The sequence below is a fragment of the Helianthus annuus genome, chromosome 14 (genome assembly GCF_002127325.2).
Source record: "Helianthus annuus cultivar XRQ/B chromosome 14, HanXRQr2.0-SUNRISE, whole genome shotgun sequence".
In the NCBI taxonomy this organism is placed as follows: domain Eukaryota; kingdom Viridiplantae; phylum Streptophyta; class Magnoliopsida; order Asterales; family Asteraceae; genus Helianthus; species Helianthus annuus.
This window is the reverse complement of record NC_035446.2, coordinates 7,384,930-7,457,018: the sequence shown is the minus strand read 5'-3', so window position 1 is coordinate 7,457,018 and position 72,089 is coordinate 7,384,930. Positions and strand designations below refer to the sequence as shown.

Genomic DNA, 72,089 nt, shown 5'->3' with positions numbered 1-72,089 from the left:
ATCGAGAATCCTGGGAAGGATCCTGCTGCTGTTGCTGCTGCTGCTGATAAGGAGACGAGTGCTCGGACGGGGTGAAATACCAGTCCCACTGTTTGAACCTCTCTTGATAACTGTCGGGACCACGATAAGGTGATCCGTGGAAGGATGACCCATCGGAGATTTCGATCGGGTGGTTTGGTGTTCCGGACGCCGGCTCCAAGGGGTCCGTGTCTTCGTCCATATCATCAGCATGCTTACCTGAGAAATGATCCTCAGGTCCTAGTGGGTTGAATCCCACGGGTTCTGGAAAGATGTTAGCCGGGTTGAACCGGCTCTGAAAGATTGGGGTCGGGTCACCATAAGAATGGTGAGAGTTCGACCTTTGCAATGGTATGAAGGATGGCGGTTGGTTGTCAGGCTCGTTTTCATATTGTGGCCCGAACGAATGCAAATAAGATGGTGAAGAGCTTAAGGAGACTGAGCGCCTCCCTGGTTCAACATACACTCGCCACAGCTCTTGTGGACTAGTGCTCATAGTAATAGAAGGGGTACGCCGGTGCGAAGGTCCGGCTTCATGATCGTGACCCGTAACTGGGACCTTGCCTCGTCCTCGAAGAAATCTCGGTGGCATTCTGACCTGCAAACATTAATAATACAACAACATATATATAAAATAAAATAACCCAAAAATAAAACAAAACAAAATAGAGTTGTCCTATGTTCAGTGTCTAGACTTGGAACTCGAAGAATGTGCAATTCGTGCACTGAGACTAAACACAAAAAGGCTAGTGTTTAATTCACTCAGTGTTGGCTCAACCTGTCACACCCCTAATTTTCCACGTGTCACCGGTGGGCCCTTTGGGGGAGTATCGTGACGTAGTTGATATCATCATAGTCAAACAACACAAATTATAGTGCACAGCGGAAGCAATAAAATAGATTTATTTCAACCAACAAAATGTAATATCAGAGTATCACAAAGTAGCTGAAATAGATCCACAGGAGGATCGAAATAAAAAGGGAGAAAATTGCTCAACAGATAATGGCATCCCAAAGGTTGCGAGACTCTATGACGCTAAGGAGTAACCAGCCTATTTCGTGTAGAACCTGCACTTAATCTTTTTGGGGAAAATACGTCAGTTTACACTGGTAAATACAATTTAACTGACTCATTTTGAAAACATTTAGAAAATTGATTTGAATGCACATGGCACAAAACTTTTTATAACTTGGGGATAATTAATCAAATCTAATCTTGTAAAAGAATTACATGTTCGTTATGCGTTCAGTCGCCCGGTTCGTGCCGGGTTTGAGGTTAATTGACACACTACATAGTATAAATCCGCGGCGGGAAGCCAACGGTTATACCTTAATAAATATGGACACATTGTCGGGTGTATGCCTACACCCGCGTGTCGAGGTCGTGGCCATTTTGTAAAATGATGCCAAGGATATCCGGGACATGGTCATTAAACTCCCAAAGGCGTAAAACAAACAGAACCAGTTTTCAAACGGGTCACATTGATAATACCCAACTACTAATGAGTTGGGGTCAATTGCCCAACCAAGCAGTATTTTATATACCGTACCCCAAGCCATCTGTTCGGCATACCAGGAAGCCAGAGTTTTTCCTTCGGGTAGCCATAAAAGTGCAGAATAATTGAGTTGTGCTTGTTCTGATGGAGTGGAGGGGCCTGCTCCATGGCTTAGTGTTTGCATTAGTGGAGGTGTTGCATTAGTGGAGGTGTTTGGTGCAACACCCCCATTGGAGTTTGGAAATGTCACACCCCTAATTTTCCACGTGTCACCGGTGGGCCCGGTGGGGGAGTATCGTGACGTAGTTGATATCATCATAGTCAAACAACACAAATTATAATGCACAGCGGAAGCAATAAAATAGATTTATTTCAACCAACAAAATGTAATATCAGAGTATCACAAAGTAGCTGAAATAGATCCACAGGGGATCGAAATAAAAAGGGAGAAAACTGTTCAACAGATAATGGCATTCCAAAGGTTGCGAGACTCTATGATGCTAAGGAGTAACCAGCCTATTTCGTGTAGAACCTGCACTTAATCTTTTTGGGGAAAATACGTCAGTTTACACTGGTAAATACAATTTAACTGACTCATTTTGAAAACATTTAGAAAATTGATTTGAATGCACATGGCACAAAACTTTTTATAACTTGGGGATAATTAATCAAATCTAATCTTGTAAAAGAATTACATGTTCGTTATGCGTTCAGTCGCCCGGTTCGTGCCGGGTTTAAGGTTAATTGACACACCAGATAGTATAAATCCGCGGCGGGAAGCCAACGGTTATACCTTAATAAATATGGACACATTGTCGGGTGTACGCCTACACCCGCGTGTCAAGGTCGTGGCCATTTTGTAAAATGATGCCAAGGATATCCGGGACATGGTCATTAAACTCCCAAAGGCGTAAAACAAACAAAACCAGTTTTCAAACGGGTCACATTGATAATACCCAACTACTAATGAGTTGGGGTCAATTGCCCGACCAAGCGGTATTTTATATACCGTACCCCAAGCCCGTATAAGGGAAAATAAGTTAAAAGTATTTACCTGAGCAAGTATGAACCACAATAAGCAAATGCAAGTGTCTTTTACTGGTCTCCTATTATGGAACAAAGGTTTATAATAACCTATTAGAATCCTAACGGGTCTTTTAATATAGCCTAAGCTTAGACCGGTTAGTTTCGAAGGATAATTACGGTTTAATCGTATGGAAGGCGAAAACCGGAAAGGAATGTGATTTACACACAACAAGTTTGGAGACTTGTAAAATATGGGTAAACTAAACACATTCTGGATTTTGAGACAGAGATGATACGGTTTGACCCGTTTCGGCTAATATGTGTAAACTAGTTACATAAGCCGATCCGAACGCGAAAGTGCGTAACGGGTAACCATATGAATCATATACAAGTTTCCTGAGGTTATATGCACTAAATATGTTGTGATATCAGTAAGATATGTCCTATTATGCCCCAAATGGTTCTAGACTCAATTTACGCCTCATAAGGGCATTTTGGTCATTTAAAAGGTTATAAAAGAGTTAAACTAGCAATCTTAGTTATATATCTGAATAAATCAGTACATATACTTAGTTTACTATGTTATAACAGTAGGATATCATATGTATGTGAATTTTATTAATTATAACCACCTTATGCACCGAAAGGGCATTTTGGTAATTTCACATAAGCCTAAAAGGTCAAAACTGGAAATCTGAGTTTTTTAGTTTACTATTATAATATGAAATTTTACTAAATATATCAGTAGGTATTTAACTCTTATATAAATAAACTAGTTTTAACGTATACTAGGTCGTAAAAATGCCTAAAAGGCGATTTGGAGCCATTTCCGGGTTTTAAAAGAAAGCTGATATTTTTTTATAATTCCAGAAGGCTCAAAATAATATATTTAACATAATAAATCAGTAGAAAAAGGTTTGAGGTCAAAAGGTTTTGTAAAACTCATTTTATAGCCTAAAGGGGCAAAACCGGCATTAGCCGAATTAAGCCTAAAACTTTAAGTTATGCTCAGCCTAAAAATAAATAAAAATCTTTAAAATTCCCAAAATATTATTATATATCAATGGGTATAAAGTTTTGATACAAAAGTTGGGTTTAGATAGGCTATATGCTAATTACGCTAATTATTTACTAAGAAAGCTTCTAATTACGCTAATGAGCATAACTCTTAATCTAGACCTCAAACTGATGACAAATTTTGGGTACAAGTTTATAATTCAGTAACTAAGATGTCTACCCTTTTATATTTTCAAAAATCATATTTTATGGACATTTGGGCATAATGGTCAACATATGGGCATTTAACGGAAATTTGGATAGTAATTAGACAACTAGTGAACTAAGCTGTATAATCACAGAGGGTTATACTAACATGTTACTAGGTCCAAATGAAGCTCTAAGGCAATCTTAAACTTGACTAAAACGGGTCAGAACTGAAAGTCAAAGCGAAAGTCAAACTATGCGACTTTCGGTTCCAAACCGGGTCTAAACAGAAAATTGTCGAGTTGAACATGTTGGGACATGTTCTTACATTAGTTACCAAGTTATATTAATGACCAAACAGGTTGCATGCATCCTACATTGCTAATTATGAGTTAATTCGGATTTAAGCATTTTGTTAACTTTTTAAGGTATACTTTGACTCGACAATTAACATGGTTAGAGTGGGAATCTGGAAACACCCTTTTAAGGGTTTGTTACCCACATAATTACCTACTTATAGGCATTTTTAATTCGAGATTTAACTGAGTAATTATGGACTAATCTCGAAGTCAAACCTTAATTACGATGGTTTGACTTTTAGCTAATTAACTAAGCTAAAAGGGATTAAGGGAGGTTAAGGACACTTACAAGAGTCCTAAGAAGGATTAGAGACTTAAGGGAATCTTGGTTGATATCCAGAGAAGCTCCAAAGAGTGCCTTGAGTGTAATGTGAATGAGCAAGTCCAAAAGATCACCACTCAAGTCCCTTTTATAGTGAACCAAGAGGCTCAAGATCATGCCAAGATAGTCTAGGATGGTTACAAGATCAACCCAGATGTCCCTAGAGGGCTAAATACTGCCTAGCAAGACCATTGTTTCGAAAACCACCATTTTAAGTCGGTGCAACAGGCTGAACAGGCAGTTGTCCAAAACCTGCTGCCAGCGACAGCCTTACGGACCGTAAGCTTAAGGCCTTGCGGTCCGTAAGCTCCTCTTGCGGACCGTATGCTGAAACAGTTACGGTCCGTAACCGACCTTTGCTGAAATCGCCCAGGTACCCTCCTTACGGACCGTAAGCCATGACCCTTACGGTCCGTAACCGATGGTCAGAGGACAAAAATTTGTAAACTTTCAAGTCTTGACCATGCAATCAAACAAATCCGAACCCAAACCATCTTTTTCAGTTGTGGGGCCATCTGCTCAGCCATTGCATGCTTGAATGGTTCTTACATGTCCCCCTTTACTTTGGATTCTTGTGTGAAGATAGAATTGACGGAAAATACAAGAACAAGTCTTGGATTCTTAATAATTGGACACGATTTACTTATTTATTCTAATTTCCATTAGAATAGCATTTAAACTAGCATTTTCTTGAGGTAACATTATTAATCGTCCAACCTCCATATAAAGATGGAATTTTATTTATTTAGAAACAACCGGTTAATATATATATATAAGATGTTTGTCAATTAATTTAAGGATCTTGGGATTTATAAATTTGGGTCGTTCAGAGGTATTTTAATAACATGACGCCCTCTTAAAATCCTACCACGCATCTTTATATTTGACCCGGGTTCCTAACACATTTGTCCCACATGACACGTGTCTTTATTTCATTGGACATGAATTTTCAAGGTGTTACAGGAAAGCAGCTCCATTTGTGGTTTGAGTGATGATTCTTGCTGGTGTTTGGAAAGTGGGTCCAGTTGTGGTTTGGCTAACAACCCTGGATGCACTTCCAAAGATAGGAGGAAAATCGTTGTTCAGCTGTCCCTCTTGGATGGTTTCGTTCCTTTGACCCCTTGGGACGTGTGCTGTGTCCGAAACGAGTTCGAAGGAAGAAACTTCTCCGTCGACTGGGTGTGAAGGATTTTGTTCAGCCATTTTTTACGAGTGTTTTTTAGGAAAGAAAGAGATGAGATTGGTTTTGCAAGAAGCGAAAGGCGCCAATGATGAAACACCGATTAACACAAGGTTAATCAATGGGGTTATTTCGTCTATGGGGTTCAACCTCTTTCCTTACTCGTATCAATGACTCGAGACCTGCAAAACAGTAAACACCGTCAGTCTCGTTAAGAGGGGGAGAAAGGGGATTTCCCTCTTAACCAGGCTCCGGCGTGAGAATAAGTACTGTTCTGAGAGAAATAAGCAGTGTGTGTATAGAGTGAGTATAGAGTGTCAAGATCTTGAACATGAATGATGAAGGGACATATTTATAGCTGGAGGGTAAAGGAGGGAGGAGCAGCTGTGCCAGCTGTGGGTGCGCGCCAGCTGTCCGACCAAGGGGAATATCCTCTTGGTCTGCTCTGTTGTGGCAGGCGTAGTGGTACACGTGGCGCGCTTGCATTTGCCCATGCTGGAAACCTTGTACTGACGTCGTCAGTTCTGCCCCCTGATTTACCACAGGCCTACGTGGCGTCCTGAGGTTGGTGACACGTTTTGTCCTTTATGTCTGGTAGAGCATCTTTGGTGCCACCTGTAGATCTTCCAGAGGTTTCTAGAAGCTTCTGGAATGTTTTGCTGATGTGGTCGCCAAGTGTGCTCAAAAGATGGTGTGGTCCTTGCCATGTAGGCAGGGAGATTGGGACCATACCTCTTCAGTAAAGGATTTTGGTATTTTGACTTCACTTAGAAAGTTGTTGCATAACAGTGGGTATAATCAGGTTGATATTAAATATTTGGGAGGATTTCGGGTTTTATTGGTGTTTGAAGATAGTGATTTGCTTAAATATTTCAAAGATTTGGATGGGATGTGGAAACAATAGTTTGAAACTATGGAACAATGGGAAGGTCAATCTCTCGTATACTAACGTATCGCGTGGTTGAAGATACATGGAGTGCCTTTACATCTTTTTATGGAACCGGTATTCAATGCAATAGGGGCGAAGTTTGGGAAGGTAATTCAGAAGGCACAATTGGATAATCATGAAGGAGACTTATCGTTTACGTGTCTGGGTATTTTAACTGAGAAAGCGGAAAGGTTGCATGGAATTATGAATGTTGCATGGAATGGTTTCACGTATAAAGTATGGGTCGAAGAAGAGATGGGAGAATGGATACCGGATTGTCTTGTCGGTTTTGGTGACGATGAGTCTCCGGTTGATAGTAATACCCCACAGAATGTTGAACAGGAGATAATTGGCGATGTGAGTAATGATAATACGAACGAAGATCAGCATGTTGAGAGGGATGAAGAGATGTCGCATGTAGAAGTTGGTAACAGACAACATGTTATTGGAGTAGATTTGAATAAGCCTCTAGTGAACCCTATAGAGGCTGATATGGGCCCGGATGATAGGAAGAAAGGTAGGAGGAAGGCGTTCAAGAAGAAGCGAGGTAACCGGAAGACGGGTGGTCATGGTTCGGTATCTCTAAATAGGCAAGATAGACCGAAAAAACGATCTAGAACGGACGACGATCCTTTCAATATTGATAGATTTATTGGGATAGTTTCTAACGGTACTAATTCGGAGGGTCAAGAAAATGTTGGGGACAATTTGATCAGGTCTAGAGAGTGTTGATGCATAGGATGTCTGTTGACTACGTCTACAAGAAGTCTAAGTCAAGATTGGTCAACAGGGGTTTAAACTGTCAAATTTAGAAAGTTATGTTTTAGGTCCGCTTTTAAGGTCATTAGTATAGAGGTCCGCTTTTAGGGTTTTATGTGGTCCACTTTTGTGTCATAGTGAAACAGGTCCGCTAATATGACCTGTCATATTAGCGAACCATCATGCCTATATATAGGGTTGTTGTATCAGCGGATCTAATATGCGTATGTGTGTGCTTAGGAGCCGAAACTCTGTCAAAATTTACTCAGGAAGCCAATAAAAGCAGTGGAATTAATAGGACAAGCTGTTGTTACCTTGCATATTCTGTTTCCGCCTTTATATGTGAGGATGAGCTACCTTGACTGACTTTTCGGGTCAATACAACGGTCCAACAAGTGGTATCAGAGCTCAGGACGAGGAGTTCATACTACTACAGCTTATATCTGCAGAAATCTCTCTTTTATACTCACTTTCTCTCATACTTTTTCGGTTTTCAGTGGTTCCTACGGTTGAAATTGTCTGAAAATGGAATATAACGTGTAAAACACACTAATAACAAACCCTTGAAAGTTTCAGATCAAAATTCGGACTAAAAATGGTTAAAACAGGTTAAAAACTGTGATTCGCTGTTACGAACAAGTGGTTCGCTTTTACGGACATCGCGAGGTTCAGTTCGTTTTTACGGTCATAGTCTGGTTCGCTTTTAGGGCATTACTTGGTCCGCTCGAACGAACATCATCTGGTCCGCTTTTACGGACAATATCTGGTCCGCTTTTACGGACAATATCTGTTCTGGTCCGCTTTTACGACTTCAATCTGGTCTGCTTTTGTGTCCAGATTTTCAAAAATTTGAAATTTTTTTCTAAGTGTTGGTTGTTTTTGCAGGAATAGTCAAGATGGATGATATCTTCTTGAATCCTTTCAGCGACATGTATGCTTTCACAGGGAGTTCTGGAAACAATGACACCTTTCAAGCAATGCAAACAAGAGTCCACCGAAAGAAAGAAAGAAGGAAGCTTGGGAGTCCGAAAGCGCATTTGGAACATTTAACAAACCTCCTAAGCTGATGGCTATAGAAGATTACAGCAGGTGGGCAACAAAGTTCAAAGACTGGTTGATGGCATTCGCTTTTCCCAGCTGGAAGACTATGAAGAATGGTTATGCTGAGAGAAAGAAGAATGGTGAAGCATTGAGATCGGCTGAAGAGATTGAGAGTTTTGTGGCCGAGCAAAAGTGTGTGGCATTATTGTTTCAATCGGTGCGGGAAGACATCATTTCGCTGATAGATTACTCAAATGCTAAAGATTTGTGGGATAAACTCGGAAAGAAGTGTCTTGGAAGCAAAGAGATTGTAAAGAACAAACGAAAACTTCTTAGAAAAGAATTTGATCTTTTTGGTTGTCTAAAGAATGAATCGGTGTGTAAAATGATAGAGAGGTTCGGTCATCTGAAACTAGAGTTAGCAAGACATGAAATCAAGTTTTCTAATGAAGAACTAGTTGTCAAACTGTTCGATTCATTACCAGATAAGGTTGATTGGAGATATTATGCGCTTATGTTGAAGAACACTATTGCTCCTAAAGATTTGACTCCAAATTTGGTGATTGAGAGACTTGAAAGTCACGAGCTGGAACTGAAGAAAACTTATAAAGTCAATCACTCTTCTTCTCAGCAGAATTTGGATCTCTATTATCCAAAAAGCATGATGCCAAAAGCAACTTCTCTAGAGACTGCATTTTCAGCTGAGAATGTATCTTCAGCAAGCAAAGAAAGTCAAAGCAGTTCAAGCAGCGGAAGTCATAGTGGTTATCATAGTGGATCTACGTCTTCTGCAAATCGTTCAGATGCAAAGTTTTCTTGCAATATCGCGATAGATTTGAAGAACGCACAGAATTTTGATGAGGAGTCGGCTAAGCAACAGATGGTCTTTTTGGCATCTGTGCTAGAGTCTTATGAAGGGTTGGTAGCTGGTAAGATCGGGAACACAAATCTGACGAAAGAAGATTACGATCAGATAGACCCCGAAGAAATGGAGCTTATTGACATTCGTTGGGCAATGGCAAGTGCTGTTCGACGTGCTCAGCGTTTCATGGAAATTACCGGGAGAAAGACGATTGGTGGTCCGTCTACAAAGTTGGGGTTTGACAAATCGAAGGTGAGGTGCTTTAAGTGTAAGCAGAAGGGTCACTTCAAGCGTGAATGTAGAAACGCGTACGCTGATGAGTCAGAGAATCCGTTTAGAGACGATTACTACAAAAAGGCAATCTACCATCAAAATAAATCTGAGCCGCCCAGATTGAAGTAGTCTGAAGATAACAGAGACAAATCAAGGGCTCTGGCTGTGATTTACGACGATGAGGGGTACGATTGGAGTAAAGAAGTTCTACCAGAGGAAGATGCGGTGGGTTACGCATTCATGGCAAGTAATGATGAACCCATTCCGTGGAAAGATGATCGTACTGAGGAACAGAAGTATAAATACCGGAAGATGATTGCTGAAAACAAGATTATCAGACTTTCTGGTATCTTTCTGGAAGCTAGAAGAGCAAATAGATGGGATCCAGATAGAGAGTGCTACCTTGATAGGTATGGCAACATCGCGATTGATGACAAAACGCTAGATATCGAAGCCATCATCAAGGAGTACAAAGAAGAAGATGAATACTGGCAGCACAAGTGGTGGGGAACGCCAACTGAGAAGATGATTGAAGAAGAAAAGGAAAAAGAGAGAAAGGAGAAAGAAGAGAAAGAGATGAAAGAAAAAGAAGAGGTTGAGAAAGCAAAGCAGATTGATACTGGCTTGATCGATACTACGCAGGAGTTGACGTCTGAGAACCTGGGAAAGATGGCTGACAAAGTGCTAGCTGCGAAAGCACTTGAGGTAGACCCTAATTCTGTTACTGAGTCAAAGGGGCAGGTCAGTCAAATTGCGTCAACAAATGCGTCAGGTAACAAGGTCGACGGAAATGTTGACTACAAAAATTGCACCAAACAATGCAATTTTTGTAGCACTGTCACGTATCTTAACAATGAGAAAATCAAGAATCTGACAACGAAAGTTAAAAATGTTGAGGATCAGATTCTAGGCCGTGACAAAACTGTAAAAGCTTCAACTGAACGGATCAAAGAATTAACGGCTCAAATCGAACATGATAAAACTGAATGTGAGAAAATAAAAAGTGAAAATGAAAAGTTAATTCTTGAAAACCGTCAAATTTCTGAAAAGTTTGAAAAACTGAAAAGCATTGTCAAAGATAGTGATGATCGAAATGGAAAAACGTTTAAAGAAAACGAACATCTGAGAGCTGTGGTGAGAATAAAAGAAGAATCAATTAACAATCAACTGGATGAAATTGCTAAATTGAAACTTAAAGTTCAAGAAGCTGAAATTGAAAATGAAAGAATTCAGTTGAAGTTAAACAGCTATAGCTCAGCAAGCTTTGTTTTGCAGCATATTGTTCCCAAACCTATAGGGAAAAACAAAGCTGGCGAGGATGTGTTTTCTGATGGAACGGGTGTAGGGTTTCACAAAGTTCCACCGCCAATCTTAGACAACTACACGAAAAAGCAGTCTAGTTTGGTGGAAATTGAGGAAGAAAGTGATGTTAAACTTCCTGAGAACATTGATGTCACGTTCACGTCTTCCAATAACGAGGGTGTCCAAAGTGATGTGGTGAAAAGTGTGGTAGACAAAGTGCTTAAACCGGATTGTGACACTTCTGAGGAGGATGGGTGTTTCTTGGATAAATACATTCCGAAACAAAAGTCCAAGAACAACTTAGATGAAGAATCAAACCTTGTCATGTACAAGATGATGGGTTCGGATAAGTTGTTTTCGGATTCAGAGTTTCCGATCGAGAATGTTAACATGTACAAATTGACAAATGTTTTCAAACTTGTTGAAGTCGAGTTGTCAGCAGTGAATAATCTGAGTCGAAAGAAAGATAGGGTTTATAACAAGAAATCGGTTAATCCACCGCGTTTTTACAATAACAACAGAAACAACTGGTTGGGTGGTTATCAGGGGGGTAAACCATATCAGAAAAGAAATGTTTCAAACAAGAGGTTTGCTAAGAAGAAAATATTTGTAAACAGTTCAAGTTCACTTGCTGATGAAGAAAAAGAAATTTTTTCAAAATCGAACAAAGAATTTTTTGAGAAGAGAGCTTCACAGGCTCAGTCTGAAGGCACGAGTCGGGTAGCTGATACTCGTACTTGTTTTAGATGTGAATAGGTTGGTCATATTGCACGAAAGTGTACATATGTGAAGCCTAAGACTGAAGCTGTGAAGGCTCAACAAAAGAAGGTTGATGTGAAGGGTAAAGCACCGATGTATGTTGAGAAGAAAGTTGTTGAAAAGAAAAACGTTAAAATCGACAATGTAAAAGTAAAAACTAAACCCGTAAAGAAGTTGGTAACTCAAAATGATAAATTTTATAAAAGGGTTGCAGTAACTCAACAGGTGTGGAAACCTAAAATTGAGTCAAAAGTTGAGAGGAAAGTTTCAACTTCTGAGGAGAAAAAGGCTGAAGAGCCAATTATTGTTGATTATGATGCAAATTTTCCGCCTCTTAAGGCTGAAAATTTCAAAATTCAAATTGCGAGAGTCAAGGTTGTACCTAAGGCTGATGAGGCCTGGGTGGACTCAATGTTTGACTAAACAGTTTGAATTGCCGGAGCTTCCTTTATCGCAAAGCATGAATCGGCATCTTTCTTGAAGTTGTTTAAATGATGATTTGTTATGTGCAGGATCTTCCAAAACTTGTATCCAGGTGGATAATGGATAGTGGAGCGTCAAGGCATATGACAGGGAAGACCGCATTACTGTATGATGTGAATAACATTAACGGTGGTTATGTGGGTTTTGCGGGTAATCAAGGAGGAAGGATCATAGGTGAAGGAACGTTATTGAATGGCGTCATAACTTTTGAGAGAGTTAACTACATCGCTGAGCTGGAGAACAACCTGCTGAGTATTTCCCAGATCTGTGACAGGATGTATACTACTCATTTCACCGACAAAGAATGTTTGATCTTGAAACCGGGATTTGTGATACCTGAAGAGTGGATCATCATGAGGGCACCAAGAGTCAACGATCTGTACGTGTTGGACATGAGCGTCGCTACTACAACCACGGGTCAGGCTCATTGTTTTGTGTCCAGAGCAACGGAAAAAGAGTCAAGGTTATGGCACCGAAAGATGGGGCATATTCACCTAAGGAAAATGAATCACTTAGTGCATAACGATTTGGTTACAGGAGTGCATGTCAAAGGTTTTCATCTGGAAGGGGAGTGCATAAGTTGTGTCAAAGGCAAACAGAAGAAAAAGTCACACCCTACAAAGCAAGTCAATTCAGTTTCAAGACCTTTGGAAAGACTTCACATGGATTTGTTTGGTCCAGTGAATGTCAAGAGTATAACAGGAGATTCCTACTGCTTGGTCGTGACTGATGATTATTCCAGATTTTCTTGGGTTATGTTTTTGAAATCCAAAGACGAAACGTTTGACAGCCTGGTAGCGTTGTTTAAAAGAATTGAGAATCTGTACCAGAGGCCGATTTGTAGAATTCGCAGTGATAATGGTACTGAGTTCAAAAACAGTAAGATGGAAGAACTTTGTGATGAAAGAGGTATATTGCATGAGTTTAGTGCTCCGTACACTCCGCAGCAGAATGGAGTTGCAGAACGCAAAAACCGGACACTAATCGAAACAGCCAGAACGATGCTTGCAGACTCTAAGTTACCAATTAATTTCTGGGCTGAAGCTGTTTCTGCTGCATGCTATACTCTCAACAGAGTTCTTACTGTAAAGAAGTTCAACAAGACGTGTTTTGAGATACTCAATAAACGCAAGCCGAGTTTGAAGTATCTAGAACCGTTTGGGTCACCCTGTACGGTGATAGAGCCTAAAGGAAAGTTTGGTCCGAAGAGCGTTGAGGGAATCTTTGTGGGTTATTCAAGTCCTTTGCGACGTGTCTTCATTCCAAGCGAGAAGCAGATTATTGAGGCAGCGAATGTTGAATGTCAAGGTTACACTATGCCGCCACAGAATCCTGGTGATTCATGGCGTTATCATTATGACAAACTTTGGGATTCGTTTGACATGAGAGAAGAATCAGAGGAAGAAGAAGATTTCTTTGATGAGCTGGATATTTTGCGAGAGTATGAGTCGCAGCTCAGGTTCCCAGCGGAGTATTCTAGAAGACCTTGGGAAACTTCAAATGACGATGAAGCAGGTCCTAGTAATGCTGGTGAACATGATGATGAAGTTGCTCCTGGTAATCAGTCGGAGTTGAATGATGATCAAGAAGCTGATAACATGCCAGTTTTTGACCATGGTGATTCAGACCTTGAGGGGGAGCAGATCCAGTTGTCAAGTCAAACAAACCAAGTTGGTGAACAAGATGCAGAGCAAAATGTTACTAATCTGGAGGGAAATATAGAAGTTCCAAGCGAAGTGATGCCGCAAACTCTTTCTTATCATCCAGAGGAGTTGATCATAGGAGAATTGCAATCGGGCGTTCGCACGAGACGTCAAATTGACCAGGGCTTAACATGTTTTTATTCTACAGTAGCACCTTTACAAACTGAATTTTCATTAAGTTGTTTTATCTCGCAGGTCGAACCGAGAACTTACAAAGAGGCGCTTACTGGAGACTCTTGGGTCATAGCGATGCAAGAAGAGTTAAGTCAGTTTGAAAAGTTGGGGGTGTGGAAGTTAGTTGATTTGCCGGATGGTCAAAGGAAAATCAATACAAAATGGGTTTTCAAGTGTAAGAGGGATGACAGAGGAGTGGTTGTAAGGAACAAAGCTCGACTCGTTGTTCAGGGCTTTAGTCAACAGGAGGGAATTGATTTTACCGAGGTCTATGCTCCTGTCGCACGACTAGAGGCTATCAGAATTTTCCTAGCATTTGCGTCTTGAAAGAATTTCAAAGTATATCAGCTGGATGTCAAATCAGCGTTTCTTTATGGGAAGGTCAAAGAGGAGGTTTATGTTGGTCAGCCGCCGGGTTTTACTGACCCAATCCACAAGAACAAAGTTTATCTGCTGGACAAAGCGTTGTATGGTCTACATCAGGCGCCGAGAGCCTGGTACGAGACTTTGTCTCAACACCTACTCGCTAACCAGTTCATACGTGGAAAAGTGGATGCCACTCTCTTCACTAAAGTCGTTGATGGTCATCTTCTGGTAGAACAAATTTATGTGGACGATATAATTTTTGGGTCAACGAATGAGAAATTGTGCAAAGATTTCGAACAGGTGATGAAGCAGAAGTTCGAAATGTCATCAATGGGGGAGATGAAATTCTTTCTGGGTTTACAAGTTGAACAACTTCCTGAGGGAATTTTCATTCATCAAACGAAATACGTGCATGATATTCTAGAGAAATTTGGAATGTCAAGTTCTACTCCAGCTGCTACCCCACTTGCGACTAATCATGGGATTCACCCAGATCTCACCGGAGACAGGGCTGATGAAACGTTTTACCGTTCCATGATAGGTTCTTTGATGTATCTGACTGCTTCACGTCCTGACATCATGTACCCAACATGCCTCGCAGCAAGATTTCAGTCTAACCCGAGAGCATCGCACATGATTATTGTCAAGAGGATATTACGTTACCTGAAAGGTACTCCGCCATTGGGGTTATGGTATCCTAGAAAAGGCGATTTTACGCTCGAAGGGTATTTCGATTCGGATTTCGGATGCTGCAAAGTTAACGCGAAATCAACAACTGCAGGATGCCAGTTCTTTGGTCCGAGATTGGTTACCTGGCAGTGTAAGAAACAAACGTCTGTAGCGCTATCGACATGTGAAGCGGAGTATGTTTCTGCTAGTAGTTGCTGCTCTCAGATCCTGTGGATACAGCAACAGATGCGCGACTACGGTTTGCAGTTTCTTAACACACCTATGTTTGTTGATAATGAGGCCGCAATTAATATAACTAAAAATCCAGTACATCACGCTAAAACTAAACATATCGAAATTCGTCATCACTTTATTCGCGATTGCTTCGAGAAAAAGTTGATACGAATTGACAAAATCCACACTGACGAACAAAAAGCTGATTTGCATACCAAAGCTTTTGATAAAAATCGGTTTCAATATTTGTTAAAACTTAATGGTATGAAATTGCTTTCAGTGTCGGATGGGGTTGTAAGCGTTGATGAGAGTACTGTTGCGGATGAAGACGAGAAACCATCTGCGATGGTTTGTCGGTTTTTTACGTGTTTTGGTATTTAGGGGGAGATGATAGTTGTACATAGTTTATTTTCAGAAAAATACAAAAACAGTAAAAAATGCAAAAATCCAAAAACATGATAAAATTGAAAAAGAGCTTGTGTATATAGGGAAAATGATAGTACATCGGCTAGACAATTACAGTATGCTAAAGATTTGGAATGACAAAATGAGTTAAACAGTCTCACTAACGATGTGTCGATAGGTTTTCACACATTTAGTAAGTTTATTCGGGATACAAACCTAAAATTTCAAACTGGTGAAATTCGTGGGGAACACTACTTGGATATATAGGAAACCCCTGAAATCTCGTTTGAAAGGTCTCGTATTCTGATATACTAGGTGTTTATACTCTATGATGTCTGGGGTATTATTCCGGGACTTTTGCTGAACGGTAGTTCTGACCTAGTCCTTGGCTAATACTTTATCCAAAATGCTTGAAATATAGCATAAAGCCCTCAGCTGATTAGACAATAAAATTGATAATCATCTGTTGTAGCTGAAAAGATCCTCTAAAGGGGACATACTGCAAAGTCGAAACTAATATCTCTCTGCTGAACGGAAGTTCTGACCTGAGATCCCTCAGTTCTCGCATTTAACCCCTAATTTATGTACAGACATCATTGTAGTATTCTTGCCTGTAAGAGTGAATATTGGGATTCTGGATACGGGAGTATATTCAAGAGGTGGAACACATGAATTGATCTAAGTTCTTAAAACACTTAAACGGTATCCTAAATAGATTGAAGTTTGTGTGAGAATTTAAGATGGATCAGTATATCGACAATCGAGGTGAATTGTTTAAGTCTGTGTATGTAATGTAGCTTAACGGTACTTGTAATCTGTCTGAAAAGCTGATATGATTCCCTGACACGCTCACCAAAAAATAAATCTGTAAATAGTTTACTTTCTGCAATTTAAGTTTTCTGTATTTCATTTCTTAGTTTAGATCACATTAAAAATACAAAAAGATTTTATTTCTGCTTTATTTTAGACAAACCAAAGTGGAAAGTTGATTGTCGGATTCTAGAAAGATGAAGCAGATGCAGGAGATTCTGAGCTGAAGAATGAGGAGAGCTTATATTGTTGGAAGTTTGATTGTTTTTCAAAGTCAAAATCAAGTTCATTAAGTTGATACTTGTTATTTTCAGAAAAAGTTGAAAATAATTTTACTAAATCAGTTTGATTCGTCAAAAGATCAACCAGGGTCATTAAATTGAACTTGGTAGATTAATCAGGTGTTCAGGGTCATTAACTTGAACTTGAAAACTTGAGTGGATTTCTTAGAGCTGATTGAATTTGTTTTTATTGTTTAGAAAAGATAGATTGTAATGTTATTGGTTGAGTAACAGGTTTGGAGACATCATTATTCCCACGGAGGCAAATTGTCAAAGCTTGAACCAGATACCTAGATCCCAGCATACTGAGAGGGGGAGTCTGGATCAACAGATAATGGGAAGCTTGAAGTTAGAGCTAGGAGACAGTCCTGGAACTTGTGAAGAATGCTTACGAAGAGAAGACAGAGTTGGTGAAAAGATCAAGACTGAAGACTACGGATCTGAAGACTGATAAAGACTACGTCAACATCCAAGGGGGAGTCTGTTGATGCATAGGATGTCTGTTGACTACGTCTACAAGAAGTCTAAGTCAAGATTGGTCAACAGGGGTTTAAACTGTCAAATTTAGAAAGTTATGTTTTAGGTCCGCTTTTAAGGTCATTAGTATAGAGGTCCGCTTTTAGGGTTTTATGTGGTCCGCTTTTGTGTCATAGTGAAACAGGTCCGCTAATATGACCTGTCATATTAGCGAACCATCATGCCTATATATAGGGTTGTTGTATCAGCGGATCTAATATGCGTATGTGTGTGCTTAGGAGCCGAAACTTTGTCAAAATTTACTCAGGAAGCCAATAAAAGCAGTGGAATTAATAGGACAAGCTGTTGTTACCTTGCATATTCTGTTTCCGCCTTTATATGTGATGATGAGCTACCTTGACTGACTTTTCGGGTTAATACAACGGTCCAACAGAGAGTATACTGCAGACCGAGATGTGGCTGATTATAGTCAAGATAAGGATGGTGTGGACATTAATGTAGAGGTGGAGAAGCCTAGGGAGGAGGAATATAATGAGGCTACCTCTACTGTTGTATTAGGGGAAGCACTTGGGTTAAAAATTTGGAGGAGTTCCAATCGCAGGTGATTAAAATGGTTAACGAAGAAGGATTTCAAGAAGTTATTAGATGAATATTTTATCTATTAACGTCAGGGGGATGGGTGTGGGAGGAAAGGCGGATTGGGTGAAAAGATTAAGAAAAGAAAATGAGGCAAACTTCATACTTATTCAAGAGACTTTATGTTCAAATGTAGAGAATGAAAGGATTGCACAATTTTGGGGTAAAGGTAAATTTGGTTTTGAGGTCAGTGACCCGATAGGTAGATCGGGGGGCTTATTACCGTGTGGGATGATAACGTGTTCGTTGTAGATTCGGTGGAGAAGGATAGAAACTTCTTGCTTGTTTCGGGCTCTTTGAAGGGTAGTGGGGAATCGGTGGTCATTATTAATGTGTATGCCCCTCAGAAGTTGCAGGATAAAAAGAGATTATGGGTTCTTCTTCGACAGAAGATGGAGCATATTAATGGGTTATGTATTATGGGTGGAGATTTCAATTCCGTTAGATCGCTTGACGAGAGGAGAAATTCAAGGTTTAATGCGGGTGCGGCTTTTGATTTTAATGAGTTTATTTTTGATGCAGGGTTATTTGAACTTAGTTTGAAAAAGGGCAAATTCACATACGCGGTGGGGAACAAGCTTAGTCGAATTGATTGGTTTTTGGTTTGTGAAGATTTTGTGAATAAATGGCCGTTTACGGAGTACAGTATTTTACCTCGGGGAAAGTCGGATCATAATCCTATTTTATTGAAAACCTTTACATGTAATTATGGGCCGAAACCTTTCAGGTTCTTCAATTCTTTGATGGATAGGCCGGGGTTTGAAGAGGTGGTTCGAGATACTCTCCAAAATTTTTCAGTACAGGCCCCCTGGATTTTGTGTTGATGTTGAAGTTTAGATACCTTCGAAAGGAAATTACAGAGTGGCGTATCACATGGAGTGAAAAAGAAAAGGAAGAGGAGATGACTATTACTGAGGAGTTGTGCAAGTAGAGAAAGATTTGGAAATACGAGACTTGGTGGAGGAAGAATTGTGGACTTGGGAAGAAGGACGTAGGAGGCTTGCTCAGTTGGATTTGTTTAGAGCTCGGGATTTGAAACAGGGAGCTAGGAATAAATGGGCTAAAGAAGGGGACACTAACAAAAAATTTTTCATGCTTCGATTAACTGTAGGAGGGTTGCGAATTGCATACCAGGATTGATTATAGATGGGCAATGGAAGACGAAGCCAACAGAAGTTAAGAAGGAGGTTTTTCGGTTCTTTAGAGACAAGTTCAAAGAGCAAATGTATACGAGGCCGAGTTGGAAGGGATACGGTTTGAAGAATATTTCGGAAGAGGATTGTATAGCGCTGGTGAAAAACTTTTTTGACGAGGAAATTAAAAATTTTATTTTTGACTGTGGGGATGACAAAGCACCAGGCCCAGATGGTTTTAACTTTCGTTTTATCAAACGCTTTTGGCACTATTTTGCAGGTGATTTTCGAAAAATTATGGAGGTTTTTCACCAGCAGGGCACCATTAGTAAAGGGGTGGGATCGTCGTTTATTACATTGGTCCCGAAAAATAAAGATTCGACTTCATTGACTGACTACAGACCGATTAATTTAATTGGGGTGGTTAGTAAAGCTATTTCAAAGATATTGGCTGACAGAATTAAGGCGGTTTTGGGTAATGTAATCTCTGATTCTCAGTTTGCATTTTTATCTGGTAGATTTATTTTGGATGGCCCTATGGTTGTTAATGATTAGTTTCTTGGGCGAAGTATGTGGGTAAAAAGTGTTTTTTGTTTAAAATTTATTTCGCCAAAGCCTATGATAATGTTAGTTGGAATTTTTTTGTTGGATGTTATGAGGCAGATGGGTTTCCCTGAACTGTGGTGTACATGGATTAGGGGTATTTTACAGTCAGCTAGGTCTTCTGTGCTAGTGAATGGGGCTCCGACGTTTGAATTTGGATGTGAAAAAGGTATTAGACAGGGAGATCCTATCTCTCCGTTTCTATTTATTATCATTATGGAGGCGCTGTCGAATATGTTCAGTAAAGCAGTTCAGATTGGTTTGTTTAAAGGTGTTGTCCTTTCGAATGATGGGCCAGTTATTTCACATTTTATGTTTGCGGATGATGTTATGGTTTTCGGGGAATGGTCGGAAGAGAACTGTGTTATGATGAAGAGAATATTAAGAGTATTTCATATATGCTCCGGCCTCAGAATTAATTTAAATAAATCGGTTATGACTGGGGTCGGGGTTGATTGGCAGGAAGTTAGAAGGCAGGCGGAAATAATGGGTTTTAAGTACGGTTCCATTTCGTTTAATTACTTGGGAATTAAGGTTGGCGCCAATATGAATAGAGTGGCGAATTGGGAGCCGGTGTTGGAGGTGTTAAGGGTTAGATTATCAAAGTGGAAGGCGAAAACATTATCAATAGGAGGTAGATTGGTGTTAGTTAAATCAGTTTTGGAAGCCCTTCTGAGTTATTATTTTTCTTTGTACAAGGCGCCTATCACTATATTAAAGAAAATGGAATCGTTTATGAAGAACTTTCTCTGGGGAGGAAATGAGGATGTTAGAAAGATGCATTGGGTCTCGCGGGAAACCGTCACTAAACCTAAGAAGAAGGGTGGTTTGGGGTTATCGAATTTGTTTCATTGTAATAGGGTGTTGATTGCTAAATGGCCTTGGCGATATCGTATGAATCCGGATTCTTTATGGGCGAGAGTAGTTAACGCCATACATGGAACTAATAGAACATGGGACGTGTATCCGGTGAGGAAGAACATGGTTAGCGTGTGGTCGAATGTGATAAAGGAAGTGTCGTCGCTGAACAGAAACGGTGCTGATTTCTGCAGCTTAATTGGCTGTAAAATTGGAAGGGGGACGACGGTTCGATTTTGGTTGGACAGATGGCTCGACGACAGTGTGTTAAAAGATAGGTTTCCTGCTTTGTTTCGGCTAGAAACTAAGAAAAAATGCTTTGTATCGGATGTGGTTTCGATGGAGAACATGGGGATCCAGTTTAGTTGGAACTGGAAAAGGACGCCTCAAGATGAAGAATCGCTGCTGCAGCTTAACAGTCTGAAACAACTTCTGCAGCAGATTACGGTTCGGTTGGGGCAGGATGATTGGCGATGGAGCGGCGATAAAGATGGTTGTTTCTCGACGGCTGCTGTGCGGAATTGGTTGGTTGGGGATCTAGAGGTTACTCAGCAAAATGTATTTGAATGGTGCAAATGGTTACCTAACAAATGTAATATCTTCATGTGGCGAGCCTTGATGGATCAGATTCCAACTAAAGTCGCCCTTACAAAGAGGAATATTTTTACAGAAGATATCCGTTGTGTGCTGTGTGAGGAAGGGGAGGAAACGGTAGACCATGTATTTTCTGGATGTGGTATCTCAACCGGGGTGTGGGATATTGTATCTAAATGGTGTGGTATTCCTAATTATTTCACTTTTAGTCTAAAAGATGTCATGGAGCTTCATAACGTGCAAGGTATGTCGACAACACACAAAGAGATTGTTAGAGGGGTGATTATAGCGTCTTGTTGGAGGTTATGGAAAGCTAGAAATGAGTTGATATTTGAGAACAAAGTGGTTAAAGTCGTGGAGATAGTGGCAGACATCAAGGCGCTAACATATTTATGGTATAGTAATAGTAACAGTAGTAAAGGTTTGGACTGGGAGAATTGGTGTAAATTGTATTTGATGTAAAGTTTTGTGGCGGCCTCTTCTCTCCGCCTTGGAGAGTTGGAGGGTTTCGCGTTTGATGTTAATGAAGTTCTCTTTTCAAAAAAAAAATCAAAATAGTAAAAACAATATATATTTCATGATCCAAACGAATAAATTTTAATGAATTACAGTATACCTAATGGCTAATTACCCGATACATATCAATTAGTACTGAGTCATGTATGTAACACGATTATACAATCAGTTATGGAACTAAGATTATCAATACTCGTCTCATTGCTATCCTTATGCATGTTTTATATTTATTGTTATAACCATTTCATTGTAGCAAAGTATTTAATTTTTAATTATGATAACAAACTAGCTTAAAAAATAATTAAACTTAAATCTTATATATTATGAATTGTTAAATTTATAAAGTTTCAAAAATCATAACTATTACATAATTAGAAATACAATAAATTTGATCAAAACATATTAAACATTACATAAAATAGACTATTACTAAACATACGTATAATTCATCTTTAAGCTTCCAAATATTTTCCATTAGATCATGTTGTAGTTGATGCTTAACTAAATCATCTAAATTATTGAACCTTTGTAGGCTGTAGCTGATTCTTAACTAAATCATCTAAATCATTGAACATTTTGTAAGCAGAGCTCAAATTCCATTATGGCTCATCTTGCGTAATTTGGTGGATCTTGATCAAAATCACTACTACTGGACCAATAATTTATGGCAAATCAATTGCCCTTAATAATCGTATTACTACGTATTATAATGCATGCATGCATACATTATATTATTTAATATTTTTATTCTCCGATATCTTACTTGACCTCGTACATTTGTTCATCAAGCTTTGAGGACACCCAATTAAAGGCTCTCTCGATATCCTTTCTTGCATACTCGCATCTTTTTTTAATTTATTTTTCCAGGGTTTATGGTTGTGTAAAGTGTTCACTGGGTGTATGTGTCCCATTCATTGTAAAATTTATTTTTCCAGGGTTATAGCTCATTCAGTATACATAACATCCACAAGGTAGTATGACTAGTATCGTTGGGTGTATGTGTCCCATTCATTGTAAAATGGTATGCAACATCTAATACGTGCCCGAATACTTTAGATTGGTTGAGCAAGCGTGTTTCATTGTTAGATCTTGCTACGCCGAATTGGCCGAAACATGCATACCAGATCTATAGGTTTTGCGATGCGACTGCTTCTAGCATAATTTTCGAATATCCATGGTTGCCTTGCATATATTGGCATTTAAATGCAACAAAACATTATTTTCCAAGCCCATTGCAAAAAGTCAATGTTTGCTAGCATTATGGGAAGGTCGTGTTTAGTTGAATGTCTTTGTAGTAACCATTGGATGTCACTAAGGTTTGGTTTTCCAAAACATTGTTTTGAACAAACTCCAATAACACATCTACAAAACTTCTATGCATGTTTGCTTACAAGTCTTTCACCAATTCATATGTATTTGTTGAACTAGTATAAAAGGGAAAGACCCTTTTTACCTAGCCAGTGTGTCTTTGCGTAAAAACCGGAAAATATAAATATTTGGAGCAATATTAGTTTTTACTTAAAACTAGTCTTAAGTCGCCCACGTTGCGGGGAGGGAGGCGTAATACTGTGCTACCAACGTTGCGGAACCAAGAGCATAAAATCATTTTAAGTAGCAACCAAACAACGAACAAAAGCGGAAAAAAATGTAAAACAAAAACACGAATTTATAACAACCAATGACTCACGTGACATAAAAAGTAGACGAATTTGAATTTGAATTTATACCGACACGTATTAGAAAGTGGAGAGAGTAAAAAAACCCGAGGGACCAAATATTATCACCAAACACCGTACTAAGTAGCAATCAAACGACGACAAAGTTGAAGAAAAACGTAGATAAAATTAATAAAAAAACTAAACTCATTTAATTTTTGTAGCAAAATTATTAAAAACCAAAATACAAAATTAATTAAAAAAAACTCTAATGCTTACAATGAAAAAAATACAAAAGTTAAAAAAAAAAGTAATTATTATTCATTAGTATGCTTAAAATTAATATATAAGTAACATTTTTTTCTCAATTTATGAGGGACTAAAAGTGTCAAAAAAAAGAAGTCACGTGCCAAAGTCAACAAATGCAAACATTACTATTACTTATGATGTTATGGATTAATACTATATATTAATATGTGTATTACGGTCTGAATTTAGTTATGTTCTTTAGAGTCGAATAAATACAATAGAAGAATACAAGCATGGCACTTAGGATGGTTTAGTTGGTTATTAACTATGTGTAACCAAAGAAATTTGACAAGCGAGTGAGGATTTTTACAAACTCTCTTATACGGTTTGGCTTATAGTTTGAACAAAGCAATCATTAGGCCAAACCAAAATGAGCCAAGTAAGTAGAGTTAACCATGAGATCATTCTCGAGTATTCAACCCAGACTTACAAACCAGGCTTTGTCCGGTTCCCAGTCAAACCGCAATATACTTGCAAAAAGTACCAAGAGGATCTAAAAAGATAACAAACAAACGTACCCGGTAACATCTCACTCAAAAAAAAAAAAAACATATAGCTATAAACTACAATTTGGGATATTTGTCTAAGAGCAATTGCATGAGTGTGTAATTGAAGGCAGTGTATCAAAGCATTAGCTAGTTTGAAAACAAGAAGAATTGAGACTTGAATGTGTAATCTGACGAAAAGGAAACCGCATCAAAGCATGGTCGAAGCTGTCTTCGGAAGATGAGGCTTAATCGACTCCACAACCACCTGGTGTTCATAATATCAATTAGCAACCACCTACCACTTTTCATTTCACGTTTTTTTTTCTTTTATCATAATTTTAACTAAAAAAAATGCAGCCCAATGTACGAACATGTGACGTACGGAGCATTTCATTATTGCAGTATAAATTTACCAAAAAGAAGTTGATACCCCCCCCCCCCCCAACTTGAAAAAACTAGAGTTAACTGCCATTTTCATCCCTGTAGTTTGACCAGACCAAATTTGTACCATTTCCATCCCTCACATTCTTGAAACATGCCAGTTCCGTCCAAAAACGCATGAGTTAACTGCCATTTTCGTCCCTGTGGTTTGTCCAATTATTCGATTCAACTTTAGTTTTTTTGGATGGAACTAGCATGTTTCAAGAATGTCAGGGACGAAAATGGTACAAATTTGAAATTTGAAATTTGGTCTGAACTGACATAATTGGACAAACCACGGGGACGAAAATGGTAGTTAACTCAAAAAACTATTATATCCGCAAACTTTTAAAAAGATAAGTTTAAAAAAGAAAAATCCAAGAAAATCGCTTACCCTCCCATCATAAGATAATGATGCAAACAACCAAGGCTCCCGGGAACTCCATGACAAGCCTGTATTTTCAACGAGTTAAAAAACGTCCATTGGATTAAACGAAGAAAGGAGAAATGAAACCAAATTACCATAAACACTGTCTTCATAGTCACTGTATGAATGGAGCAAGGACTCCGTCCATTTAGTAGTGGAGTTGGACACACTGTATAAAAAATTAAAAGAGGGTAAAAAAAAGGGTACGGGACGAAAAACGTACGCATAAATCCAACACAAACATAAAAAACAACGAGTATAAAGAGAGACCTATCAGATGATTTTTCATCGTTGCTAGGAGAGGCAAACCACAAGTTGACAGCCGAGTCTGTTCCGGCACTCTGCATATGGATGCCATCCGCAAATCGTTAGACAAAACGAAACTGAAAAACATAAAGTGGAATCTAGGAAGTGTTTATCAGTTTATGTATGTGCATATACACAAACACGTGTATAAGTGTATTTATTAGCGTGTGTGTGTAGATAGAGGGGGGAGGGGGCGTTGAATATAGAACCAACATTAAGCAGAGAAACACAAACAATTGTTCATAAGATGTTTATCTAACCATATAATCGCATCTCTTTTTCTGTACCACTACATGTAGTTATAAGTTCTTATATTGTTCTCGACTTAAAATTGGTTAGAGTAGAAAAGCCATTTTCGTCCCTCAAGTTTGGCTACTTTTGCGACTTTCATCCAAAGGTTTGTTTTTCAGCATCTGGATTCAAAAGCTTTGAAATGTTGCCATTTTCATCCAGCTCGTTAACTCCATCAATTTTTTAACAATAAGTCAAGGGTATTTTCCTCTGTTTAGACATTTTTTTTGTGATGATTAAAGGGTTTGGGTAGGGAGAAAGTCAACAGAGGTGGATATAATGGAACGAGTTGGACGAAAATGGCAAGATTTCAAACCTTTTGGATCCAGATGCAGAAAAACAAACCTTTGGACGAAAAGTTGCGAAAGTGGCCAAACCTCCTGGACGAAAATGGGATTTTACTCAATTGGTTATGTATTGAACAACACCACCCTATAGGCCTTTCTATATCTATGTGTACACGTGAAAGTACATGTTTGTGCGTGTGTGTGTGTAGAGAGAGAGAGAGAGAGAGAGATTGGGAAAATACAAGGATGAGCCCTTCATATTCAGGATTACTTCTAACAGCCCAAGTCCTGCCAAAAAACAATGAAATGACCGTCAGATGAAAAATTGGTAATCATAGATGAGAGAAAATGCATGCGCTAGCTTGACCCACTAATGACAATTAAGCAAAACAATGCAGTATTACCAGTGTGCATGTCCAGGGAGCTCTGCAACAGGAGCCTTCGACATTCTAAGATCCCATATGTTTATTCCAGATTCATCCGCAGCTGTCACCTGTATTGTTTGTTAATATATATATATATATTTCCAAATATTAATATAAAACCAACTGTAGAATTGAAGTAGGACAGAAGTCGAATCAACAGACTTACAAGCATATGCTTGTTCTTGCTATCATAATCCATACTACGAACATGGGAATATTCCATTGTATTTGTTTTCCTGTAAAGCAATAAACAAACGTGTTATACGTTCCTGTTTCTCAACATCAATCAATCAATCATACCCAGTATAATCCCACTCATAGTCAGGCTACTAGTAGGGTCTGGGGAGGGTGGGATGTAGGCAAGCCTTACCTCTATCCCAAGGGATAAAGAGGCTGCTTCCGGTGAGACCCCCAGCTCCAAAGCCACATTCAACCATAATCGTCAAATGAATCATAAATAGGCATATAACTACTTTAGAAGCAACTAGAAAACATAGGTCCTGGAAATATTCATATTAAAGCTACGACGCAATAAAGAGAGCCATAACATACACGCAAGCAGTAGACACAAAGGCAAGCACTAACATGCAAGGGCTACAAAAAACAACTAAAAAGCAAGGCTCCTAGACAAGTAAAAGTCCTTAACCTTAATACCCAACCGTACCAACCTGCTAAAAGTCCTTAACCTTAATCCTACGTCTCCACGAACACCTATCCTCGACCATGTCCTCAGAAAAGTGCAAGTCTATTAAATATTCCTAATTCGCTCATCCCAAGTCAGTTTCGGTCTACCTCTACTCCTTTTTCCCTCGACGGTAAGAGTTTCCACGATTCTAACTGTGGCCGTTGTTTGCCTCCTCCTTACATGGCCAAACAATCTCAACCTCCCCTCAATCTTACCGATATACTAGTTACCCCTAATCTATTCCTAAAAACTTCATTTCTTATCATGTCCAACCTGGTAAGCCCACAAATCCACCTCAACATTCTCATCTCCGCTACCTCTAGTTTACGCCGCTTGTGTCTTCTTAATGGCCCAACACTCTGTTCCATATAGCATAGCAGGTCTAACTGCAGCCCTATAAAATATCCCCTTTAATTTGGTTGGAAACCTCTTGTCACACAATACCCCAGTCGCTGCTCTCCACCTACACCATCCAACCTGGACACGGTTTGACTGTTTCTCAACAACCACAGGTCTGACTGTTTCTCAACAACCAAAATGATATTTATGAGCAAGATGCAAGCAATACACATATAGTGTCGGTCATAAGACGTTAATATCCCTATGTTTGGTCAGTTACGTTTTAAAAACATTAGAAACACGTCTGCTGTAGTAATGGCAATTTTGACCCATTTACTTATTAGGGGAGGGATCATGAGAAAACTCCTCTTTGTGAGAAAACTATATCTAACCATTACTAAACCCTAATCCCTAAACCTTAAGAAATAAACCCTAAACTCCAAAAAAAACTAAACCCTAAAGGCTAACGCCTAAAAGCTAATAAATGCTAAAGCTAAACCCTAACCTCTAAAAGGTAAACTCTAAACCCTAAAAACTAAACCCCAGAAAAAATTCAACACAAATATCAATCGTATGATAGAGTTCTCTCGAGTTTTCTCACGAAAAAAGAGTTTTCTCATGATCCTCTCCCTTACTTATTAATCAGTCTATTTGTGTCGTGTCTTATCTTAAATGGGTCAAATCAAGAAATATAGACAAAAGGGTAACAGGTCTAATGGGTCGAAGGTCACCCAAAGTCTACTTTTAATGCACACAAGTATACGACCTCCTGAATAGTTATTTTATTTAAAGATTCAGAATATTATTGTAACAATATACTTTTTGAAAAAATGTTGACCATAATTGAAGCATACTTCATTGTGCGCAAATCCCAGAAGTGGATAGATGATTCAGTAGTTGAGGCAACAACATTGACATCATGAGGATCCCATGCTCCCCCTGACAAATGATGAAGCATTCCAGCTGACTCCTGAGATTGTACCTACACAACTTTTTTTCAAGAATTAGCCTATGAGTTGATGACATGGGCTGGTTGGGTAATTTTTAGTACGGCTAGAAACAACGCAGGTCCGATAGGGTTGGGTTGTCCACTTGTCCCAGTCCACAAACACTTTTTTTGTCCATATTTAAATCTTTATAGATAATTCATGGATTAAAGGCTAAGTATTGGGATGAAACATTAGTTAATGAGAAAACCCTATGTAACAAATATTGTTTTTAATTTTTAGGGCATGTAAAAGATGTAACATACATGTTTTCAAGCGTTTAGAACCAAAAAAAGTCAAAAAAGCGGCAAACGTTTTTTTTAACAAACAAGTTTTTTGTCTAACACTAAACACAACGTCTATTACATATGTTACACAAAACTAGTAATTAAAAAAAAAAAAAAAAAAACCTCTCGGCGCTTTTTTGATTTTTTTGGCCCAAAACGCTTGAAAAATGTATGTTACATGCCCTCAAATTTTCAAAAAAAAATGTTACATAGAGTTTCCAAAGTTTTCTCAATAATTATAGGTTTCATGTATATCCCATAATATGCATTAAATACTTAATACCATAGTTATCAAAGGCGCGAAGCGCACTCAAGGCGCTTAGGCTCCGCTTAGGGCCTAGGCGATAGGCGCAAAAAAAGCGTGGGCCTGAGAAAAAAAAAAAGCGCACTTAAATAAAAAAAAAATAAAAAAGTTCATTAAAGCAATAAAGTACTCAAAACCAAAACAAAAATGTTCATACTTGCATATAAAAAGTCTTAGATAACAAAATACTCAAAACCAACATGTTAATATTCGAAAAAAATAGTTCATTAAAGTAATAAAAGAGTAAGCAAAAAAAATACTGCAGTAAAGCCCTATAAATACTGCAGAAAAAGTGGAATTTACGAATTAATACAAACTGAATATTACTAAACGAGATTTTGATCTTTAGTGATATCATTTGTTAGTAAAATCTCTATAAATACTGCAGAAAAAGGGGATATTACGACTTAATAAAGAAAAATATTAAATATCAATAGGATTTAGGCTGCGCTATAATTAGCTTGGAAGCAAAAGCGCAATTACTGGGAATCGCCCAGAAAAAAAGGCCTAGGCGCCAAAAGCGCACGCTTTTGATAACTATGCTTAATACATCATTGAAAATATAAATATTTAATAACAACAATAAGCAAATCTTCAAATTAAAACGATTAGGAAGTTGTATGCATTAAAAATAGACTTTGTTCGACTTTCAACCTGATCACCCCCATTCGACCCCTTTTATTTCACCCATGTGACTAAAGCGACTTGTTGATAAGTAAATGGGTTGAAATACCACCTATAGATAAATGGATAAGAGATTATAAGCAAGAAAAAGATATTCTTACTCTCTTATACCTGAGCACTCTTCTTTGAAGAATCTAAGCTCCAAAGAAAGATATTCTGCTCATCAATGCTGATCAACTTATCATGTCTTCCAGATGGCCACCAAAGCACACTGCCATTATTCTTCTTTGATCAATATTTGTTCGATGGAAAATATAATACGTCACATAAAAGGAAAAATGTCTTTGGATTGTTTTGAAATTGAGATTTTGAAAAACTACCAATACATGATGTCATGATCCATGACCTCTGTTGATAGTTTAGCTAACTGAACAGATGAAGAATCAAATTCATGCTTCATAAAAACGTAATATGGAGTTAAATCTTAAAGTTTCATTTAAACAGCTAGCTGACTCTTCAGTTATACGTTGTATATAGAAGATTAAAATCATGGGCATCCTCAAAAATGAACCAAAAAAAGCGATATTAAAGTGACCATAAAAACTTCAAAAGTGAAACCTACGCAAAGATACACTTAAAGTTCTAAGGTCATTTGACGATTATAAATCATCATCATCATACTCAGTAAATCCCACCAATAGCAAAGCTAAGGTAGCGTCTGAGGAGGGTAAGATGTAGACAACCTTACCTCTACCCCGTAGGAATAGAGAGGCTGCTTCCAGTGAGACCCCCGGCTCGTTGACAATTATAAATGTGATGATATATACGCCAAACAATGATGCTTTAGCAAAACATAACTCACCACTTAATCTTTGATTTGTGCGCATCAAGTGAAGCAATACATTCTAACTGAGGAGAATTTGACTGGCCATACAATTCAGGGATTTGCCACACAGCTGCTTCATATGATTCACCTTCAAAAGCAGAGAAAACAGTAAACCTTATACATCATTAAACGTCTCGACTCTCGATAACACTATACATATAAAGCACCTTAGGAAATGTTGAGTTTTGAAAGAAAAAAGCATATATATTCCAAATTTAGGGTTGTACTTCTTGTCTTTTTTCAACTTGGTCTAGAAACAGAAGCCTTATCTTCATTGCTCAAGCTGAGGCTGTTTACACTTCCTCATATTCTTTAAACAGCAAGATTAACGAAACTAAAACAAGAATCCCAAAGTCCGCCATTAGACTTTCATAGTTGCACATCCCCTTCCTCATTATATCATCAAATAACTAAACTATCTTAATTTGACATTTGGATGAAATGGTGTGATACGTGGTTGAAAACTGGTGATTGTAATTGCTTAATTTGATGTTTTTACACAAGTTTTAGTTTCGAATTGCCTACTCTTGATTAGATTTGTGTTTTACAGGTTTACTGGAGTTTAAGGAGCTTTTCGGGAGCTTTACGGGTCACCGGAGCGAAAACGGGACCACCGGGAAGCGACACGGGTCAACCGGAAGCAAGGAACGCGAAAAACAGAAAACCCAACATCTGGGCACCGTCGCCGACGCCCATAGGGGCCGTCGCCGACGGTTTGCACATATGACCGTAGCCTGATTTTCTCCGTAGACAGCGAATTAGGCCGTCGGCCACTCTCAAACTTCCACACACCGTCGCGATGTAAAAAAGCGATTTTACATCTAAAATTGGATTAAAGTTCAACATTATATATCATGTTCATGGGGGCAATTCTTTCATCACCAAAGCCCAAAAGAAGTATAATTGCAGTCACATTTTAAATACGGTATATTTTACAATTCCAGATTCATAATTTTTTGTCTTACACTGATATCATCTAAGTTAGCCATTTTTATAAACTGGCAATGTATGTTTCAAATTCGAAATCATCCGTGTTACCAACTTCCAATCATAGTTATTAAAGGCGTGAGGCGCACTCAGGGCGATTTGTTGGGCCCGGGGCTTTATTTGCGCCTAGGCGTTCGCTTTAATAACTATGACATGAACCATAGTTATTAATGGCGTGAGGCGCACTCAGGGCGATTTGTTGGGCCCAGGGCTTTATTTGCGCCTAGGCGCTCGCTTTAATAACTATGCTTCCAATAACTTAGATCACAAAAACTCTATCAGAACCTCTTCTCTTCAGAGCACTTTACCAAAGTAGAAAACCAGATCAGTCCTGATTCCATCTAGATCTCACTCTGACCCTAACCTAACAAACTCTTTCACTTCTAACCACAATGCAATCAAACAATCACTGTCATCACAATCAAGCAGACACACATCAACAAAATGCAACTAAAGTGAGGTAAGCATCAATCTCATATCATAACGGAAGGATCTAGAGCTAGTAACTACCATAACAACCACACCTAACAACTAGCTCATAACCAACTGACTATACATACATACAACACATAATAGCAACAACAAATCAACCACATACCAGAAGAGAACACAGTAGAAAACACGCGTTGATCAAACGGACACGAAGCAAGGTCCCAAATCTCATTCGGATGCGAAAACAAACCCTCGCAAACAAGTTCCGTACCACCAGATGAAAGTCTAATCAGATGCACCTGAAAAAGACACATATAAACTTCATTTCAACCAGATCAAAACCCTAACGAACGCATTAACGCAATTCGAGATCAAATCAAACCAAACCTCGTTTTCTTCTTTGAGACTGAGAGTACCGGTGAGGAAACTTGTGTGATCTGTATCGGCTTTCACATCTGCAATGCATCTTGCCTGTAATTGAGTGAATGCAGATGAATTTGATGTGTGAAATTAGGGCTTAAATTAGTGATTGATTGACCTGATATTTGAGACCGTAACCGATTCCAGTTGATCCTCCTTGCATTTGATCTGAGGGATGATTTCTTTCTTCTGTCAAAAGTGTTTGTGTTGTTGTTTCAATCAGCTGATGAAGATTTTAGGGGTATTTCTGTGTCTGATCTGAGATTTTAGGACAAGTTTAATTAATTTGGGTTTTTAGGTAGGAGAAAGAAATTCATTTGATTGGTTTACAAAAATTATAGCTATAGGTTGGGGCGCAAATGAATCGAACGTTTGTTGAACAGTTTGGGAAATATTCGGTGAGAAGATCGTTTGTGTTTGTTCGCTTAATAAATAAACGAACATAAATAAGTAATTCCGTTCGTTTAGTTACATGAATGAACATGAACGCGGTCCTTTCATTCATTGATGTTTATGAACGTTTAACGGTTTGTTCATTCGCCTCGATGCCAAAATTTATATAAGTCTCAAACGAGCGTTCAAGCTAAACACCCTAACTCCTAATAAAACTTATTTATATGAGTAAATCATGTGTTTGTCATCACCACTTTGGTGGGGTGGTAGAGGCTTTATGTCTCTTGGGGAGGGACTAGGGTTTAATTCCTGACATGGGATAAAATTTGGTGTAATTTAAGAGTAGTGTTACGTAACCTTTGCCGTTCAAAAAAAAAGTAAATCATAAGTGTCTAAAATGACTTGATAACACCAAAAACATCAACAAAAACTATATGATTGGTTTAAGAATAAAGAGAAAGCATATGATTTATATAAGAAAATATTAAAATGGTGACAACATTCATCTTGTTCTATTAGTATCAAAATAGTAGTACTTAACCTATTTTGTATTTAGTTGATCAATCCCAAATTAACATGATAATTCAATATATGATCTATCCTATAGCCAATTAACTAACCGCTTAAAAAATTAAATTCACCACGCATACAAGAAAGAGCATTTTAGTTGATGATTGGGGAACTCGAAGTCGCACCCGATAATTTTGACATGTTTAAATCAGTTGATGAAAATTTTAGGACAAGTTTAATATTCAGAATTTTAGAATATTTGAAAATATGGGTATTTAATTAAGAGAAGAAATCATTTGATTGGTTTACATAAATTATTGGTTATAGCTCTCATAAGGGTCAAGCTGTGGTAGGCATCATTTCATTCGTGAAGGCCCATAAGTGTCCGCGAAAGGGTCATACCGCTATTCTAGCTCTCGTAACTAATGTTCAAACCGAAGATAAAAAGGTCGAAGATATTCCTATTGTTTGCGACTTTCCTGAAGTCTTTCCTGAAGAACTACCTGGTCTTCCACCTCACCGCCAAGTTGAATTCCAAATCGAGCTAACTCCTGTAGCAGCACCTATAGCTCGAGCACCCTACAAACTAGCACCGACCGAACTAGAAGAGTTATCTACACAATTGCAGGAGCTTCTGGATAAAGGTTTTATCCGGCCTAGCTCGTCACCATAGGGAGCCCCCGTACTCTTTGTCAAGAAGAACGACGGTACTTTTCGCATGTGTATAGACTACCATGAACTAAACAAGGTGACTGTCAAGAATCGCTATCCACTTCCACGTATTGATGATCTATTCGACCAGCTGCAAGGGTCAAGCTATTATTCAAAGATCGATCTAAGATTGGGCTATCATCAGTTGAGAGTCCGAGACGAAGATATCTCTAAAACGGCATTCAGGACTCGATACGGTCATTACGAGTTTCGTGTTATGCCATTTGGGTTAAAGAATGCACCCGCGGTTTTTATGGATCTTATGAACCGAGTGTGCAACCCCTATCTCGACAAGTTCGTCATTGTTTTCATTGACGACATCCTAATCTACTCTAAAAGCCAGGAGGAACACGAGCGACACCTGCGTCTTATTTTGGAACTCTTACGGAATGAACAACTCTACGCTAAATTCTTGAAATGCAACTTTTGGCTTCGTGAAGTCCATTTCCTCGGTCATGTGGTCAATGAAGTTAGGATTCATGTTGATCCAACCAAGATCGACTATATTAATAATTGGCTTGCACCTAGAACTCTAACTGAAATCCGCCAATTCCTTGGTCAAGTAGGTTGTTACCGTAGATTCATCGAGGGATTCTCGAAGATCGCACAACCTCTTACTCCTCTAACTCAAAAGGGTATCACCTATAAGTGGGGTGATGCTCAAGAATCCGCATTTCAACATTTGAAAGAGAAGCTCTGTAGTGCACCTATTCTATCTCTTCCTGAAGGCCCCGATGATTTCGTTGTCTACTACGACGCATCCATTCAAGGACTCAGTTGCAATTACATTATCTTAGAATAAAATACCTCATGATTGGATTTCCAATGAATTTGTGCCTATGAAAAACACACGGTTATGGTGTCCAAATCGAGTATTTTTTTCAAGATAACTTTTATGTATTTTCATACTAAAGCTAAGCATCCGCATACTCATTCCCAATCCAACATCCATCGAACTCATGAGCCTCGTTTATCCTTGTAGGATAACTAGGCAGATTCCCATAACTCTCAACACATCAACTCACGTTCGTGGAAATTACTACATAAAGCGTGAGTATACTAGAATCCCCATTTTACGCTTTAAACACTTTTGGAGTGCAATATGTATGCCTTAATCAAACACACTTATGCACAGAATCAAACTTATGAATTCACTCAATCCATCAAATATGTTATTTAATATGCTTAGGTTAATCATGCTAGATACTCAAACATGCAAACTACTTGTCATTAACTTTGCGCAAGCCTATCTTAACATGTATAGCGCTATAGGAGTAGCACACCGCCCGTTTGTGGTCTATGTTAAGTCTTCAATCATATACGATCTTGTTTATTGAGATGACACGATTACGCTCGTGGAAACTTTGGTTTGACATCTAGGGTGTGCATGCTAGTATGTGATATAACTTAGTATATAAAATGCCATGTTGGATTTGAGACAATCTTTTATATGTATACTATGTAATCAAACTTGTATACTCGCGAACTTTTGTTGATTGTATTTTAATACATGTTGCAGAAAATTGATGATGACATACAAGAAAGCTACTTAGGGTGAACTAAAAGCGCACCTATTAATTTATGTTTTGTATTTCCTTGTCGTTGGATTTTGTTATGAACAAATTGTTGTAATTTTCTTTCAAATGTTGTACTCTCGTTTAGAAATGAAATGAAATTTGGTTACTTAAACTGTTGTCACAATTAGTCGTTATGAAGTCTTGAGCAATCTCATTTTCGTCTCACTCTGATGTTTCCGGCATCGGTTGGGGTGTGACACATAGTTACAGTTGAAGGAACAATTTTTAATACTGATGGATTAGTTCCTAGTGATGGATATTGACGGAGTCGTTTCTACCAACAGGATAGATCATAAGTAAGCTTCATAAATATGATAACGAATTTTGGCTAAAGGGTTCAACTATTTAGACCCCGCGAGGGGAATTGACTCTTGACCCAGTAGTTTGTTGATGCCAAAATCCATATAAGTCTGGAACGGGCATGCAAGCCACACATCCTACTTACAATAAAACTTATTTGTATTTCCCTTTGGGTGTAACTGAATCCTAACTACCTAAACTGATTTGATAACACCAAAATCACCAACAAAGATCATATGATTGGTTTACGATATATGATTTATTTAAGAAAATATCAAAACGGTGACAATATTCATCTAGTTCTATTAGTATCAATACAGTAGTTCTTATTGTTGGGTTTATGGAGGCTCGATTAGCTTATTGGGCCCGGTTTAGAGGACATTAAATGGCAGAATATTGCAGACATGGGTTGGCCCGTTTTTTTTTATTTTAGCCCATTAATTGTTTTCTTGGAGTCTAAGTTTGTAACCCTAGATCTTGTATTATTTATATGGTGTCTTGTACTTGTAATATCCTCATCACGAGTAAGGCGGAGCAATAAAAGAATTACCCTGGTTGCAGCCCGTAGACGTAGGTCAGCTGACCGAACCACGTAAATCTCACATGTCATATTCGTTTTATTTATCTCTTGCAGTTTGTTCGTGTTTGTGTGTGTATCAATACATGAATCCCTAACACTTAAAGTTTGTCTGATGTCAGCCTATTTTTCCTACACTTTATATGGTTTTCAGTTGATCAATCTGAAGTTTACACAATAATTCGAGATATAACTTCATAAAAAAGTTAGATCCACCGGGCTAACGCACAAGAAAGGGCATTTTAGATTACGATTGGGGAACGAAAAGTCACACCCGATAATTTTGACATGTTTTCTTCATCAACTTTATTCCCATGGATATTTATTGATCGTAATCAAGTTGATTCCTTGAATTTTTAAAATTCAGCCAACCTTGTCTCTTTTACAATCAAGCTTGTAGTTTTTTTTTTTCTCTCGATGCCCATCCTTAATTCTCATTAGAAGTTGATGGTAGGTGTTATATTGTCAACAATATCTTGACATGTGTGTAAAATCTAACACCATGTTTGACATAGAATGATTGTCTTACTAAGACAAGTTGATGGAAGGTGTTATATTGTCAACCTTTATCTTGACATGTGAGTAAAATCTAATGTCATGATTGACATAGAATGATCGTCTTACTTTGACACCAAATAATGTTTGAAATAAAAAATTTATCTACATTCTTGCATCTAGTAAATCACTACTTATGACGCATAAAGAAGGAAATGGGAAAACGTTATTGTGATGAACGTGTTTTTAGAAATACTTTTTGATGAGTAAAATAGAATGTCGATTATGCTATGGGTGTGTTGCTTTCCTAAAATTGGCTTGAGATCCACTTTTCACCAGTCGATGGTGAGGGAGATACTATTCTCATGACCACATGATAAGGATGTGGTATCATCCAAGATGCCGTGATAATTTAGATCAAACATAATAAAAGCGTTAATGAATAATGATGGTCCTTTGAAAGTATATACCAAATAAATTCTAATCTTTCACCCTTTTGTTTTGTATTTATACTAGGTTAGTTCCCCGTGTGTTACACGGGTTGAACAATTTAAACTATATAATAAATATTTCTTGTAAATGCAAATTAGAGACGGAGACATTTATATATATTTGATAAATAATGAGACTAATAATAATAGTAAAAAAATCTCATACATGTGTACAGAGTCGTCTGTAAGAATTCATTTACCCTGTTTGAGCTCGAAAAAATATGTTCTTTCGTAATGTTTTAATATTATAATTTAATTTTAAAATAAAATGGGTATTGGGCTCAGTAAGAGCATGTTTGGTTATGTTTTTTGAAACAACTTATAGACTTATTGGGGTTTTGGAAAAATCAGTATGAAGTGACTTATTGACTTATTGGTTTTTTCCTCTCACATACACCCATATTGTCAAACATCATTTTGTAGATTATGACTTTTCAAAAATCCAATAAGTCAATAATTTTTTTTCAGAAAGCTTAGCCAAACATGCCCTAAAGCTAATGCCAATGGGTATTGGGCTCACTAAGAGCATGTTTGGTATGCTATTTTAAAAAAAAATTAACATAGATATCGGGTTTTTTTTTTATAAAAAACACGTGCCCCTCGAAATCACAGACCCTGTGCGGTGGTCCTCCCCGCACACCCTTATCACCGCCCATGCATGTGTATACTCATTTAAGTAATCGATATACATTTGATGATATCCTATATTTTTTTGTATTCAATTAACATTTTTCTATTTAGTATTATTTGCAATTATTAACATTTTTCTAAATGTATATATAGAGTATGGATGTTACTGAATTTTTGAAGAATAATTTTTAATTTTGACATATATATTCAAACTTATAATTATATAATGTACTCATGAATTTTAATAAAATCCGAAAAAGCGTGAAACCCTTTTCAAATTTCAAAGGGTTATAATTATCAGATAAACATTTTTCTATTTAATAATATCTACAAATTAGAAGATAAATTATTAGAAAATAAATATGAAAGAAAGGCGGGAAAACCCAAATTCAGAAAGCTTAGCCAAACATTCCCTAAAGCTAATGCCAATGGGTGTTGGGCTCACTAAGAGCATGTTTGGTATGCTATTTTAAAAAATTAACATAGATATCGGGTTTTTTTTTTTACAAAAAACACGTGCCCTTCGAAATCACAAACCCTGTGCGGTGGTCCTCCCCGCACACCCTTATCAGCGCCCATGCATGTGTATACTCATTTAAGTAATCGATATACATTTGATGATATCCTATATTTTTTTGTATTCAATTAACATTTTTCTATTTAGTATTATTTGCAATTATTAACATTTTTCTAAATGTATATATAGAGTATGGATGTTGCTGAATTTTTGAAGAATAATTTTTAATTTTGACATATATATTCAAACTTATAATTATATAATGTAGTCATGAATTTTAATAAAATCCAAAAAAGCGTGAAACGCTTTTCAAATTTCAAAGGGTTATAATTATCAGATAAACATTTTTCTATTTAATATTATCTACAAATTACAAGATAAATTATTAGAAAATAAATACGAAAGAAAGGCGGGAAAACCCAAATTCAGAAAGCTTAGCCAAACATGCCCTAAAGCTAATGCCAATGGGTATTGGGCTCACTAAGAGCATGTTTGGTATGCTATTTTAAAAAACTAACATAGATATCGGGTTTTTTTTTTTACAAAAAACACGTGCCCCTCGAAATCACAAACCCTGTGCGGTGGTCCTACCCGCACACCCTTATCACCGCCCATGCATGTGTATACTCATTTAAGTAATCGATATACATTTGATGATATCCTATATATTTTTTGTATTCAATTAACATTTTTCTATTTAGTATTATTTGCAATTATTAACATTTTTCTAAATGTATATATAGAGTATGGATGTTACTGAATTTTTGAAGAATAATTTTTAACTTTGACATATATATTCAAACTTATAATTATATAATGTAGTCATGAATTTTAATAAAATCCAAAAAAGCGTGAAACCCTTTTCAAATCTCAAAGGGTTATAATTATCAGATAAACATTTTTCTATTTAATATTATCTACAAATTAGAAGATAAATTATTAGAAAATAAATATAAAGAAAGCCGGGAAAACCCAAAAATAGGTGCATCCAATGAATGACACGTGTCACACATTGGTTTACTTTATTATATGTATAGATTCTCTCTTGCCTTTCCTTTATTAAAGATTAACTAAAATTAATGCTATTAATACTATGCCACAGACGTATTTAAATAATAACAAAATTTGCATAAGTAATTTTTTTTAAATTAAAACTATAAGTGAAAATACAAGTAACAATAAAATATATAAATAATCACATATATCAAAATAATTTATTCTAATACTCTGACAATATAAAATGTACGATAACATATATATATATATATAAAAAGCTAGACTTAGACGTTCTTAATTAACTTGACATGTCATATCAAACATATATAAAACTAGAGTTAGACGTTCATAATTAACTTGACGTTTAATGATAATTCATTTGGTTTGCAAATCTATTTAAAAATTTAACCTAATTAATGATAATTCATTTGGTTTGCAAATCTATTTAAAAATTTAACCTAATAATAAATTAAAAAACAAAGTAAAATGGTATAATAAGTAAATAGTATATCAAAGTCCAATTTTTAAATTTATATCTTGATGACTGTTTTAACCGATTGCATTTTATAAGATATAACCTTTTTATTAGTTAGTATATAAATTTTTTTTATTCAACCCATGTAATACACGGGGTTCTAACCTAGTTAGACAATATATTAACTGATCCACACACAAATACGCACATATGAATATGTACAATTGTACATGACACATGATGAATCGATATTAGTTGATTTATATTAATTAAAACCCCAGTTTTAAGTTCAAGACATGGGTGTAAACAAGCACAGAGGTTCGAGAGCTACTCGTTATCAGCTCTGCTAAAAGCTCGAACTAGCCGAGCTTTAACGGGGCCTGAGCCTGAAGTAGAGCTCGTTTAGCTATCGAGCTTGAAATACAAAGCTCGTTAAGGCTTGTGAGCCTAAACGAACCCAAACAAATTTTATTATTTATATAATATAATAATAATAATGATAACATTGGTGAGCCGAGCTTTGACTGATTTAAGCGAGCTCGAGCCAAGCTTTTAGTTCATTTGAGGTTGTTTTAAAATAGCTCTAGCCAAGCCGAGCTTTATAAAAACATGACGAGCTTGGACTCGGCCCGGCTCGTTTACAACCCTAGTTCAAGACATAAAAGGTCGCTGGTAGTTTCTCTCTTTTTGAAACAAATAACATGACAAATAACGTGATTATGAGTAAACTTGATCGTAGTTATATAACTGTATCATTTTTACCTTTTTAACATACGAACCGACGGAACTAAAAAAAGCAAATTCAATATGTAAACGTAGCTATACAAATTTTTAATTTATAACTCTAAAACTAAATAACTTATTTTAACTAATTTAAAACTCTAAAACTAAATAACTTATTTTAAATTTTATTACTCAAATTTATCAAACTTCTTTTTTAATTTAGAATTTTAAAACAAAATAATTTCTTTTAAATTTTATTAGTCAAATTTATCAAACTTCTTTATATTATATTAAAATAATATAGTTTATTACAATTAAATAAGAGCACAAGCAGAGCAACGACCATTTACAACACATTCCTATGTTACTAAGATCAAAAATTAAAACTAAAAAAAAATATCTAACAAAATCCAATAATCAATATACCAGCTGCATGTTTCTACCAAGTCTAGTACTTTACCCCACCCCTCAAAAAGTAGTTTGCCCCATCCTCAAAAATTGGGAAAAAAAAAACCGGAAACCTTCAATACTTACGGGACCACATAAGCATTAACCTCTGTACAGTTTTAACGAAAACGGATCTAGCATGTTGTAAATGTCTTGTACCAAATGCTTCTCTACTTGTACCTTAACACCGTTCCGCTACCTGCATTGTCATGGGTAGTTAGTCAGTCAATAGAGTTGTTGACAGTTACACCTCAGTTTCCTATCAATGGATTGATTCGGGTTCCGGTTCACCCCTAACGGGTCAAATGGGTTGAACCAAAAAAATAGCCAAAAGAAAACATGTCAAATGAGTTGGATTGAACGGGTTGAAAGTCACCAAAAATGTACTTTTTTGCTTGCGGCCTCCTAAATTGTTTTATTTTTAGAAAGTAACTTACCTTTTATAATAGAGTAAATTACGTTTTTGGCCCCTGTGGTTATATCACTTTTACTATATTAGCCCAAAATAAGATTTTTTAACATACATGCCCCATGGTCTCTATAACTAACCATTTTGACTCCTAAGTCAACCATTTTGGCCCCCATGATCTATAGACTTAGGGGCCAAAATGGTTAGTTATAGAGACTATGGGGGCAGATGTGTTAAAAATTCTTATTTTGGGCTAATATAGTAAAAGTGATATAACCACAGGGGCCAAAAACGTAATTTACTCTTTAAAATAACATAGTTTTTGTAATCAAATTTAACAAATTAACTGAATACAGCCCGTTTCAACTGAAACCCATTTGGACCCGTGACTAAAAAACTCGTTTCAACCGAAACCCATCTTGACCCGTGACCTGACCCAGTAACCCACCCATCTTACCAGCTCTACTACTAGTCAACATACATCTAGATCAGCCGCCAAAAGGTAAAGCCAAGATTATTTAGTCAGAAAGCAACTCTTCAAGCTCTGGTGAGTCGGATATCAAAGGATCATTATCAACACTCGTATCATTAGCCAGATGTTGAAACTGAGCGCCGATAAGATCATCATCTTCATCCTGATCTGATAACTCAGACTCAGTAGACTCGGTTTCTATGTCTTGGTCAATAGCTGTTTCGTCAACGTCAGCATTATTCTTCCCGAATTTTCTAGGGAGAGCGTCAAGTTTTGATTTGGCTTCGGTGTCTTCGCATATACAGGCGGCAGGGTTTTCATGAAATTCACCTCGCCCAGGCCTTACCTCTTTCGGCTCCCCCATGAAGCCTCTTTGATGAGTTCTTACTCGTGAAGAGAACTCTCCCCATGTCATATTTTCTCTGTTTAGGAATAAACGATATAGTTTTTTCGCATTCGGACGTATCGTTGGTTTGTGTCCAAAGTATCTCCTGTTATACAAAGAAACAATGCACAGTTTGTGAGTCATTCCCTACTACGGGTGGCAAAATGTGTAGGTCCAGTGACAGGTCAAAACATGTAGTCATATTAAACATTTTTTATATGATACAATAAGAGTATGAACTTTTTTTAAAAAGGGGTAAGAAATATTATGCATCTGAGCACATGTTGGATGACTTTTAACCCATCCGACCCGCATAACCAGTTTCATTTTCAGTTTAAACTCTTTTACCTTGATTACGGTTATCTATTTTTCATCGTTTTATAAAATCTGTTACAAGCTGTTACTAGCATCAATCCTTACCCAGAAGATTCTCACTATTTAGGGCAATGTAGATTTTGAACTAAATGCGATACACTATCAGTAAGTTATGTGTCTGTCAAAATATATTGTTTCAGGAAAGACGAGGATCGTTTCCCCTAATCAGTATGTTTGTGTGTATAGTGAAAGTTTTAAATACAAAAGTGTCTTAACGTGCGACGATGCGGGAGTGAACAATAACGTGCGTAATTATGCAAATAATGTGCGCAATTAGGGTTAACCCAACCCATGGGTAATTTTGCAAATAACATGTGTAATTATGCAAATAACGTGCGTAATTAGGGTTAACCCAACCCATGGGTAATTATGCAAATAACGTGGGTGCGTATTTTAAAAATGAACATGCGTAATTCACTTCGCACCGTCACACGTTAAGGGGCTATTGTACGTTAACCTTCCTCTATATATATACATATATATATAGAGAGAGAGAGCAACCCAACCCATTTATTTGAAACAGGTTTCAATTCATAAACAACTGATCTAAGAGAAAAGTTTAAAAATTAGCTGAATATTAATATAGGTCAAAACTTTTGAAAGTCACCGAAAGTATAACCTTCTAAATTATGTTATTCAAAACTTTTAATAGTTTCTGTAATCATGACTATTTATGAAATAAAAAAAAAATGAACAAAATGGTAACAGGTCAACCCAACCCCTCCGTCCCATAACGGATCTTGACCAAAAGTCAAAGTTGCTTGTACTCTACAACAGGTGTAAACAAGAAAGAAAAACATACCTTCGGCCAGCCAAGATTTTTGCCATATTCCCATTGTTATTGGTAACAAACATGTCACTCTCGTCACACACGATGAAATCAAGTGCAGCCATACGGGAAGAAAAAGCAGAAAATGGTTCCAACTCTTGTTTGGTGGCAATGGTGTCTTTCGAATGAATGTTGGGGAAGAGTGCTCTCAAGGGTGCTAATGTGTCGTCCCCACCATATACTTCACCAGAAGCTACGTAAAGATGTACGTCTTTGTTATACCCGAGTGCTCTCAGCATTAAGCCCACTTCTTCGGGTGTAAGTGGGCATCTCCCTTGTCTCCTTTCCTTGTCGGGATTGTTGCTCTGTAAGATAAAACTAAAATAGTTATGGTTCCCTTTAAGGTAGAGTTGGGTGCCAAGCAGTTAATGCGGTAAAAAATCGAATATCGGTCAAGGACCGATATTTGAGATATAGGTTATCGCGGTGGGCTATGGGTGGGATATCGGTAATTTAAATATCATGTAGAATTTATATATACAGCAATTTAACACTAACAATTCAGTCTGTGTTACTACCATTAACAAATTAACCTTTTGCAACTTGCAAAACACCAACAGTTGTAGCAAGTAGGAACTGATTAAGACTTAAAACACTAACACTTAACACTAACAATTAACAATTAAGACTTAAAACACCAATAGCAGCAATAAGAAGAAAGACGAATGGTAGAACTAAGAAAGGTACTAATATCGAGAAAATCAGTGATATATCGATCAAATGTCGGTCAATACCATAGTTGTTAATGGCGAATAGAGACAAATAGCTATAAGGTACCACCTATATGCTACACAGTCAATAGTGATAAATAGCGGGCGGCTATTTTATAGATAGAGCGATACACTAGAAAAAAATTATATGTATATTATATCATAATACCCTGGTATAAATGATATTTTACATGTATATTTAACAAAAACCTAAAAAATATGTAATTGCTATTTATGCTAAAAAAACAAAAAAAAAAAAAAAATTGTCGCCATTATTGCTATAGACCTATATGCTACATAGCGCGCTATAGCGATCGCTAAGCTCACTATTGACAACTCATACTCAATATTGCCAATAATATCGGTATCAATATTCTGACCGATATTTGACAATTGACACTAATATTTTACATGGGACCGATAACCGATATATCGCCGATATTAACTGCATAGCATAGAAAAAATACTTTGCGGGATATTCACAACCACTTTGACCTCTTTTGACCTATTCCTAATTCAGCTAACTTTATGATTTGACCTGTTTGAGATGAAACAAACCCAAATCAACATGTCTATCGGTAAATGGTTTCAACTTGCAACCTCCACTAGGCCCTTAAAGGTAATAACTATGCCTTGAAATGATGCTGCTCTAAAAGACATTAAAATGGTTCTTGGTAGTGTTAGAAGTTGAATTGAACTTTTGAATTGTAAACATAAAAAGCATTACTAGGCTTTCTATTGACAATAGACCTTAAATCAATCATGAGTATTACCATTATCACGAAACATACGAACTCTAAAGATTGGCTACAGGTAATAATCCACATCAAAACCCTATTTGTGTTAACCAAACATCTTGACGGATGCTATATAGAGGAGACAACCTCAACGAAGTAACCAACTTACGTCTTTGTGAGTAAATTTGGATTACATTGTCTTGATAATGGTCAGATTGATATACCTTAAAAGTTTAGCTAAAAAAGAAAAGTGCCATTGATTTAAAAGTGTCCAAAGTATAAACTATTTACTGTTTACAACCCTCTTTAAAGTTATTAAGAAAAAGTTGGATCATTAAATTTATATTAGATTTATACTTATTTGAGTATTTGAATATGATACTATTACGAGATTAAACAAGACGACAAAAAGTATTGATGTTCAACCCAACCCAACCCAGCCCGAATTAACTCGTTGATCTGCTCTAAAAATCTACTTTTTAGACTAGTTGACCCACTCATATAATCCGGGGGCTAGTTTTGAGGATATATGAAATCTACCAAACTTAAGAATTGAACACTTACATGTAAAGTTTTCCACCTCTTCCGTATTTTACCCAGTTCTCTTCTTTCCTTCTCTCCACCACCATAATAGCATCCTGAAAATGCAAGCATATCAGGTTCAAACCTGTATTATAAAAACAGAAAAAAAGTTGTAGTTAGCACAAGAAATGCAAGTTTTCCAAGCACAGAAAAACAAAAGGACGTGGTACTTGACTTTCAACTGTACATGTTTGACATTCTATGTATGTTTCAAGCACCATATGATATCAATGACATAAACAAGAGGTTGTGCTTATATTTATTTACCAACAAAACCAAAAATTAGACACAGTGTAGCAAATGGGTGGGTCAGGTGGATTGGATAACGGGTCAAAGCAAGTAACTTTTAGCATAGATCGAAGCAAGTCAGATTGGATTGGCCTAAACACTGTCCAAAAATTTAGAAGTTTTAAAATAATTAGTGTCTAACATGATTAAACATTTCACCTTATTTCAATCATAATCTAATTTTTAAATAAAGTGATATAGGAGGTTTTATGCACAAAACAAACACTTTGATTGACCTTTTACCATTTGACATGTTTCCTATTTAGCTAACTTTGTTTGTTTTACCAGTTTGACCTTTTAGAGATAAAACTTGCACGAATTGACCCATTCACAAGAAAATGCGTTGAAATTGCCACCAATAACTAATAATGAGATCTAGCTAAATGAGGGATTACATGATATAATGACAACATAGTGTTTGCTCAAGTGAAGAGAAAGACAGCAGCATAAGAAACATCAAGTATTCAAGTGCATACCTCAGGTGTAGAGCAACATAGTGCTTGCCCATCTTCCTCATTCGGTTGACCAACCTTTGACCCATTTCAATTATAGGGTCTGTGAATTTTAATGCATGGTAGTTTACCCTACATCTAAGCTTTTGCAAATCAGTATCCAACTTGTTAGAAAGTCTGTAATCAAACTTGCCCAGCTGAACGGCCTGCCAAGAAAAAAAAATATGAATTGTTTATACCTAATAAAAGTATATAAAAACTCATCATCATCATCATACTCGGTAAATCCCACCAATAGCAAAGCTAAGGTAGGGTCTGAGGAGGGTAAGATGTAGACAGCCTTACCTCTACCCCGTAGGAATAGAGAGGCTGCTCCCAGTGAGACCCCCGGCTCAATAGTAGTTTTGCATCAAGCCTTGGACATAAGGCACGTAACACTCAGCAATTGAGACAAAGGCCGATTAGTGCATGTACCCCCTTGTCTTTCGGCTATCAACGCCACCACATGATGCATGATTAACCATCCCCCTATTTTAACGTTATTTTCACGAAATTAGTAAAATAACATTAAAATTAGTGCAGTTCACTTTTGCCCCCCGAACGCCCACACATATATACATAATATGCGCATACCGCAAGCGGGGCGTCAATAAAAGTATATAAAAACTATTATATAAAAAACACAGGCTCAAAAAACCTCTTTTTTCAACTATAATATTTTACCATTAAGCACATCTTGTCTTAAAGAGTATAATGTCATGCATTCATTGTCATCTTATAAAAAGTTCATGACTAAAATGGTTGATGCTTTTTATTTGGGAAATATCAAATTATTAACCATCAGAGATAGATCTAAGACAGTCAAGGCATTAAGTGATAAGTTTAGGGGTCGCTGGATATGGACCAGCAAATTCAAGAAAGTGACCAGAAAAAAATCCCAAAAGACGCGTTCTATAGTCATCGGAAATAACGCAAGACATTGTAGGCTTATAAAATAAACAGGGCAGAACTGCAGATGATATAACTATAGGTTATAACTTACCTTCTTCTTTATAATCACAGGCAATACACGAATCTGATAGCATCTCTCGTTACACTTTCTGGGCACACGCATACGATACGGAACCAAACCCTTGCCTCCCTTCTGTGGAAGCTCTTTTATGACTTTTACATCTTTTGATAGGTGTGATATAAACCAATCAACATCAAATATCTCTGAAAAGGTACTGTACAAGAAAACACACTATCAGCCATATCAAACTTGCAGGCCAAGTTTGTTACAAACTCACTCATGTACATTGTATGTGCCACCATTTCTCTGTGACTAACCTAGAATCCTTCCAAAATGACTTCTGATCCAGTTTCGGAACCACAAGAGTAGCATTCAAAATACGTGCAGCAACAACAGCATCCGTAATCTGTGACACACATACCATTAAAAGTAAGTAACCATACACATTTAAGTTTCACATAACAAAATAACAAGCCGATCAGGACTTACTCCGGTACGCTGCTGGTTTAAACCGCCACTTGTCGCTATCAGCAAGTACCGATTCGGATACGTAACTGTTTCTACTTCTGCGAATCAACAAAACATCAAAATTAAACCTAAAAAATACACGAAAAATGCAAAAACGCCTTACTATTATCATTTCACACATCACTTACTCGGAAACTTATTGCTAGCATTACTACATCCAAAATAATACTTTGACATCCTCGTACTCCATAGACTCCGATCACTCACCATTCCACCACTGATCTAGATCCCCAAACATACAACAAATCACATCCAAATCAGACACCACAACAAAACCAGATCCAATCCAGATTCAAATATCACAAAACAACTGTATCAAATAAAACCTAACGTCCTAACCGGAACTTTGAACACTGATGCAACCGCAGGCGAATCATCAACAACAACACTCTCATTCAACTGAAATCAAACATCATAAACATAACAAATTAAAAAAAAAAAAAAAAAACTAAACACATTATTCAAACTAATGTAACCGAATACATATAGTAACGAACTAACGATGAACACTAATTTAACGGTGAATCGGAGATGATGATTACCTCCGTCCGCCGTAGCAGGTGGTGGTGATGAACCGGAGACGGTGCGAGCAGAGAAATGAGAGCGTAAACGATGAGAATCGAGCCGGAGATTGCAGAAATCGCCGGAATAAGGAGTCGGAACCGGTTGTGAGAGTGGTGACGGTGTCGCCGCCGGTGTGTGGCCATGAATGACGGTGACGGTGGCGGTTGATTCGATTCAGAGATATAGAGACAGACTCTCTCTCTCTAGAGAAGTTGGTTTTAGAGAGAGAGAGAGAGGAAATAAAGAAAGAAAAGGGAGGGAACACGATCTATCTACTACTGTCAGGAATTATATTTATTTTTGTGAGAGTTATTCGTTTTGCGCCTTGAGGACGAAGACAAGAAGCCATTTTTGGTATTTGCCGATTTTTCTGTTTTGTATAAGTGGACTTTTTAATACTACACATCTTTCTTTCTTTCTTTCTATGTATTTACAATTTACTCTACAATCAAAGCCGGCCAAATGCGGCCGACATGTATTTACCCTTGATAATTTTAGATATTTTTTATATATTTTACACTATATGTATCTTTTTACACCATTTTAGTCCATGTTGTTTAGACCATTTTCCCAGTTTAGTCCAAATGTTTCATTTTTTACATGTGGGTCCAAAAAGGTTTCACTGTTGCCATTTTAGCCCACTAGGTTAACTTCATCTATTTTTTATGTTAACGAGAAGGGCAATTCGGTCATTTTATATGTTCGAATTGTCCTTCTAGTTAACAGAATTGCATATTTTATGAGAACTTGAGAAGGGTAAGGGTTGTTGTTTGTTGATCGTCGATTGAAGAAAAATGTTGAACCTAGACTTTGCTTCAAAAATGTCGGGGCGTGCATCTTCTAATGAATCATTGTGGATAACTCAAGTGTCTCGACAACTTATTATGAGTGTATCCCATAAGTTCTTATACTTCTTGGATCACCATGTTTGGGAGTGACAATCGCTCCTTTGATGAGTGCATATCATGACGAAACCAGTGACTTGTGATCATAAGGAGGAGAGAAAGGTTGATCCTCGGGGTTTCGAGGACTCCACGTTAAGCTTTGAAAAATTACTATGCGACACTTTGTTACACTTTTGTTGTTAACGATTAATTTACTTACATATGTGGTGCATGGTTTATTTTCCATTATTTTTTATTCCATTAAGTATCTGGTAAAACGCTACAAACAAACCACAACATAAGAAACAAATAGTAATTATGGTATAAAGCAAATTAGTGAGTTGTGACTTGTGAGTCTTAATTGGGTGGTGAAGGTGTTTAAACATAGTTTGGTGTGTCTTAATTGGGTAGTGAACATATTTAAACATAGTTTGGTGAGTCTTAATTGGGTGTTAAAACACAATTTGAGATTTGGAAATACTTTCTTGGGTAGTATAGGTGTTAACCCACAATTAAAGATTATCAATAAGGGTATATACACGCTCATTGAGAAATTACATATGACTCATAAATCTCATTAGAAGTGTTTCTGGAGATGGTGGATTCACAATAAGGGTTGAGAAAGTGGACTACTACACATGAGTGTGAACAACTACAATAGTAATGATTATATGTGTTGTGTGTAATGTGATAAAATGTATAATTGATACGTATACGTATCACTCTAAATGATTGAATGCATTATGTGTGAGATAAAGGAGGATTTGATGTTAAGGCTAAGATGTTGCTGAATAAATCGTAAAAATACGGATTAAAATTGTTTTCAGTAACCTATTGTTATCGTTACAAAATGAGCAAGCTGCCAAAATGGTCCCTGAGGTTTGGTCATTTTTGCCAATTTAGTCCAAAACTCGAATCTTTTAAATCTGGGCCCTATGGTTTCAATTTTGTTGCTATTTTCATCCAAAATCAAAATCTGGTTAGATTTTTCAGTTAACATCCAATTTTTTTGTCTTTTTTCTCCATTTTAGTGATGGGCAAAATGATCTTTTAACGTTTTATTATAACAAATTAAAAAAATCTAACCATTTTGCCCTTCGTTAAAAGGGAGGAAAAACACACACAAAAAAAAAAAAAAAAAAAAAAAAAAACCGGATGTTAACTGAAAAATCTGACTAGATTTTGCTTTTGGATGAAATTGACAATAAAATTAAAGCCACAGGGATCCAAATTTAAAAGGTTTGAGTTTAAGTGGTTAAATTAACTAAACCTCAAGTACCATTTTTGCAGTTTACTCCTTACAAAATAGAAGAAGAGTGAGCCTTAAACTTACGAATTAAAATAGCAACTTTAAAGATTGTGGCTGAAAACTTATTTTTCAGTTTTGAGTTTAAAGGGTCACTAAAGTAAGCTCCCACTTTATGTCTAATCGTTTAAAATCAAAACTTCCAAGGTAAATCGGCACGATTAGGTGAAAATGCTTATACGAATATGGGAACGATCGCATGGTCGATGTTAGGACAGAATTTAGTTTTTAATCATAACTAACGTTGTTTAAATTACAACCTTGAGTTATAATTATCCTAAATCCTTGCGAGTTATAATCATCCTAAATCCTTTAAAATGTGTGGAAGCATTTTTCTTTTGGTGATTTTACCTCGAGTTGTAATTATCCTAAATCCTTGCGAGTTATAATTTTCCTAAATCCTTTAAAATGTGTGGAAGCATTTTTTATGATCATTTTCAACGAAATATTACAAACGTGATAAATATAATACAAAAAAGGTATTGTATCGGTCTTACAAAATAACTTGGTCATTAAAGCTCGTGGTCCCATATAACTATATTTCCGTTATCAATTACTCAATACTCGGAAGGAAATTATACTCAGTCCATTTTATGTTATTTTATTTAAATTATCAACAATTTAAATTATCAAATTCTATCTTTGTGTTTTTCTATTTATATATTTAAGTAAAGTTTAACTGCACAGTCTTTTAAATCCAGGAAGTAAACAAAGACATATTAGATCGCAAAATAAAAAGACACACTAACAAATAAAATGACCCAAAAACAAAAAATATGAAAATTTATCACCTAAAAATCTAAAAGCGAAAACCTTAAATCTCATATCGTAGAGTTCGAACACGATTCCAATGTCACTTGAGTGAGGTCAATCATAATCCATTTGATACCCTTCTCACGACTTTTTATTTATAGGAAACTATGTATTTAGCCTTTATAATAATTAAATTTTAACTTCTTCAAAAACACTATTAATGTTATAATATCAATTTGAAAAGTACTAATTATCAAGGATATTACATTTTTTAGGGTGAAGGGGGTGCTCACCTAATAGATGAGTCCCCTCTCTTACGCCAAACCAATCCTCGTGTGCCACGTCAACTCCCCTCTTAAACTCCCCTAACACCCTAAATTGATGGCGGCACTCCCCTCTTAACTCCCCTTATTTTTTTATTAAAAAAAAAAAAGAAAAACAAGTGATTGGTTGGAAAATGTGAAAGGCCCCACCATCTCTCCTTCTTCATGCGGTGAACCCACACCCAATTCACACCCCGATTCGGGACCCCGCAGTGATGGCGGCGGTGTTCCCGATCGGGGAAACCCATCACCGAAACCACTCCCCGAGTACGCCCCGGACACCCTTATACGATTTACTTTATTCTATCGGTTTCTTTCCATTAACTCTTTTCAAGATCACCTTTAAGGTATAGATTGTGTTTTATTTTATCTCATTGATTAGCATATAGACTCGTTTTTTTCTATAATAGGTTCTCACAGTTTTGGATAAAAAATTAATACTATGTTGAAGAAAAAAGCATTGTAAAGTTGAATAAACAAATAAAAGAATAGTGATGGTTCACAATTAAGCTACCAACATATTCAAGCAAAGTATATTTTCAATCATATATAAACTTTGTGAAAGACAAGAGTAGATGTTCCCAATGATCTCTAGATCAAATGTGGAAGTGTTTGCATTTCTCGTAAGAGATGCAGGTTTAACTCTCATTTGGTGCATAGTAAGGCACTGGTAAGGCAATGATAGAAGACCCAGGAAAATCTGGGTTAGATCCTTGAGCCAAACCGGTTTTACCGGTAATTTCACTGTTGTGTCTACGGACGGATGGGTTACCGGGTTTTCCCCGGATTGGTGGTGGACTCAAATTACTCTCAGAGTACTCCGTTTATCGAGTGGTTGCCCCGAGAGTGCTCGACATTGATTCTATTAGCCATTAAAAAAATGTAGGCGCCTCATAAAAATATTAAAATCTTATTCATTTTTATTAATTTAGTACATTATGTGAGTATAGGTAGATAATATATGATATGTTTTTCATTGTAATATATTTATGTTCTATTTCTACGAGCTTTATATATTTTCTAACTTTGCTTCGGTTAAAGTGTAAATTTAACACATTTGGTATCGTTTAATGGGATGTTTTGTTTAATTGTAATGTGAATATTTTTTAAGTAATGAACCGTACGAATGGAATCTAGTAGCAAGGTCAGATTGTGTGCACTCTAACGAGGATCATATAATTTTTTAAATAAATCATTTAAGATTTTAAGTAGCGGCGCAACTTGTAGCCCGTTTACCAACTATCTCGATGTAAATTATTATTCTTTAAAAGTTTAATGGCTATATGAATATTTATTATAAGTTATTTATCGGTTCATAGTTTCTATTGTATTGATGATTAGAGAATTGTCTTACACAATTACTTGTTGCTTGCTCATAACTGATCGAGAACGACTTGATTAACATTGTAGAAGATACATGGTGTGATTACGTCCGTCTTTACATCTTGTTGTATATTGGGTTGGATGAGCATTTGGTACCGGTATTGAACCGTACCGGGTATATTCGGTACCAATTTTTCTCGTTTTTTGGTACCGGATCCGGTACCCTATATCCGGTAACCGACCTGTTCACTACACTCATTCAACAAACATTTAGTGCAATTTATCAACTAAATTGGGCCAGATGGTCAGACTCGCTCCAATGGGTGGGTTAGTTTAGTTAGTGAAAGCATACAACCATACATACAAGTGCTAGAAGAAAAAAAAAAGTTCATGACACCATGTGTTTGTTTTGTCTCTACGTTCCCATGCAAAACATTTAGTCAACAAAATGGCTCGCACATTCCATGTTTATTTCAAGTAGTTTGTTCTTTTATATTTCCTATCACAATTAAATGTCATTTTAGTCCTTATGATTTAAATTATTTTGGCAGTTTGATCCAAAACTCAAACATTTTGAATTTGGTTCCATGTGATTTTAATTTTGTTGTCATTTTCATCTAAAAGCAAAATCTGTGAAGATTTTTCAGTTAAAATCCAATTTTTTTTCTCTTATTCCTTCCTTTTAATTAAAGGCGAAATGGTCAGATTTTTTTAATTTGTTATAATAAAACATTAAAAACCATTTTTCCCTTCATTAAAAGGAAGGAAAAGGACAAAAAAAAAATTGAATGTTAACTAAAAAATCTGAAAAGATTTTCATTTTGAATTAAAATGACAACAAAATTGAAACTATAGGGACCCAGATTCAAAATGTTTGAGTTTTGCACTAAAATGTAAAAAATTACCAAACCTCAGACACAATTTTTGCATTTTACTCTTTTCTATAATTTCGTACTCTTTGCATTTTGGTTAGTGCTTTAGTTCCCATTTCTCCCAACAATTAGGAGATAGTTACTGGTCAGTTTTTATTTCTTTCTTTTGTGTATGAGTTTGGAGGAAATGAAAAGTTAGTGAGTTTTGAGATGAAGAAAAATGTGTTGATTTTATCTCCTTGGATTTGTGAGTTAAAACTGAAGTTTTCCTATGTTTTTTATCCTATAATAATGATACTAGCGGTGAATATGTATCTAGTATTAATCATGGACTGTCCTACGAGTCGGTTTCAAGTGGTATTTCTGTATCTCAATTGACAAGTTGCCTATTCGTTTCTTTTGAGTTTTAAATATCATATTGATTGCCTACTCTTATCCTTATCTCATTTGTTATTTTTTTCATATATATTTTTATTCTTATATGTATTTTCTCCAACTAACCGATTGAGAGACTTTTTAAAATTATTAAAAGTCAACCATTTTAGGAAGCATTTCCAAATATTATAGTATGATTTTAAAATAAAACGTCTGCGTCGAATGCCCTGTTGGTGAACATCTTTTATTTTTATAAGATTTTAGAATAACTCTTGTGTGCTGTTTAGTTCGTGCATATCTAGAGAGTTCAAAAGGCTCGTTGATTGAGGATTGTTCAGAAAAAGCTTCGGTTGAAATTGACTCGGTTGTATATGAGCCGAGCCGACACGGCTTGATTTCGTAGCCGAGCCCGAGCTAGCCTGGCTCGGCTTGTGAGCTCACAAGCTGGCTTGAACTAATTTATTTTTCTATATATTAATTTTGATTTTAAATGTATAAAAATTAATAATACGTGGGAGAGGATTGACGGGTTAACATTTTAAGTATAATTAATCATTAACAAATAAAAAATAAAATATATATATATATATATATATAATATATATAATATTTTTTATATGCCTTTCGGTCTTTAAAATATTAGAAAAAACAAGAACAATACATATGTGTATGTTAATTATTTATGTTATCAATATGTGTAATCTTTTTCTATAAAAAAATTAACAAGCCACGCGATTAGGTTTGAGCTTGCTCAAACTCTTTACGAGTCAGGCTAGAACCTGACATATTTCTGATCGATAATATAAACGAGCCGAGCCGAGTTGGCTCGTTTAAGTTTGACCCCAAGCTTAAGCCCAACATGACTCGTCTAGATTAAATCCCTAGCTCATATTGACATAGCTTCTTCATCATCATTTATCAATTAAAACAATTGATGGTTGGTTCATACAAGAATTGCAACTAGGGGAGGGGCTGATGGTGGTGAACGAGATTGAGGGTTTAGTATGGAGCAATAATTGATCAAATGTGAAGTGAATCCAGTGGGTTTCGAACACGATTACACATTAATACCTTGGTCGAGGCTTGGGGAAATTCGGAAATGGTTGGAGGAGGGTGGCTTAACTGGATGGGTTGGCTAGAGAGTAGCGAGTAGTGAGAACGTGTGTAACGAGAGAAGGGTCAATGTCTCTCTACATATATTATTTGTACATATTCATATATAGTGGAGATTTCAAATGAGAAAAAAATTTTTGTAAGAAGAAAAAAGAAGAAGTTTCAACCAATGAGAATGCTTTATTTTACTTCATTTAATATAAGTATTTAATATTACTATAAGGGTACATTGGTAAATCTACATAGGTCATTAATTTGTAGTCTTCCTCTTTAATAGCTAACTACATTAAATCTTTTGTAACTTATCTTAAAAATATATAATTTTTCAAAAAAATAAAATAAAATAATTTAAAGTGTAGGATAAATTACAAGTTGTGTAGGATAAATTACGAGTTGTGTAGGATAAATTTCAACGTGTAGGATGAATTTCAAAATATATAAGATAACTTTTGACGTATGTAGGCAAAAAAAGTTAGTGTGGAGGATACTAGTATTTATGACTAATTAATTAGTTAAAAATGATAATAAATGAGATAAGTGAAAAACTATTTAATGTTTTACAAAATTACCCTTTGTTCTTTTTCTTCTCAATTAAATTTTCTTCTCAAATGAACCTTCCTCTTCATATATATATATATATATATATATATATATTCATCACATTTGGATGAACATTGCTCGGTCAACTTTCTTTGACTATTTTCCCTTATTCATATTATTTACGAGAATACCATCATATGCATTGTATAGGGAATTTGAATTTGGGTTGAGTGTTTGTTGATACTTACAAATGTAGCCTATGTTCTTTTTTGTTTTGTTTTGTTTTTTACCCTTACAAAATCATGCTATTATTATACTTAAGTGTTACATTTTTAAGTACATATATTTTGCAAATTATAAAAACCAAGATTTAGTTATATAGGAGTATGGTAAAATCATAATTGTTTGTTTTTGATAATTATTGATTTATCACGATTTTTCTGGTTTTCTCTTTCGATTGCAATACCGTCCCAAATTGAACTTCTAGCAATCGAATGCCCGCCACGAATCGCGGGGCATCACACTAGTTATTACATTAAAATCTTGTACCTAAGCTAAAAACGGCTAAATTGCCCTTAGACAAAAAAAAATAAATAAATAAAGAAAAAAAGACACCAAATGAAGGTAAGGAGTTAGGCCGGACTTAAATCACAAAAACTAAGCCTCGATGTCCCTTAGGAAAAATAATTATAGAAAGTAACAACTTAAACAATTTAACCAAACCAAAGAGACGAAAACTAAAATTTATATTATCAAAATAAATAGTAATCTATATATATATATAAATGAGATGTGATTTGGGCTATGTGGCATTGGATTTGGGACAATTTTGTTGATGTGGCAACCTCATTTTTTGAGTTTAGGAGGGAATTCTCAAATGCAATAAGCATTCACGATTTTAACAAAATGGAAGCGGGATCAGGGAGAGTTTGGAGGCGGGATCCGTTTTAATTCGGGTAACCCAATTCTTAAAATGGATAGTATATATTATCTTCAACAATACTTCACAACCTCTATTTTCTAAACCCTAGCCTCCTTCCCTCCCATTCATCGTTGCTTCTACTAGATTCATCAACGTCTTGATGATTCAACAAACATGTAACAAATCTTCTTTAGATTATTAGCTATCTTCTTCGTTAATCTACTTTTTGTGTATCTGTTTTTATCGATAGTATTCATTCATTCTTTTTTATTTCATCCATTTATTTTCCATTGAGTGATTGGGGCGATGTTTTTTGCTCTTTTTTCTTCGATCAGTTTCCTATTCATTTGATTTCAACAGGTATGTTGTATATTAGTTTGTTTGGTTTGATTTTCATTCATCCCTTTGTTTTCAGTCTGTTTCACCTTACGGATGACACTAATTCTCTATATGTTTTATCTTGGTTTTCATATTTTTCATCTTTTATTATTGTTTTCATTATAGAACAGTTCGTTTTTAGGGTTTTAGGTTTTCTTTTTCACCTTTTGTTGTTGATTTGATTATAAAATAATCAGATCTAAAGATGTGAACAATGGAATTTATAATTCCCCTTTTGTTCTTTGCTTTTAGGTTTTGTAAATTGGTGTTGTTTAATGATGTGGCATACGGAATGTTATTAGTTTTATGTTTCTCTGAGTTGACTGATTTTTGAGAGCTTCTGGTTATCAATCAATTTGTTTCAATGCAATATGTAAGCGATATTAGGTTTTGCGAATTGGTGTTATTAAATGATGTGGCGTACGGAATGTGTTTAATTTATTGTTTATGTGATGTGAGTGATTTTTGAAGAGTATGTGTGGTTGTTGGTGACAGATATGCGTTGGATGTTAACGTGGAGAGAGCGGAGGATGTGATCACGCATAAAAGAATTTTGCAGGTGGCTGAAGATCCTGTTAACAGACCTGCATTTGAAGTCATATTAGTGCAGGTAAAAGTTTAAGTGTGAAGTTTGTTTTTATATCGGTTATGGCTTCTGTTTTGAGTTTTAGTGAGTTTATAACTGGTGAAATGATAGCCAAAGAAAAAGTATGTGGTTTTACAGTACTCTGGTGAAGGGTGGTTATAAGTTTAATGTTACTTCTATGTTAAAAGTTTGCAAGTTGCTTTCTTTATTATCTTTTGATGTATATTGTTACTTCTGTCTTTTGCAAGGAATATTTTATATAGGTACATCCTACCTCAGATGGGAATACACCTGATGTGGACAATGTGGATTGGTCTAAAACATTATTACTAAACTGCATGTTTCATTACCCCTGCTTTCCAGTTTTTATTGAACAGCTCTAATTTCATAAATAGTATGATTTTGTGAGTTATGTATTACAACATCGTCATTAGACCTGGCAAAGCAAGCCCAGGTATCAAGATTTGGGTCAATATGGGTCTATTTTGATATGAGCTGGGTTCTTTTGGGCGACAAATAACTTTTTAATAGGTTAGGATGGGATGAACAAAATAAAGATAATAATTTTGATGGGTGAGGATGGCCAATATAAATACTTCACGGGTGAAAATGGGCAATTAGAAAAAGAAGACGCAATCAAGTTTACTGGCGTCGTCTTCTTCGTTGACTTCAGATTATCATAGACTTTTGGTTTAGATCATTCTATTCCCAAAATCCTCGAATGAATTTCTTCTTTTCAATATTCAATCCCCAAAATCCGTAAAATCAATCTGGGTTTTCCCATTTGATCCCTTATTGAAATCAATATTTGTTGCAGAGCTCAAAATTAGGGGAAACCACTCAAATCAAAATTGCTTTACAACATATGGATTTTCTATCAACTGATTTGATCACTTAATCGAATTGAACTGGAGAAAGGGGGGCTCGAAGAGATGCTAACAGCCCATTTGGTGGAATGAAGGTGTGACTTTGAGTTCAAAAGGCTCAGGAATGATTTTATGGTGATATAAGTTTTCATCTATAGTGTTTTTTTACTAAAAGATGTGGAATAAATTGATACAATATGCGTACAATGTTACAGCATTCCCACAACTACACAGTTGCACGGAATACATTTCTTGCACACATGGGCGTGACGTTATGGGGTTCTATGAGGCATATTATATCACCTTCCATTACTGACGGGGCTTTCCATCATTATGAGAAAATATCTTTCCAGTTGTTTTTCATTACACAGGAGGTAAGTTTATATTAATTAACGATGAAATATATTCTCGATTTAATCGTTATTTTTTGTTATTAAAATGCAGAAAGTCCGGAATATCAAGTCTTTGCCTGTGGATATAAATGCTATCACGGACGGACTTTCTTCTTTACTATTACCTTCTCAGAAACCAATGCTCAGTCAACACATGTACGTTCACTGTTCACCTTTAATTGTGTAAATTGTTATCTTTTGGCTTTGAGTAAAATGCCATTTTCGTCCCTGAGGTTTGGCCACTTTTGCGACTTTCATCCAAGGTTTGTTTTTTCGCATCTGGATCCAAATGCCCTTCTTCCTTACATTTGAGTTTCGGGTTGTATGCATGGTTGTTAATACTTTTTTCCTTTTTTCTGTCATATATTTTTCTTACCTTCATTTATAAGGGCATAAGTTTAGTACAGTGCATGATTCACATATCTAATGTGGGGATAAGAATATATCTAATCCACGTTTTGGCTGTCTACAAGTTTGGTTTGCCTATTTCCCCTTTCCAGGTCTGTTAGGAAATTTAAATACAAAATAATTATGTTTCCTTTGCTTTACACATAATTTCCTCTGTCACTAATACAAGGATGTACTGTTGCAGTATTTTGAGGAAATGATACCAATGTTCTCGACATGATTCGTGTTCAGGTATGCTTTTATTGTTATACCCTTTATTAAAGAGATGTAGCAATTAGGATTGTTTCTCCAAATAAAAATATGTCTGTAGAACACATGTTGGAGTTAATTACACACATGTTCTCGACATTATTTGTGCAGTGCGTTATCATGTCGTGTACTTTACACTTTACATCAATATATATCTATTTTGGACTTAGTTTAATATATTTTTTATATTTTTTATATTTTTTGCCGTACCCGTATCTTAGATTTTTTAGTTTTGCCGTTCCCCGTACCTGAATCGTCACTGTACCCCAGTTCCGTACCCGTTCCCGTGCTACATAGATTAAGAGGATGCTTGGATGTTGGCCTAAACTTGCAATAATCTGTTTTAAAGAACTAATCATCCATAACTTTAGTTGAATTATGGAAAATTGGATTTGAATAAGCCAAACTATGACCACTTTGCGAATAAGAATCAATACCGAGAATGCGACTCTCAATCAGAATGTTGTGAATTGTTTTGAAATGGCATAAATAAAAGTTAGCAGCAAACGAAGTTACTATTTCATTAGAGTGGGATTGTCTTTGACAACAAAAGTGAAATTTCTTATTACAATCATCCAGTGGGTCATGGTTTGGATTATAAATATCTAATTTGTCTTTTATTCTAATTGTCAACTAGCAATAATTACTCTGAAAATATGCATCCTACCAATCCCTGTACGATGTATTTTCATTATTACAAATTAGTGATGGTGTTTTGTACAAGATTCTACCTCTACTTGGAAAATTGGCGAATGCAATGATCATAGGCTGTGTTATGCTTGAAAGTGTAGTTAACAAATATGATTAACAAGTGATTAGTAGTTGTAACGTAGTTACTATTCTCGGTTAGTTTAATTTTTTTAATTGAGATGCTTTACTGTTTCCCCATGCAATTGATATAAAGATTCTTGGATTTCTTGACAGAAAACACTTGAAGAACCTTTTAGTTGAGATACTTTATTGTTTCCCAGGCCGAGTAAACAACTGAGCAAACTGTGGTCGTATGTAACCGAAGTTATTTTTCTATCTTTGCTATTCCTCACCTATATATTTATTGTTGTTATTATTATTGTTGTTCACATATAAAATTTATAGGCTACTACTATAAGAATAAGAGAATCCGTTGAGCCAATATTGGAAGAATATCGTCCATCCGGAATATCAACTTTGAAGTTCAGCAAACTGTCATTAGGAAACGTTGCACCAAAGATTGAAGGTATTTAAAGTAATGCATCCATAACTTTTTTAACTTATTTTTAGGGCATTTGGAATGTTTATCCAATATTCTTATGTGATTATTTTATAAATAAAATTTATATTCAAGTTTATTCACTTTATACCAGTCTTTATTAGGTGGAATCTATACCCACAACTTTTTTTTTTGTGAATGTGACGAGAGACCCCTTCATTGTTTTCTCATTTAATTTGTTTGCTAAGTTAGGTGTTAGAACGGTCCAAATGAGCCAATACCACCCACCGCCAATGTGCGTTTCCATCATCTATATGTCCACACCGACATGAATTAGTGTAAAGCGGACCTAACACTGTAATTTATATTCGAGGTGTGGAGACTACTTACAAACTTCGTCTTTCTTGGCCCTGTCTCTATCAATTTTAGAATCCGGTAATGATTTAAAACTCCAATCACAACATAGGTGTTCATGTATATAGGGTTCAATCGCTTGATGCTTATCATCTTGCTTCTTCTGATACTTTTTATTCATTTCAGGTTAGAAGAAGATATGGAGTTCAACCGTAGAGTGAGACTTTTAATAGGTGTACAACAGACTTCTTATGGATGATGATATTTGGTGCTTTAACGCTTTTGGTATGTGAAAATACATTAATATGATGATGCAAATCATCTATATGATTATTGTTTAAGTTTGTGAAGGCATGAGTTGATGTAAGATTATATCATAGATGTAACCAAATGGGTGAGACCAAAAACAGGTTATCTATTTAAATGTTCTTGCATGTATTTACTCAAGTTGTGCATACCTGATGCATCGACATTTTAACCATCTTGGTTTGGATTTGTGTTGGGGGTATATTGGAGTTTATAGAGAGTCGACCGCTTGGTCGTTCGAGTCTTAGGTGGCTGAAGATACATTTGGCGAATCTATTTGCTGGCGAAGTCGACAAATTATCACTTTAGGGCAGAGTTTTGTTCATAGAAAATCATTTAGATGGTATATTTTATTCTGCTGATAGACCTCCTGATGATGGATGTATGTGCTTGAATGTGGAGTTCAGTGTTTGGCTATTTGTATTAATCTTGCTGAAGCTTTAAGAAGTCGGTCTCCAGTAACAGTGATTTCATATAATATTGTGCACTAGGAACAAAGTTGACAATAATACGTTATAATAAAATCTCCAACATTGTTGATATGTATCAATCGGATTAAAAAATAACATAAATCAATAAAACATTTGTAAAAACATATTTTTATGTCATTTTATGACATAAATCTATTAATTAAAACTAAATTTTCCTGCCCGCGAAGTTCGCGGGTGATAACCTAGTTTTATAATATATACCCAAGTAATCGCCTACGACTGTTTTGTTACAAACATGTTGGTTCATGTGTATTCATCAAGTACTTGTATTTTTATAAATGGTTATGATTTTAACTATATAACATATTTAATAGTAAAAGTGATGATTGGTCACGTATGTGGTTTGATGATGTCGCAGATGTTGATAATATAATAATAATATTATTATTATAAGAATTAAATAAAAAAATTATATGTCGGCACAAAAAAAGTTACCCAAACTTAACATTAAATATATTAAAGAGTAAACTGCCATTTTGGTCCTTGTGGTTTGGGCATTTTTGTCATTTTAGTCCAAATCTTAAACCTTTTACATCTGGGTCCCTGTGGTTTGCATTTTTTTGCCATTTTAGTCCAAATTTCAAAAGCCCCCTAATTTGACTGTTGAAAGCTGCTTATTTTGTCCTTTAGTGCATGGGTATTTTGGTCATTTATGTTTTATTATAAACTGATCATCATCAACATCCCCAAAAATAATCAGCTCTCTATCTCTCTTCTTTCTCTCTCTCTCTCTCTCTCTATAGCACCACCACCACCGCCACCTCCTCCCTCTCTCTCTTCTCTCTCTCTCTCTAGCACCACCACCGCCATAACCTCCTTCCACAACCACCTGTTTCCACCATCACCACCCATTCACCCACCGCCGCATCATCCACCTCCAAACCCTCACCGATTCAATTTCTGATTCAAAATCAACACCTAATGTAAATTGAATCCAATTCAATTTCTGAACAAAATCAACATACGATTTCTGAACAAAAACAAATAGACAAAAAATACAAGATGAATTACCATTCTCCTTCTCATTAATCTCTCCAAAGCTCACATCCGATTTCTGAACAAAATCTGATTCGATTTATGAACAAAGCTCACCACCGCCATCATAACCCAGATCAACTCCTTCCTCCTTTACCCCCTTCTCTCTATAGCACCACCACCACCGCTCCCATCTGCCACCACAGCCCCCATCTCAAACCCGAGCCACACCATAACCACCTCCACTGCCATCGTCAACCACCCCGTTACATCATCATCATAATCACCGTCCATCATCATCATCAGTCATCATCATCATAATCAGTCATCGTCAACCACCCCCTATTTACAGATCTGAAAAGAAAGAAGGATGGAGGAGAGATACAGGTCTTCGCCGTGAGTGGGGATGAGGTCGCCGGAGTGGGGATGAGGTCGCTGGAGTGGGGATGAGGTCGCTGGTGAGTGGGGATGAGGTCGCCGGAGTGGGGATGAGGTCGCTGGTGAGTGGGGATGAGGTCGCTGGTGCTCAGGTGGTGCTCAGGTGGGACGATGACGATGGTGGATCTGAGTTTGGTTTTACCCACATATGTGTATTCACGCCTGAGTTTCGATTTAGAGAGAGAAGATAGAGAGAAGAGAGAGAGAGTCAGTTAGGGTAAAGAGGTTGAGATGGGGATGATGATTTATTTGGGGATGATGTTAATTAAGAAAATGTAAAATGAAAAGCAAAATGACCAAAATACCCCTAAACTAAAAGACAAAATAGGAGGTTGCAACAGTAAAAAAATGGGGTTTTTGAAATTTGGACTAAAATGGCAACAAAATGCAAACCACAGGGACCCAGATGTAAAAAGTTTGAGATTTGGACTAAAATGGCAAAAGTGCCCAAACCACAGGGACCAAAATGACAGTTTACTCTATATTAAATATATGCATATTTTTTGGTACTCAATAGGCTTATTTGGACACCCTTTATACGAGTCATATTAGGGTTAACAAGTCATATATCTCCCGCTATATGGTATCACATGGGTACCTAACGTATCGTATATGTCTATGTGGTGCTTATAGTGTACGAGGTCTACAGTGACACAAAGCTGATGGATGTGATTGTGTGTTATACAAGTTGTATAGAAGGTTAGTTGCATGATTGGTTTGCCATGCTTTCTCCTTTTAAATGCGAGGCTCAGATGATTGTTCAAACCTTCAAACGATCCAACAATTCAAACCACATTTATCTTCTATAATCCCAAAACGAGCACGTTAGCAATGTCTTGGTGGGACAACAACTATTTTTTTGATGAATCATCTAACCGGTCATTTGTTCCAGAGAGTAGTCTGGTATAAGACTTATCCACTTGTTTTGTTGTTTTGTTTATGAAATACTTACCACACGGTTATTTTAGGATGGGTCTGACATTCCTGATTCTTATGAGATAAGGGTGAATGATCATCACGAAGAGGAGGTTGTGTCCGGTATTCGTTCTTATCACAAGGAACCGTTATTGCCAGACCTGAACAAGGTAAGCTTTTATTTACTTATTCATATTAGGCGTTAGATTTATCATCAAATCAGAGCCGTCCCCGATAACTCTCAAAAAAAATTTGTCCCCGAGCGACAAAACGAATTAGGCCCAAAATTGTGGTTAAGGGAAAATAAATTAAAAATAAAACCTTAGTGTTGGAGCCAAGACTTGAACTTGAGACCTCTACATTATCTTAAGATGATTTTTCTACTCCACCACCAACACTTTTTTGCATAATAAATGGATTCATATACAAATGTATAGTTTGATATATACGTAAAAGCTTATAAAAACCTTTCGGGCCCCTTTGAAAATTTGGGCCTTGTGCGACGGCACGGGTTGGCCGACCCAAGAGCCGGCCCTGCATCACCTTTTAACCGTTAACTTGTTTCAGGATCCTGTCTTTGGCGGTGAAAAAAAGATAATTGATAACAGTTACATCATTGTTTCCAGACGGTTGAAGAAACATGGAGATAAGGACGTGAGGGTATGGCTTAACTGCAGCCGTCAGGCCGAGCACAAGAGTATAGACACACTTAGAAAAACTGCCAGCAAAAAAGTTGGATGCCTTTTTTTTTGTTGATAGGGTTCAACGACGGAACGCGTCATGCTTGGAGGTTAGATGTGAGGAACCCCGAACGTAACCACGACCCTGCTCAACATATGGAGAGTCACGCGTATGCCATGAGACTTTTGTAGAGTGGGTACAGACTGGTGGAGCAACTGTCAGCGCAGGACATGGAGGCGCGTAAAATTTGGAAAATCATAATTAGACAGAACCCCAATAACAAGTGTGTTCAGGAAGTTATTGTGTTCAGGAAGACGTACACAATGCTCGTCAAAAGATTAATGCCCGAATAACCGATCTACAAACGTCTCCCATGCATAAACTAGAATGACTGTTTATTGATAAACACTTCACTTATTACACTCAGCGGGAACACCCCCCCCCCCACACACACACACACACAAACGCCGCTGAGGTTTTTTTCTTTATTCATCGTGTCACTTATACAATCATCAGATCACGAAACATCATTCCATTAATAATAAAAACATTTATATTTTTACAATAGTTTAAGATAAAAATATTGTTAGTCCCGAAAAACCCGTGATATCACTCGACGGTTCAATCGAATGCGGAAAATAAGATCGAACCGAATGAACAAAAAGGAAATCTTTCTTTGAATAACTCAGTGTTGCTGCTTAGATCGCACACAGTCTCGAAGACTGTCTGGTACGATCTCCGAGAACCTTGCACACAATCCCTAGGATTGTCGGGTACAAGGCTCTCTATTTGGGGCTACATGATTTACAAATGGAGAGCTCTGTACCCGACAATCCTAGGGATTGTGTGCAAGGTTCTCGGAGATCGTACCAGACAGTCTTCGAGACTGTGTGCGGTCTAAGCAGCAACACTGAGTTATTCAAAGAAAGATTTCCTTTTTGTTCATTCGGTTCGATCTTATTTTCCGCATTCGATTGAACCGTCGAGTGATATCACGTGTTTTTCGGGACTAACAAGTGGTATCAGAGCCATTGAAGTCTTTCAAAGGCTCGGTTTTGATATCACTCGAAGAACAAGAAGACGCGTTGCATAGTGTCGGGGAGGTGTGTTTGTAAATGACGAAGATCTCCGGTTCATGGAATCTGGTGTTCATCAACAGATCTGAAAAACTTTAAGATCTGATGATGTTTTTTTGTTCATCCAACTACACACTGCTGAGTGTGTGATTGTAGATCTTTCAGCCGCCACACAACGAAATGATATCAGATGTTGTGAAAATATAATATAAGATCGGAGATGATGGATGAAACAGGTGTGACGACCACTGGAGAAGAACGGAGTGTGTGATTGTAGATCTTTCAGCCGCCATCTGAAAAACTTTAAGATCGGATCTCCGGAGATGAACGAAGGACGGCGGAACGGCTTCTTGCCGTCGTCTACGACGGCGTGGTTTAGGGTCTCCAGGAACTCCGGCAACCCGTGACAACGATGGTGTGAGCAAAGATCGGCGTTAAGGTTTCATTCCGGTTTCATACTTTATGTTTTTTTTATATTCTGGACATCTTGATTGGTTATCTATGGTCTTTAAATTGGGTTTACGGAGATCTGGATGTGAATGGCGTTAGCGTTTGTCATCTTCTGTTTACCTCGTCTTCCGGTCAGTTGTGGTGTGTCACACCCCGATTTCCACGTGTCTCACCGGTGGGCCCGGTGGGGATTCCCGTGACGTAGTTGGCAACAATATAGTCAAACCACACAATTATATAAATGCACAACGGAAGCTTTAAAGATAAATATATACTTCAACCTCTGGTGGTAATATCAAATATATTACAGAAGTCGAATGTATCCACAGCGGATCAAAATAATAAAATATTGTTCATTCAGATACGGCATCGAGTTTGCGAGACTATTCGTGATGCTTAGGAAGCTAATACCAGCCAATTTCGTATAGTACATGCACTTAATCTTTTTGGGGAAAATACGTCAGTTTACACTGGTAAATACGTTCAACTGACACATTTGAAAATGTTTATTAAAATTGATTTGAATGCACAAGGCACAAACTCTTTTATAACTTGGGAAAATTTTTAAAATCTTGTGAACGTATTACATGTTCTTTTATGCGTTCAGTAGCCCGGATCGTGCCGGGTTAAAGATTAATAGACACACCACATTGCGTAAAACCGTAGTATAGAAACCAACGGCTACGTCTTTTAATTAAATGTCGACAATATATACCGGGTGTACGCCTACACCGGGATGTCGATGGTCGTGGCCATTTCGTAAAATGATGCCAAGGATATCCGGGACAACGGTCATTAACCCCCCAAAGGCTTTTAAGAAACAAAACTGTTTAAATGAGCCGATCATAATATTTAATTAACCACCTAAGCGATGGAAGATATGATGCTCAATCAAGCGGTAAATATTATACCGTATCCCAAGCCCGTATAGGGGAAATAAGTTAAAAGTATTTACCTTTGCAAGTATATTCCTTAAATTGATTAAATCACCGATAGCTTTTACTGGGCTCCTAATCTGGAACGAAGGTTTTAATTAACCTCTTAGAATCCTAACGGGTCTTTATATTGGCCGTAGCCTAGACCGGTTGGTTCCGGAATATAAATATGGTTTAATCGCGCGAAAAGGCGAAAACCGAGAATGGAATGTGATTCTGCCCCAAACAAGTTCAGAGACTTGTTTTATATGGGTTCAAGGTTCACACTCTGGATTTTGGGGTCCAAATAATATAATTTGACCCGTATCGGCTAATTTATGAAAACTAGTTTCATAAGCCGAACCGTGCGCGCAATAGGCGAAACGGTTAACCATGAGAGTCTTACGTTTATTTCCTAAGTCAATATGCCTTAAAGAGGTTGTGGTATCAGTAGGATACCTTCCGTGATGCCCGTAACGAGTTTAAGTTAATATTATGCCCCGTAGGGGCTTTTCGGTCGTTTTAAAGACTTTTAAAGGGCTTTTCGAGTTCTACAGGAAATCTGAGTTTACCGAACAGTTTATAAAGTTTAAAATACTTTATTTATTATTTAAAATCAGTAGCAACTGGAATCGGGTCAAAAGACCTTGTAGAGCTCAAGTTTTGGCCGAAAAGGGCATATTCGGTATTTACCGAACCGTAGCCATAACCGCAGGTTATGAGCGAGGTAAAAATTATTAAAAATCTTTAAAATTCCAAAAATATTGTTTTATGACAGTGGGTAAAAGTTTTGGTGACGAAATCTTGGTTTAGATGGGCGTTATGCTAATTGCGCCGTTAATTACAAAAGTTTACTTTAATTGCGCTTTTTAGCATAACTCTCATTCTAGACCCTGGATTGACGTGAAACTTTAAGGACATGCTTATAATTTAGTAAGAAAGGTTATAGTCCGTTCACGTGTCCGAAATACTCGTTTTATTTTTAAAAGGCCGTTACGGTCAACTTTTAGGCGATTAACGGAAATGCGTAAAAGACTCGGACAATTCATGAACCGATCACAGAGGTTTATACCATCATGTAACCTGGTCCTAAGAGAGTCCTAAGGCATATCTATACCTTACTAAAACGGGTCAGAACTGAAGTCAAAGCAAAAGTCAAACTTTTGCGACATTCGGCTCCGAACCGGGTCAATATAGCAAATGGTCGATTCAAACGAGCGCAAACAAGTTTATATACTTAATATCATGTTTTAAGAGTGTCTAAACAGGTTCCATAGCATATACTTTACAGATTATGCATAAATCGCAAAAATAGCTTTCTGTTGACTTTTTAACCGTTCGTTTGACTCGACATTTGAGCTAGTTGGAGTGGTGATCAGGGGGAACCCTTTTAGAGGTTTACTACCCAGGTTAATGCCAACTCATAACTACCTCTGATTCGTCATAAGACTGAACCATCTCGGATTTATTTTAAAGTCAAACCGTACTTACGACGGTTGGGTTTCTAGTGATTTACTAAGCATAAATTGAACTACAAAGGAACTAAGCAACTTACAGAAGTTGAGACTTGATTGTAGAACAGAGGAGAATGCTTGAAAGCTTTTGGAATGATCAGATGAGAGTGTTTGAGTTGTGATGAAAGTTATGAGCATAAGCATGCTATTTATAGCTAAGGACAAGCCCTTAGATCATTACACAACACTCTACAACTGATAAGGGATGAATGGCATGTGTCCTAGAGGTTTATGGGTCGAGTAGGGGGCGTCCATACCTCTGAGAAACCCATCATTCCATGTTTTGCCGATTAGAACAGCCAACAGCCAACAATCTGTCGCTGGGCGTTGCTTACGGACCGTATGGCTTCGGCCTTGCGGTCCGTAAGCCATAGGCGGATCAAATTTAATCATTCACCTCCTTACGGTCCGTAAGGCATACCCTTTACGGTCCGTAAGGGGTTAAAAATAAATCTTTTTAAATCTTTAGAAATGATTAATAAAATCTTGGTAATTAATTACCTGACCTTTCGGGTTTGAAGGGGTAACTTTGCGATATGGCCCTCGGTTAATTACAATTAAGGACCTCGCGTTATTTACCCGTATCGTTAAGCCCCTGGTTAATTTATTTATTATTCAGAAGGCCTTAAATTATATTATAGACGCTTTTAAACCTTCTCCTACGAATTCGATCGTAACTTTCTCGTTTCATAACGAAACTTCGCGAAATTTATATATTACATTCTAGTGAGTGTATAACACTGTTACAAAGCTTTGGGAATGTTAAAGGGTCACTCAGAGGTATAATTTAAACATGTTGACACAGTTAACCCCTTTGGTTTGTAATCCCTCACTTTCTTCCGCGTTTCGTTTCCTTACGATCTATGATTTATTCGTTTGAAGGTATGAGCATTATTTAGGGTGACTATACAATATTTTACCCTTTGTTGACATTTATAACCCTCGAATTTACATACTTTCAAGGTTCGTCAAATTTAGTCCTTTATTTATTATCAATGCCACGTGTAATCAAATGACACGTGTTAACACATTATTGGACACAAAAATTCGAGGTGTTACATCCTCACCCCCTTAAAATAAATCTCGACCCGAGATTTACTCAAATAAATAGGGGTACTTTTCTTTCATTGTGGCTTCGACTTCCCACGTATATTCGGGACCTCTACGAGCATCCCATTTGACTTTTACAATCGGTACGTGCTTTCTTCGAAGCTTCTTCACCTGTCGATCTTCAATCGACAAAGATTTTTCTACAAACTTTAAGCTCTCATCTATATGCACATCTGTGTGTGGAATCACCAATGATTCATCGGCGAAGCACTTTTTGAGATTGCAGATGTAGAACACATTGTGTATTCCATTGAGCTCTTCAGGCAAGTTCAACTTATAGGCAACTGACCCGACACGTTCAATGACCTCAAAAGGTCCTATGTACCTCGGAATCAGCTTGCCCTTCTTGCCGAAACGCATCACCCCCTTCCAGGGTGATACTTTAAGCAACACTTTTTCACCTACTTCGAAGTGAAAATCCTTACACTTTGGATCAGCGTAACTTTTCTGCCTATCTCTGGCAGCCTTGAGACGTTCCCGAATCTGGACAATCTTGTCCGTGGTCTGGAAAACAATCTCTGGTCCTGATAATTGTACCTCTCCTACCTCCGCCCAACAAACAGGCGATCTACATTTCCTACCGTATAATGCCTCGAAAGGCGCAACCTTTATGCTGGTATGGTAGCTATTATTGTAGGAGAATTCGATTAGGGGTAGGTTCTTATCCCAGTTACCACCTAAATCGATCGCACATGCATGAAGCATGTCTTCTAACGTCTGGATAGTACGCTCACTTTGACCGTCCGTCTGTGGATGGTAAGCCGTACTGAAGTTCAAACGCGTGCCCAAAGATTGCTGGAAACTCTTCCAGAAATGAGACGTGTATCTAGTATCCCGGTCGGAGATAATAGACATAGGTATGCCGTGTAAGGCTACAATCTTATCAACATAAAGTTGGGCTAATATATCGGAGCTATACGTCTCCTTGATGGGTAGAAAATGAGCTGATTTAGTCAGCCTATCGACTATGACCCATATTGTATCGTTTCCTTTCCTGGTTTTGGGTAACTTGGTTATGAAGTCCATAGTTACGCATTCCCACTTCCACTCGGGAAGTTCAGGCTGTTGTAGCAAGCCAGACGGCTTTTGGTGCTCGGCTTTGACTTGAGCACAAGTCAAGCACTTTGCTACATGGGCGGCCACAGACTTTTTCAAGCCTATCCACCAATAGTTTGCCTTTAAATCTTGATACATCTTGTCTGCACCAGGATGGACCGAATATTTGGAACTATGGGCTTCCTGGAGGATAACATCTCGTAGTCCTCCATAAATCGGAACCCATATTCGTCCGTTTAATCTAAGGATTCCATCCTTGCTAAGAGTCAACTGCTCTTCAGTCACTCCTAACTTTTCATTAGGATAATTAGCTTCCAACACCGCCTCCCGCTGCGCAGCTAATATCTTTTCAATTAAATTGTTTTTTACCTCAATGCTCTTGGCATTGATTCTAATAGGTTTTACCCTTTCTTTCCTGCTCAAGGCATCAGCGACTACATTCGCTTTGCCGGGATGGTACCTGATCTCACAATCATAGTCATTCAGGGTCTCCATCCAACGGCGCTGCCTCATGTTCAACTCTTGCTGATTGAACAGGTGCTGGAGGCTTTTGTGATCAGAATAAATCACAAATTTAATACCATAAAGGTAATGCCTCCACAATTTTAGTGCAAATACAACGACACCCAACTCCAAATCATGGGTGGTGTAATTCTTTTCGTGCACCTTTAATTGCCTTGAAGCATAGGCAATCACCTTGCCCTTCTGCATAAGCACACACCCCATGCCTGTGTCTGATGCATCGCAGTAAACTACGAATTCATCTGTACCTTCAGGTAGTGTCAACACAGGTGCGTTGCTTAGCTTCTGCTTCAGGATTTCGAAGGATTCTTGCTGCTTTGGGCCCCAATTGAACTTTTCTTTCTTCTTGGTTAGGGAAGTCAAGGGCGCAGCAATCCTCGAAAAATTCTCAATAAACCTCCTGTAGTATCCTGCTAACCCCAGGAAACTACGAATTTCGGTAGGCGTCTTTGGCTCTTGCCAGTTCATGACTGCCTCTACCTTAGCGGGATCCACTTGGATACCACGCTCACTTACAACGTGACCTAAAAACTGAACCTCTCGTAGCCAGAATTCACATTTCGAGAATTTGGCCTAGAGTTTCTCACGCTGTAGT

General features: G+C 36.9%; 2 protein-coding genes across 4 annotated transcripts; both read right to left on the bottom strand.

Moving 5' to 3' along the window:
• Positions 1–23,789: 23,789 nt before the first annotated feature.
• LOC110908020 (WD repeat-containing protein DWA2) lies at positions 23,790–32,338 on the bottom strand. Its single transcript, XM_022152922.2, has 13 exons — positions 32,147–32,338; positions 31,996–32,079; positions 31,775–31,907; positions 30,166–30,277; positions 29,475–29,574; positions 27,957–28,084; positions 26,245–26,314; positions 26,058–26,146; positions 25,896–25,941; positions 25,040–25,110; positions 24,865–24,938; positions 24,737–24,795; positions 23,790–24,187 (listed from the first exon to the last, which is right to left on the bottom strand). The coding sequence occupies exons 1-13, from the start codon at positions 32,189–32,191 to the stop codon at positions 24,131–24,133; spliced, it is 1,068 nt and encodes a 355-aa protein (XP_022008614.1). The 5' UTR covers positions 32,192–32,338; the 3' UTR covers positions 23,790–24,130.
• An 8,447-nt stretch (positions 32,339–40,785) lies between these two features.
• Positions 40,786–48,602, bottom strand: LOC110908021 (O-fucosyltransferase 16). 3 transcript variants are annotated; one of them, XR_002574121.2, is made up of 11 exons: positions 48,192–48,602; positions 47,989–48,048; positions 47,778–47,871; positions 47,611–47,687; positions 47,439–47,527; positions 47,152–47,335; positions 46,134–46,315; positions 45,352–45,454; positions 43,314–43,645; positions 41,737–42,242; positions 40,786–41,069 (listed from the first exon to the last, which is right to left on the bottom strand). XR_002574121.2 is itself a non-coding variant. In XM_022152923.2 (11 exons), the coding sequence occupies exons 1-10, from the start codon at positions 48,354–48,356 to the stop codon at positions 41,798–41,800; spliced, it is 1,731 nt and encodes a 576-aa protein (XP_022008615.1). In that variant the 5' UTR covers positions 48,357–48,496; the 3' UTR covers positions 40,786–41,069; positions 41,761–41,797. The 3 variants fall into 3 exon arrangements, 1 of the variants encoding a protein (XP_022008615.1); XM_022152923.2 differs by having other exon boundaries at positions 41,761–42,242; positions 48,192–48,496; XR_002574122.2 differs by lacking the exon at positions 48,192–48,602 and having other exon boundaries at positions 47,976–48,022.
• Between the last annotated feature and the right edge of the window lie 23,487 nt (positions 48,603–72,089).

Coding starts and splice junctions, on each gene's coding strand:
- LOC110908021 (XM_022152923.2), bottom strand. CDS start 48,356: ATGGCCACACACCGGCGGCGACACCGTCACCACTCTCACAACCGGTTC. Junction 47,872..47,988: donor CATCAGTGTTCAAAGTTCCG/GTTAGGACGTTA, acceptor TTGGGGATCTAG/ATCAGTGGTGGAATGGTGAG. Junction 47,336..47,438: donor TCATTTTGGAAGGATTCTAG/GTTAGTCACAGA, acceptor TTTCTTGTACAG/TACCTTTTCAGAGATATTTG.
- LOC110908020 (XM_022152922.2), bottom strand. CDS start 32,191: ATGCAAGGAGGATCAACTGGAATCGGTTACGGTCTCAAATATCAG. Junction 30,278..31,774: donor TTCTACTGTGTTCTCTTCTG/GTATGTGGTTGA, acceptor CTGCTTTTGAAG/GTGAATCATATGAAGCAGCT. Junction 24,796..24,864: donor CTATGAAGACAGTGTTTATG/GTAATTTGGTTT, acceptor TTGAAAATACAG/GCTTGTCATGGAGTTCCCGG.